Genomic DNA, 72,089 nt, shown 5'->3' on the forward strand with positions numbered 1-72,089 from the left:
TTATCAAAGCATTGCCCTGAACATGTGGCCAAAGGATGTCAAGATAGATATACTTTTGCAGATATAGTTAATGCTTGTGTAAAATAATGAATGATCAAGTCAGAGTGTACTTTATGGATAACAGACAAATTTAATGGGAACTTGAGCAGCACGGGATTGTCTTTGTACCTGTCACTCGAGGCCGCAGTGTGCAGCAACAAACACCTCCCACCCCAGGATGTTTCAGGTCTCGTGATTCCATAGACAGCAGTGGTTCCTGACTCTCTCTTTGTTCTCAGTCACGAGGTCTGCTTCGCCGCACGGACTCAGCGCTGCATGAACTCAGCCTTGCTCTTGAGAGATGCGTCCCTCTTCTCATTCCTACACAGATTCAGTTTTCACTGCCTGCCAGTTCCATGCTGCTGGCACCCAGCTGAAAGGAGTGGTCAAAAGCCATCAATGGCAACTCATTACATGCATGGAAACTCAGCCAGGAGACAGAGGCAAAAGGAACAGAGGGCTCACTCCAGTCTGGGATATCGTCACAAGGCTAGAAACATTTTCCCCTTTCCAAGGACCAGCCCATATGTGAGAAGCTACTAATATGCTGTCCTGAATGCTTTAATATGCTCCTGCATCTCAGAACAGTTAGGAAATTTTGAGATGTTCTGAAGGCTCTGCTCTTTTTTTCTCTGCTCTTGCTGCTTTGTTTTCAACCCTTTTCTGAGGTCACGCTCCTTGGCTTATAACAGTATGATTTTCTCTATAGCAACTAAGCTATTCTGCATAAAAAAAAAATTAGAAATCAAGGTATTAGAAAAGGCAAATGGCCATCTAGACCAGTACTTGGCAACTTGCCTCATAAAATGGTTCTCTCAGTGCAGTGCTCTGTCTCAGAAAACTACTCTGATGCCACACTTCATAATAAGACATAATGGCAAATTTTCCCCATGCCATAGTAACCCCACTTGTGCAATGTTCTCTAATGGACAAAGGGGTAAAAGAAGGAAAAAACGGAAATATTTATGCCTTGTGGCAACAGTCCTGAAGCTTGAGAGCCTATTTCAGAATCCGCAATTTGAAGAGCTCTGCTTGTTTAGGCCAGCCGAGCGAAGGCTGGCACAAAATATGATTATCCCAGGTATATTTATAGAGAAGATACATGGGGGAGGATGAAGAGCTAATGAAGAACAAATGGAAATAAGTGAGCCACAATCAAATTAGGCTGGAAATTAGAAAATGGTTCTACCTGTGCTGTTCTGGAAGAGCCTCCCAGGAGGAGTACAAGGGGCAAAACGCCATGGTTATTTTTAGGAAATAACAAGATCAGTTTAGGAAAGTTCTACCATTGTATGGCTTGATGGCTAAGATAGCAGGGGATCATTTCAGGAATCTTCTAGCCCTATATACTTCTTTTTCTAGAGCATTTACATTCTTCTGAAAACAGGCTCCCACAAGGCTCTTAGAATACCCTGACGGAGGCTTGTCTCTGCAATGTACCAGCCTTTTTGATCAAATTTTAATCCAATCTTGTTTAAGGTGCAAACTCTCCAGACTTGAATGAAAAAAAAACAACAGTGATTTGCTCAACCAAATCAATCTGATGTTTGCCCAAAAGATGCTTTCTGATTCACACGGGAATTAAACCACATGGCTTGCAGTACTCACGAGGCAGTCTAAAGTGATCATTGAATACCCATTTATATTACCTCTGTTAACCTCCCGCTGTAGCACAAAAGGGGGTCAATGCTGGCACATCTTACAATTTGAATTAGAGTTTGCTTTTAGATGTGGTAAGTCCCAGTCTGCGAGCCCTCTACCAGTGCCCACCATGCCCAGGGGCCGTCTCAGAGGGAGTGTGCACTGTTATCAGGGTGCCACCGTGACCACCCCTGCTCATCCATCTGGTCAGGTGCCAGGTGAGTAAAAGCCACAACACATTTCCACCCCCACTGCCATACCTGTGCCCTGCATCACCTGCTCTGATGCAAGACCCAAAGGAGAGTGCCCCCAAATTTCCCATTTTTCTCTCAAACATATCACCTGGTTATAACAAACAGTATTATATTGCCTTACAAATCTTGCCAAGCTGATACTAGGCAAGCTTTGGGTAAATGAGAATCGGGCCCCTTCTGTATATACGAGCACACACATATTTCTGCATATATCACACCCATGCAGACACACAGCTGTAGGGCAGAGGAGTAAAACACAGCCTAAATCACCCCTGCAGTGTGCCGGGCACCTGGGGGTGCTGCATCAGCCTGCCAGAGCCACCACCACTGTGTTCCCACGGGGCTGCCAGGGCTGGGTGAGCTGCTCACAGCCTCCCTCCGTCACAAAGCCAGCAGCTATGCTCTGTGTCCTCCCAGCAGCTCCACAGCTCTGTCTGCTCACGTTCAGGAATCCCATGATAACTGCCATGATTGATAGATATAACAGGCCCCTCCATTGTCATTGCGGCCTGGCCAGAGGGGGAAAACCCAAGGAGGCACTTTGCTGTGCTTCTATTTCTGTCTCCTGGACTGCAGAACACCTCATAGTTTAGCCAGTTCCTTGCTGAAGTGTGACTTTCACAACACTAAATATAGGAAATGTGCACTCTGCAGGGGCTAAATTTAGCTTTGCTGCGTTAGAAGGGGAGGTACCTCGTTACGGGAGGCAGGGAAGCAAAACCACTGCAGGCAGGGAAGCTTGGGTGATGCATGAGCAGCCACTGCTCTATTGTGCCAGCACAGGAAGGAATTGAACTAGAAAGTTCAGTTCTGGGTTTGATTTTCTCTTTTTAAACAAATGTTCAATGCCCTAGTCGAGGTTTTACACTAGTTTACCTCTTCCCTAAGAAATGACATATCTCCACGTTATTCCTGCAAAAATATTTAGGATTATTCCTTACTTAAATCAATCAAGGAAAGACTTAAAAATAATACAAAAAAAAATCAGGGTTGAAGGCATCTGAGCTTGCTACAGGTGGTCACGTAAAGCCTTATGTAAAGACCCTCCCACACAGTAAATCATGACTTCTCGTCATAAGCCTGGGCAGGCTTTTCAGGAATGTTAATCACTGCTAAACAAGGACTGGCCACCTCACAGCTGCAGCCTTTCACCTCCAAGTCACCTACTCCAGCAGACTTGGCAGGGGGGCAGACGACCTGGACTCTGTTCCCAAGCTGTGCTATTCACCGCGGATTAGACAACGTGCCTCGGTTTCCCCACCTAACAGCTGCGGGTAGCAGAATTTCTCCTGTGCTGCAGAGCATTGTCAGAGCCGAGTGAAGAGTTAGAGCCATTCATGTGGGCTGGCTGACTTCTCTTGAGAAACCTCAAAGGGCTGGGAAGATTGGAAAGACAGGATTTTGACCAAATACTATGCAGAAAAATGTCTGACTGCTTGAAAACAGGTTTCCTGGTGGGTATCATCACACATGAATCAGCAAAAGCAGGTGACTGCCCAGAGGCACCAGACACCCAAGGCCTGATGGCCAAGGCTGTGGATGCATCATGGGAGATGTAGTTCAAGGAGGTGGCCCCACGCTGGGCCGCTGACTAGAGGGGTGGAAGCAGCTGATGTGGAACCCTTTTCAGGAATTATGATGGCATTTTAGAAGTGTAAGGGTTAAGTTCTCTTCAAAATTTTACTGAGTCCCATTTCTCCACCACCATTCTCATGTACCTGCAGTGTTCTCCAATACAAAAAAAAGGCAACGAGCCGGATCAGCTTCCAGGTGGAGAACTATTATGTATAAGGAAACCAAATCAAAACACCACTAACATAGTTATTTCGTTTTCATACAGATGATGATGATACACAAACTACATGATGGAGAAGATGACCTGTTCTATAGAGAAAATAACAATAGGATCCACCAAATGTTCCTGTCAGAATCAAATATAATGACCAAAAATACCCTTTTCCAAGTCCAGACTAGACTCAGCCCTGCTTAATTCATGATAAGTGACAGCTGCACAACTGTTTTACCATGGACTGCTGACAAAAGTACGTTACTCACTGGATACCTAACGTCTATACCAGGAAGTTTAACGTGCCCAACACTTGTTCTCTAGTACAGACTGGCCCTTCTTCACCTACTCTTAGAGCCAAATTCCCTTATAACCCAAAACATTTTGGTCCTTGTTAACTTTCAAGCTGTGCATGTGAATTGTCTGGGAGAGTATTATTTGGCAGGGGCCAAAACAGGTCAGTGACAATAGATGAACATTATAAACAAAATCATACTCAGCATCTGGAAACAACCTTTGGGACTGTTTAATTTATTAGCATAGGTATAGTCACTGAGTTTAAACCAAGGACACCAAAACTGTCTGCCTTTCCCTTCAATACATCCAGTAAATAACTTTAAATTAAATACTGTTTGGTCTGACTCACAGGCTACGCACATCTACCAGTTCTCTTGCCAGCAATTAACTCATACCCCATGACTTCAGGTTTTGGTCCTGGGAGTCAACGATGGTGTAACTGACACACTGAGGCGTTGGACTAGATGAGTCCTTTCAGAAAGGCAACAATCAGCAGGATTTTAAAATTCATGATATTTATCCTATCCATTACTTTACACTTTCTTTTGCCTCTTGGTGTGCAAACCATTCTCCCTTGGGACTCATGCACAGGCAGCCTTGGACATTCAGAAGGCCTTACAAAAATGCCTTATGACCGCATGTTCATGAAGTAGCTATTGACAGATAGAAAAGGAGAAACCATTTCCAAATATAAACTCCTTGCAACAAAATTAGAAAGCACGTGGAAAGAAGGGACTCCGTATAAGACCATGTCTAATTTGAATATTTTTGTGTTTTTCATTTCTGTCTCTGAAAGGCTGAAGGTAGGTTAACTCCACTCCTCCTTCAGTTAAGCCTCTCATGACCCTGATACTCTTTCACTATTCTAAATATTTCAGCTGGTCGAACAAAAGATATTACCATTTCCTTCAAAACCTCTGCCCTCTCTGATACCAAGGGCTCATGAGCACAAACCCGATGAGTAAAACATTAGAGGTGGTATCCCACTTGTAGAGCTGCTTCTTCAGATCCTTTTGTCACGCTTCTCACACGGGCCAGTGGAGACTTCAGATACTAATTATTCACAGCTATACAACATGGCCAGTGACAGCACAGCTGGAAATAAGCCTAATGAAACATGCGTTACAGACTCATTATACCACAGACTGACAATGAAACAGAAAAAAAAAAAGCCAATCAAAGCACATGATTATATAGAGAAAGGAAAAAAGAGATAAAATTAAGTAAATGGATCCAGGTCCCCAGGAGTTTCCTTGTTCATAGACTCGTATCAAGAATTTTTTTAGTCTTGTGTAACAATTCCAGCCACTTCCAATGCTACAGGCCATAATTTTCAGTCCTCTGTACTTTCAAAAGGCAAGGGATATGTTATCCTGTACTGGTTTTGGTTGTTGATTTTCTGTGTAATAGCTTGTATGGTGCTATGTTTGGGATTTGTGACCAAACTAGTGTCGATAACACAAGGATGTTTTAGCTGTTGCTGAGCAGTGCTTACACAGCATCAAGGTCTTTTTTGTTTCTCACCCTGCCCTGCCAGCAAGCAGGCTGGAGGTGCACAAGAAGTTGACCCAGATCCCAGCTGATCGAAGGGATATCCCACACTGTATGCCATCATGCTTAGCAATAAAAGCTGGGGGAAGAAGAAGGAAGGGGGAATGTTCAAAGTTATGGCATTTGTCTTCCCAAGGAAACATTACACATGATGAAGCCCTGCGTTCCCAAAGATGGAAAGCTATGGACCCCTGCCTGCCAATGGGAAGCAGTGAATGAACTCCTTATTTTGCTCTGCTTGCACATGGAGCTTTTGTTTTACCTACTACACTGTCTTTATGTCAACCCACAAGTTTACTGTTTTTCCCTTCCAATTCTCTCCCCCATCCCACTGGGAGAGGAGCGAGCAGCTGGATGTGGCTGAGCTGCCTGCTGGGGCTAATCCACAACACATCCCCGGCCCTGCAAGACATTCAGTAGGCAGCCTTTCGGTGGGTTTTATCTGTTGGTATTTCAGCTGTAAAAAAAAAAAAAGATAACATTTCCCTTGCACTCTATACTACTACGCATCTTCAGACATTTGATTATTAATCATACTTTGGTATTTACTCTAAATTTTCATCTTATTGGATTTAGTTCTTAATAATGACACTTCCCCTTTTTAGCTTAACACTTCCCATCCTTATCAACATGAGTATGTACTCTCTTTTAGCTGTCATGTAGATGAACATACTAATTTAATCTTTAAATCAATGTCAGCTAGGAGAGGTTTTGTGAATGTGAGAACCCCCAGTTCTTTTGTTGTGCAAAACAGATTGTTTAGCTGAGCTTTTCCTTCTCCAAGAACGTCTTGGAGTTCTTATCAATTTCAATTCTGTATTACAAGATTCAGAGTTACTTTCCTATTTCCCTATTCCCTTCTCTGTGTGCACGAGCAGTAAAGGGACACAGAAGGAAACACAGAAGTCCAGTGAACTCTTGCTCAGATCAGCATTGACCACAGAAGCTCCTGTAACAGAAATTCACTGAAAACATTTCACCACCTGCCTAGGTACCCGACAGGCAGAGTGAAGAAGAAATGGGCTAGGAGGCCTTCCAGCCTGTAAACAATCTAGTTGGTGCTATTACAACAAGCTATTAATATTGTATTTCTAAACAGACACGCAGAGGACTTATCACCCTTATATGAAACATATATAATGCCTGTAACATATATAAATAGATGTTTATGTGGTTAGGTAGACCTACAGCATATCATGAAATCATTTGGCATAGCGACAACTTCACTGTCATACTGAGGGCCCTTCCTTCAAACATGGTCTTGGGTGCTGTTTGGTATAGACCTTTCAGGTTATTTACTTAGGTTGTAGGCTTGTCCTTCACAGAGTGGTTTTCTCTTACATGTTTGTCTATTATCTGCCACAATGGTTCTTGGTGCAAGACTGGAGTTCCTGGATGTTATTGTGATGACAAAGAAAATTCTTCCTTAGGCCAAAAATATCCTTCCCAAAGCTATCAACTGAAGTGATTGTTGCACTTACATGAGGCCAATATCTCTGAATAATTGATGAAACCACAGACATACATAAGATGTGCAATTCAATTAAAGGATCACCTATGTCGATGTAAGTTGTATATAAGAAAAGATGCAACCCATCTTCAAGCTTACGCAGCCAATGCTGTCTCCTTTGGAATCAGGAGTGATCGGTGGACTCTACCTTGGATAGCAGCCAACAAATCAAATGTTTAGGACTTACAAAAATGCCTTGTAATTCCTTGTCTATGGGGTGATTAATTGCTAGACAAAAAAGTGTAAACAATCTTCAGATAGAAATTCTTCACAACATTAGGAACAACATGGAAAAGAAGGAACCTTATCCATGACCTAGCTTGAATAATTCTGCCAGTATTCAATCTTTTACTTTAGAGGTAATTTACTTAATCTGACAGCATCCTGACCCAATGATCTTGCTGAGCCCAAGATTAAGATAAAATAGTGAATTCATATATCATGTCAGAGTACACTAGGCAATGATAATTCTATTAGAACAGGAGTTCGCGATTAGAATAATAAAGGCAAAATATGTACAACCAAATACTCCGCACATATATCCAAGTTTTCTTTTTATCCTGTAGAAACTTTGTGGGTTTGTCCAGTTTGTCATATCACTCCAACCTTAAGCACCAACAGTAGAAGAAAACAGTAGAGATTGAGGCCAGTTGACCATAATTTGGAGAAGGAAAGAAGAAAGCAAAGAAAAGTACAAATTCTATCACCTTGTAACAAACCATAAGGATGGACAAACACATTTGGATCATAGCACTGTCATAGGTGTCAGATGCACATTATTTTGCTTGCAAGGGATATGATGAAGGCAACTGGTAAAATAGCAGAGCCTGACTCAGGATAGAGCTAAGGCAGTAAAATGGATCCATTAGTGAATCTGTTCGCTTGTTTTCTGCACTTCAGTCAGCCTGAGATGGGCTCAGTGTGGTTATTTCCAGTTTTATCCTTCTGTTTATCTCCCATCTTTTCACAATGTAACTTCACATTTCCACTAAGTCTACACTAAAACAGCGGCAAAGGAAGTCTAGTTTCATTTCTGTTAAACATAGATGAAACAGTTTTTTAAAACCCACCTTTTTATTTACATAATTTTACAAAGTTACTTTGCAGAACTCTTTTGCAAGAACCAAACTTCCTAATTCTCTGGTTTGCATTACTCATTGAATAGGTACACTTTTCCACACTGAGAAGGGCTGACTTTCTTTAAACAGGAGGGAATTGGGCTTTACATGTATGAAGTTAGTTGATCTAAAGTTATAGTTTCTTAAGAGTTGAGGGAAGAAAGGTTTCAAAGCTTTCTTTGATCAAAGCTGCAAAGAGTGACAACACTAGAAACAGCAGGGGAAAAAATAAAATGAAGAAAACAAAGCAACATCCCAAGACTTCTGCCTGCCAATTCAACCTCCCAGTGCCAAAAGTGGAACAGAATACAGACTAACTTATTAAATACATTTTTTTTTTAAATCAGAGTCACAAGTTACGGCTTTCTAGCTTTTAAGATATTTACATAACTAACTGACTCGACATACAGGAAGCATAACTTTGAACTTCACAGGACTGCAGCATGCAAGAAAGTAAGCAGAGGTGGATTTGCCACCAGCAATGCACATCCCATTGGTACTACCCCGTGCCATAAATCATGTGAGGAGGAAGAGAACCTACTGACACATGAAGTCCCCATCCAGAACAGGCATACAGCCAACACCAGCTAAACACCCAGCTCCTGCACAGAGCTGAAATACATTCTGGTAATTTAAAGTACAGGCAGGCAATAAACCAACCTCTTAAATTAGTTTCAACATGAGGGAAAACTAGATTTCTATTGCTATTAGAAACCTGAGCTCTTACTCCAAGCTACCCACAGCAATTTGCTGTAATCACTGCTGACTACTTGTTATTTTCTTTGATTTCAGCAAGCTTTATGTTTAATAAGGCAGCTTTATCTTTTTTGAAACTTCTATTTGTTATAAGGAAATAAGGTGGAGAAAAATCAATTATTAGAATAGAGGTTTTCATTTTAGTCAAATCTTTCTCTGATTGTATTACTATACTTTAAAAAAGGAACCTATTTTATCTCTCAAATGAACTTGAAACAACAAATGTTAATAATTAACTATAATACTATAAATCAAGCAATTGAAAACTGTCATTCTTTGAATCAGTGAGCTTTTGGAAGTAGTTAAACAAGTTTAAATTTTTTATAGAAAGAATGGGGTGAAATACTTTAACTAAATTATCATATCCCACTTTATAAATAAAGTACAACAAATCATTTCCTGAATTAAGAAAGTTTCTATTCATTCAAATGTCATCACCTACAGAGTTTCTATATTGGCATATTCACTGCTGTTATCCAGAATTTTGTAAAATGCAACTTTTACTGAAGACTTCAAAATTTGTTCAGTGTGGAAAACCTATTAAGTCATATTAGAAACTATTCAGAATGCTGGTTTTAATGTATGAATCTGTGTTCCAGTCTCCTTCCAAAATTAACTTGATACAAATGGTAAGTAGAAAGTTAATTATACCATAAATATGAAATGTTTCATTCACCTTCTCCTAAATCTACTACAATGGGAATATTAGAATGCAAAAAAATATTTTTATAGAATTGCTTAAGTGTACACAGCTACAGAATATCCTTATTAGCCAAAAAAGAAAACCATTTTGTGTAAAGATTTTTATTTGATTACAACAATCAAATAAAAATATTTTATTGTTAGTGCCACAAGTCTTGATTTGGGAAAATACAAGTACAAAAAATGTAGTTAAATTCCCTGAATTAAAAGGCAATTTTAACCTTACTGATTTAAAATTGAAGTGACTTAATATCAGTCCCTCATAGATCTTATTAACTGACTGGTAGAAAGTTATTTAATCTGATGAAGTTTCCTTCATCCTAATTTGAGAATAATTTGTGACAAAGCTTCTGAACTAATTTATTGTATTAAGCATAATTATTATCATTAATATTATTTATCAAATAACTGTGGGTCAGCAATGCCTTATCCCTAGATCATTTTCAGTTCTCTCTGAGAACCCAGAATTGAAATTTTGGGTTGAATTTTCTCAGCCTCAACTGTATACATTATGCAAGTCATACTGCAGTCTTCCGTTTCTACCCCAGATAAGCACAATTCTTAGGTTCAGTTTTCCAGCACAAGTGCTTGTGTGTGTGAATTTCTTTCCACTTGTATTCTCTACTTATTAGCCACCTTTCCTTAGATACCTATTACACAGACCTCTGGCAAATAGCCACACAGGAGATCTCTAAGAAGCAAGCAGAAACAGTACTGTAGGAACTTGAGTGAAGGTCCCTTTCTTTCGGAATATATCTGGACTAATGCTTTAATGCTGAATTGAAAAATAAAGTACAAATCACTTCTGACCATTAGTACACACCAAACCCAGAGGCAGCTGCCCTTCCCCAGCAGCAGTGCAATGTTTGTGCACCATTAGTATAGAAACATCAGCAGTTCTTTCAGAGTGAAGAGCAGGATGAAGCAGCATACGGTGTCCTGTCACTACTCACCCCAGAAGGAAGGTCTTCTAAATACATGAATCAATGAAAGAAACTCATTTTTCAACGAAATCCATCCTGCAGAGAATTGAAGTGTATGGGAGAGTAAACATAAATTAGACTACATACTATCCCCATCCACAAACGCTGTTATCTATACTTCTATGCTTTACTGTTACAGCACGGCACCATTCAGTTTCTCCACAGAGACAAAAATGTACCATGAAAGACACAAATTTCCATCACTGTACATGATCAATATAATCAAATTCATGGCACATGAGACAGGCAAGAACTCGTAGAGCACAGGTCCCACTAGTTCATATCAGCATCAAGCTGCTCCTGATTGAAGTGAAAGTAGGCTCAGAAGTCAGCAGTAATGGGTGTCTCTCATGCTCCTCTATCTGCCATAAGGTGCTCCCTGGTGCACCTAAGGCCCTGAGAGCATGCTCCCATGGGGGCCCCCTGCTTCATGGGGTGGAAGCACCACTCCCCCCAAGCTGCCCACTCCTCATGCCACCAAAGCACGCGGCATCCCGTATTGGCGGTGCAGCAGGGCCCCAGACCTCGTTCATTCAATCAAGCCTGCAACAGCTCAGAGTAGAGGCCATGCTGGCACAATACTAGGGTCCATCAATAACTTGCACTGAGACAATTCCCGTTACAAGTATATTTATAGGCAGAGTAGACCTATAAATATCCAATGGCCTATAAATATGGCCAAATGCCATAAAAGAGCCTTTTCCTTCTCTCGTCCCACAAAGCAACAGCTAGCAATCACGGTCAGTAAAAGATATTAATGAGGTGGTGTTTCCTGTTCACAGAGCAGCTGAGTAAGAGGCCAAGGACATTCCCACTTCTGTAATAACAAAGCTATGGCACTGAAGTGCAGGGGCTAGGGGCTGCAATCAAGCATTACTAATGTGCTCAGTAGCTTAGGTATTAAGTTCACTAAAGAATAAAAAAGGCATGGAAAGAACATGTAGGCAAAATGTAATGGATAGCCACAGGTGGGAGGAAAAATCAGCTTTGAATTCTCCCTAGAATAATTTCTTGCTTGCATAAGGCTTTATATAAGCTGACAGCCTTTCACATTCTCAGAATAGGATCCCAAAATTCACTGGCAAGGTCTGCACCCTCTGGTAAAAACGGCCCCAAGACTGCACTCACCAACAACCATGCTGTTTATTATCAGGGAAAACAGAAACAGCCAATTTCAGGTGGGGTCGAAGAACAGTTTGGACAGCATTTGGGACTCTGCTGTCTCCCACTGGGCCAGCTCACAACCTGGCAGGCCTGGAGAGTCACCTCGCTCCCTGCCTGCGAACTGTGTGGAAAACAGCGATGCAGGCAGGGGCAGGAAAGAAAGCACACCTTGACCAAAGCCTCGCTAGAGTACAGGCTTTTAAAGAAAGCAGAAAAACCACCGCAAGGTCTCTGTGCCTCCTGGAATTGCTACTCTGCAACATTACAAGTGCAGGCAAAACCAGCCACCACCAAGGTACCCTGCTAAGCTGGCGGTGGGTACGAGCACGCACTTACTTGCCAAGGGCCTCAGAGAGGCCTGAGCTCAAACAGAATATCTAAGATGAAAGGAAAAGCCGTGAAGCCTGTCCAGCTTTTGCCACAGGAGCACGTTCTTGCTCCGAGGTGCCTTCATATATTTCAAGCTACCCAGCTGTTTTTATGGATGAGACCTATGCTCAGCACGTCATTTCAAAGTGAGTCAGAGGCACAAGCAGCAAGAGAAGGTATAGGTTTGGTTTCACATGCCAGCCTAACACTCATCCCATTTTTTTTCATTATTTGGAACCATATGCCCAACTGAAGAAACTGTGAAACCATAAAACCAGCATTATTTTAGAGCAGTGCCCAAGTGACGTGTCACCTGACATTCAACATTGTCAGAATTCCCAGTACAATGAGGACAGTTACATTTCCTAACTTTTCTTCCCTACTCACTCACGAGGTGAGCACACACTTCTTCATGGACGGCAAGAGGGGGTTTTGGTTTGTATTTTACCTTCCGGGGAAATAAATCTTCCCCTCAAGATCTTGAAGAATCTTGACAATATTACATGACCATGTCCCTAAATACTCCAAATTCTCAGCACAGAAAAGCAAATCCCTCACTTGATTAAAAAAGTACCATGATTTTTTAATCTAACCTCATGTTTTGGGGACCTTCAGCTTCTAGGACTTCAGGATTGAAAAAGCTGTTTATCATATACACGAATCTCCTGAGAGCATACATTTTAAAGGAGAGGAAGAAAGTAACGATATTCTCACAGGGCAGGCATAGCCAATATAAGCAGCATACAAAAGGTTACAAGAGGAAATCAGTAGTGCACAACACAAACCCAGATTTTCAGAATACTTTTGTAGTGCCTTCTGAAAAAATGAGCCTTTCTCTTTGCATAAAGAACAACTGCAATGACTTGGCCTGAAATCTCTTAATTGAAGCCACTGCCAGACTGGAAGGAAAAACAAAACCTGCCCTGGAAAGAACCTGCTATGCAACCCCATTTGGAAGGGCAGAGAGGTGTCATCTCTGCACACAAGCTGAAGCCCCGGGTATGAAATAGAGGGGACAAAGACAGGCGGCCTTTAGAAATGTCCCAAGTGACCCTCACAAAGTCAGGAGGTTCATTTACCTCGCCATTTCATACTTCTGGCAGGGAATATTACTTACTCTTTCGTAACAGACTATAACAGACTTCTGGAAAGCCCCCTCAGCTTAACCCAAATCAGGTCCTAGATGTGCTTAAACACTTTCACAAGCCAATAGTTCTTGCTTCTGAACCTGCAAAATTACCAGCTGAGAAGTCCTGTTGATCCCAGTCAGGATGTTGAGGTGCCAAGATGTATAAGAATAGATAACTTTGGATAGACCGCTTGTTGTTAGTTTGAACCCAATAATTTAACTCAGATGGTCTGGGAAAGGGTCACTGTTTAACAATTACAGCAAATAAGGTGGAAGATACGGAGAATTACATTTTTCTGGTCTGCTTCAGCTGAGTGTCTTTTTTTCTTTCTAATTCCTTTAGAGGTCAGATAAAATAGGGACAATACTATACACCACATAGAAGATGTGACAAAACACATGCAACCCTTTGTGCACTTTGTGTAAGTACTGTTCATGTGTTCACTTATTCACACTGTACCAGGCAGGCCTGATCTCATACTGTCGTATTGAGGGGGATGAGAAAAAATTCCTCTGGATTAAGTCAAGTCTATGGTTAAAGGGGCTTTAGAAGTATCTAGAAAGACAGTATAGGTCATCCAGTTCATTCAGAAATAAGATGATGATATAGCTGATGAAAGAAAATACTGTATTATTTTTATTATTCTGCCCAAATCAAATTAGTTGCCCACGCTCTTGCCTAGAAATTAGAATCATTCAAGTGCAAGGATTTGTAACCCTTTCAACATGTTGACCCCTAAAAAACTTGCTCTTGGGAAACAGACTCCACACGATGAAACCAAATCCACTGTCAGGTTTTCCTTAGTCCCATTTTGCACAACCCTTAGAAGCAGCCCAGAGAACCCCCTTCTGCCGCCCAGAGTTCCCAGCACGGCAGGGTCTGATGTGCAGACAGATCCTGCTGCTCTGCAGGGTGTTACTTAGACTTTGTCTGCAACTGGGGAGTTCAGCTGCTCGTGGCGGGCAGCAAGTATGGCTGCACAACGGCAGCGTAGGCAGGCAAAGCTGGTGTACAGTTGTTGGTGCTGGTGTACAGCCCAGCCCAATGTCAAGCAGGAATGAACTACACTTCAGTAGGTACTGGCAGATTATCAAGCCCAAGCTTGCAGAAAGTCTTGCAATTCTGCCCTGCTGTTGTAAGAAGCAAAGGAGAATAGGTCTCTCTGTATTGCACAACTGTGCCTGTAAACAGACTTAACACACAGCCTAGAAAATAAAACTCAAATGTAGATGCTCCTCAACAGTCAGTTGGTAAAAAGATGCTCCTCAACAGTCAGCTGCTAAAAAGAGGGAGTTTCATATCCAGGCATTGTTACACGAAATTAAGGTCTTGAAAAAACAGCCCTGACAGCCATTTCTCTCCCTTTCTGAGAGCATGGCAGATTCTCTCTGGTTGGTACACCCTGTTGATTTTTAACCACCTCTGGTGTTCTGCCTCACCAGTTTCCTGCCTTGCTGGGCTCCAGCTAGAGCTACCCACACAGAGCAACCAGAGCACAGGGAGCCTCCAAGGCACAACGGCCGTCAGGATCACGAAGGCACAAAACGTGATTCTCACCTGTTTGAACTCAATCCTCCTCCCCCCTACTATGAAGATGCCTAAGCCACATCATGCCCAAAGTCAGCTGAAACTAAATTGCTGCAAGGCAAGCTCTGCTGAGGGGAAATGGTTTTCAGCAGTTTTTTGGGCCAGAAAGGACCAGCAGACCACCTACCCTGACCTCCTGCATGACAAAGGCTGCTGCAGAGAATAGCTGCTAGGAAAAGGCACCTCCTTCTCACCTGGCAGCAAGGTACTGGCAGGCCAGGGCAGGTCCAAGATCAGCCTCTCCAGTCCCTGACTGGAAAGAATGAGAGATGTTCACAACATGGCCAACAACATTCAGTTTCTTTCCTTACAACAAAATAAGCCAGCCCAGGTTGCCCTTGAAATCCGTGTTATTAGGCTGCATTTCTCCAAGGCAACCAAGCCTCTAAATCCTTGAAAACTCCCTCCTCTTCTCTCCTCCCTCCAACACTTTTGCCCAGGTAGAGGAGACTTAACACTTGCCTGACAGTTTCTTCTCTGCAATCACTCTTTTTTTCCTGGTTCCTCAGGCTAGCTAATTCTCCCAGGTTTAAGGCCCTGGGCTCATGGCACACCTTTCAATCTTTTCTTCCCCTAATGTAAAGCTTAAATCACCAGAGAACAGGTAATAAGTGAGTAGATAAGCCAGTAAAGGCTATGAGTGACTTGGACTAGATTTCAGCTACCTCCAGCCACTTCCCCTTTACAGTGTCCCCTGAAAGCTCTATGTTCCCTCCCTTTTCTTTGTACTTCCCTCCCATACACTGAGGTGGTGAGACCTTGTAGCAGAACGGCACAATGGCACTGTAACACAGCCCATACTCCCTGCCCAAGCTACCTACATTACAAGCCAAGGTCTGAAGGAAGGAGGAGCAGCCTCCATGACCCACCTGTCTCACCCCACTCAGAGGAGAAGCAAATGGGCACACAAGAGCCTAGAGAAATTAGGCAGAGCTTTGGACTCTGATCCAGCTGATGAGCTGTCAAGTTGATTTGCAATGAAAGCTGTGCTCCCTCACAAAGAAAAAACACAGGAACGAGATCTATTTAGTCATAGGGCATAGAAGAAAGCATAGATCAGGTGGGAGCATGAGTGTGCTTCAAGGCTGAAGAACAAATCACGATTGTGAGGCACAGCTGAATCTCTGATGGAAGGATCCAGGCACAGATTTGGAGAGAGAGACAAAGGCTTTGCAAACTTCCCAGCTCCAGTTCCCTGTGAGGGAACTCCTGCCGTTCTGCAAGGAGCGCCAGATCTGCACACCTCCAGTGGGCTTCACTGCCAAACAATAAAACATACACACAAATCTTACCTAACCATTAGTAACCATAGCAAATTGCAACTGAAAAAATGTTACTGCTAACTCAAGGCGAGAGTTCAGCTCCTGCTTATTTCACAGTAGCTATTTTCTAATGCCTTTGAGACCTAGGCCATGCAGTTTACTTTACATCTAATGGAACAACAGAGCTCTATGTCCTGACAGCACAGGAATCCAGCAAAGACAAGTGGTGCCCTAGAGCTACAACGCCCTCTCCGCAGCAAGTTTGAGGAACAGTGCACTGCTACAGCACTACTTTTCTATTTTGCCAGACTTGTTCTCTGTTTTGTGGTAGGAAAGCTAATTATACTTCCTAATACTCACAACCTTTTGAGAACCTCAGGAGAGAAGTGCTGTGCAAGAGCAGTGTCATTACTTAACAATGAATCTGCTGGTTGCATATGGTGAGAGGAGGCAAAACAGCTCACAGGTGGACCAACAGAGAGAAGAACTGGAGCAAGGTAAGGACTGGTATAAATAGGCAGGGCAGTCCCCAAATTTTTTAACTGGCAACAATCCGCTGACTCTGGTCACATTTAATTTGGGGCTGTGTCAATATCTGCTTTGCTCTGAAGTACAAACTGCCCCATAAAGCAGAGATTAAGTCACCTATTCCCATGCATGCCCTTGATACTACAATACTAGTAGCCTCCTTTTCATTCTGTGTAGAAAATGCAGAAAATATTTGTTTATCCCAGAGAAGGTAGAATAGAAGATGGAAGAAACCAGTGTCCTGTGTCAGTAAATAAGCCAGTGCACAGAGAACAAACTGATAATGTGAAAATAGACCTGGCACAACCAGGAAGTTTTACTGGCCACTGTGACATGTGGCTAGACTGGGTGGAGTGCTGCACATGAGGCCATGCTGAACCATGGGGGAGGGATATAGTGGCCCATGACCACGCTGAAATCAGATGAATTAAGTGCAAGAAATACGATAACCATGGGAGGGAGCTCTTAATTTATTGCTATCTTAGACACGGTGGGGGTTTCCACAGCCCTTAGTAAGAGATAAAAGTAGTTTGCAAAGGAAAAGTGAAACAGCATTTAACAGTCACAGGCTGATCTCTGAAATTGCAAAGAATAAAATGAATGCTAACTTGAGGGGGGAAGGAGGGAGGGAATTTTCCCATCCCCTCTTGCCTCCCACATTGCATCACTCACTGCAGTGAGCTCAGGTGAATAATATAGACAGATGCATTTATCTAACACATGCTTTCATACTCACAGTCATTATGAGGGGGAAAAACCCAGAGAACGAATAAACTCCAAGGACTCTCTTTTAGAAAGTTCAGAGTGGAACATTTTCAAGAGTGGGTGTTTGCTGCAGGCCCCTGTGAGCTGAGCTCTTTTTTCCTTGCCCCTCATTTAAGCCTTCATTTGCACGGTGACTCTCTTGCTGTTGTGGGCTCACCGAGCAAATGGCTAAGGAAATATAAAAGCCACCTGACAGGAAAACACTTCTTCTCAGTCTGTATCCGTTAAACTTGCTGCATGAGCACCAAGTTTCATTTCATAGGGCAGATGAGGATCAAGTGCTGTGATCAGTCTTAAGAAATTCTATAACGCTTTGTGGAACAGGATGTGGCCCAAAATTGTCAGATTATAGTAACCAGTGTGAAGCAAGGCAATGTACCTCACCAGTGGCGTGGTTAGAAAGTGTGACAGTTCTTCATCCGAGAGATGAAGTAGAAAAGTACCTATTCCAGAGGCTATTATAACTCACTTTGAAGGAAGAAAAAAATATCCTCATTAAAAAAAAAATCCATGCATTTCTCTTGCAAAGATTCTGGAATGATCTCTTCCTACCTTCTGTATTATTTTTTTTCCTGGAAGCCATAGGAGTTAACGCCATAACTCCAAATTAAACTTTGTCAAATTTGTTAAACTCTGTTATAGGACCTATAGAATCATAGAATAGAATCATAGAATGGTTTGGACTGGAAGGGACCTTAAAGATCATCTAGTTCCAACCCCCCTGCTATGAACAGGGACACTTTTCCACTAGACCAGGTTGCTCAAAGCCCCATCCAACCTGGCCTTGAACTCTTCCAAGGAGGGGGTATCCACAAGTTCTTATAGCCCTTATCGCTACAGCTTATGAAGGTTTGGTTATTAAAAATGCTTACAAGTATAACTATTGTTTTAAACAAATGCATTTACTAGAAATCAGCTATGTGGGGAAAAAACAGAAGAAATAAATCCCAAGGATTCCCTTTTCAGAAGTTCAGAGAAGGTGATGTTTTCAAAAAAAGGAATTTTGCATTATTCATCTGTCTTCCCTTAATATATGTATATTTGTTTTAATCCACTGGCCAGTTTCAACCAATGCTAAACAAAAGGCAGAAATCCCTATGAATTTTCCAAAACCTCGTGTCTGAACAGTGCCTCTGCTGTGGGGAGAAGCACAGGGGTATTTGATGCTTGTCACGAGCCAGCAGGTCTGTCAGCACATGTGAATTAGACAGCATGTAGAGAGCGTGCACAGTTTTCTCTGGCAGGTGAAAACACATGCTGAGGAGTTAGAATAATTCTTGGGTGGAGGCAAGAGAAGTTAGCAGATAAAGGACTGAAAGTTGAATCCAGGCTTACTGGTTGTGCTTATTGCTCTGCTGCCTGGAACCTGCTGCTGGTTTATTTGCGATTCTCTTTTACATAGCCCCGCTCCAAATGTTCATTAAAATAGATATGACTGCAAAAGTATTTAATGGCAGTGATAAGAAAAAGTCTGTAAATAATAGCACACGCACAACAGATGAGAGGGAGGCATACAAATATCACTGATGTGTGTTCTTATACCTATAACTCCCCTCTTCCCCTAACAATCTTAGCTCTTCAGCATATTTCCTGTGATGACCATCATGGAGCAAAGGAATCCAAACAGATACGGATTGGCCAAGGGGCTCTTCAACTGAAATACAGTTGAAGAAGCTATCCCCAATGAGAAAACGTAAGCATCTGAGCTTCTTCGTTTTTTTGAGAAAAGCTCAGGTTCACCCAGAAGCAACGTACTGGTTCAGATCCAGCTCCAGTGTCTACAGACACTGACTATCCATGGTTAACCAAGTAGTATGTTTATTTTTCACACAATGGTCTTGATTCTTCTCCTGAAGACTAACAGAATAAGACTTGGTTCCCACTTCCTCGATCCTACAGATATGGCACGCACAGAAAGAAGCGCTAAACAAAATCTGCATTCTCTGTCTCATGTGAGAGCTGAGGAAGAGAAAGCAGAAAGAGAAATAACAAAAAACAAGGAAGATAAAAACAATAGGATGGACTGAGAATATTCCACAAATTCCCAAAGGTATTTGGCTCCTGTTTCAGCACGTACAATATTTAGATACCTTCACAGAATTGGGCTATAGTCACCTCTGTGATTCTCTGCAGCAACAGCATTGCACAGTGTTTAGTTAGTTCCTGTATTTCACAAAGAACCAAAACAGACAAGATAGACTCTGATCCTTGTCTTATAATCCTAGGCATTCTCTTGTAAACTCTTGGGTGACTGTATAACTGCTCATTGAAAAACAAAACAACACTGAATGAAAGAAAGACCAAAGACCTCTGCTATATGGAGAATGCCACATTCATGTAGAGTCAGCTTAAAACATCAGCAAAACAAGTGCATGGGTGCATGCCTGCACACAGCTGACGACTGTAGAGTTGACTGTAGAGTGTAGAGTAGCCTTTGTATGTTCGGTTCAAGGTCCCTTTCAAACCAAATCATTCTCAGTCTAATTTTATGTATCTGAATGCTTCAAGTCGGATGACTGAAGGCAGGATTTTGAGTCAACTAATTTATTTAAGAGCACAGGATACATCAAGGGAGGAGCATGTTAGCAGGACCAGGGAAAAGCTGGCAGTATGGTAGTGGAAACAGATGGTCTACAAGCAAGAGAAAGTATTGTTAATAGGGTTACATTTCTAAAGGAGGAGTTCTGCCAAAACCAGCACAAAACAGAGTAGTTATTAAAAATGTGATTTAAGTGATCAAATTAGATTAAGTGTCATTGTTTCTCAGCTGAGACGTGAGCACCAAGCATGTGTGTGTTTCTACTCCATTACAATATGAATGAAAAATACTGAACATAAACTGCTATTCCCAGGTGAGGGGAAGAAACTTCCTAAATCACGCTAATTCTGTCATCAGCTGTTATCTGACCATACTTCAATGCACAGATTTAACTAAAAAACTAAGCAGGTACTAAAAGTGGGATACTGACGTGGGTCTTTATACCTAATTTGTGCAGCTTAGCAGGCATACATTCAGAAGTGAGCTTAAAAGTAGTTTAAACTATGCTGGACTATGGAGCATAACCAAGCCTGGTAGGAAGGCACAAATAGAAAGGCAACGGCAATTTCAATAAGAAAGTGAAATTAAATGCCAGAAGTACCTATAAAAACAGCATGAAATATACAGAGCAAAAGTGATGAAAAACAAAGGAAGAAGGGTGGGAAGGCAAGTCATGTAAATATCACAGCTGGATGTCACTTGCTGGTAGTTCTTAAACCAGCAGTCCAACGGTTAAGGAACAATGCAAAATGAAAATACATTAGGGTCAGATTTATCCCACCTAACTTCACTAACTTACTGCGTCCAGCATGAGATACATGCGTATATTGCTTCTGTAGATAATAGAGACAGGCATGTATCTCCTGAGGGTGACATCTCCCACTCTAAAAAGTTGTCTGATACATAGATGTGTCTAAGATGAATTTCTTAGGTCCCCTCTTAAAGTCACTGAACACCCCGATTTAGTCTTCAAAAGTGATAGTGACCTGCTGGCACATCTTCAAGTTCAAGGGGCTCATTTCTTGGAGTGCATAAGAATCTACTTATCTGTGAAGATCTTGCCCTCTCTTTCCTAAAGCTAACTAGAGTATGAGAAGATGCAATACTTCAGACTCTTTACCTTGGTAAGTAAACTCTGATATTAGGCCCAACGCTCTGCTCACTACATATTTCTTTTCCTTCAGCAGGCTTGCTGACATGAAACAGGATATATACAACAATTATTTCAGTAAAAATTTCTTGACTTTGTTAAAAATTAAGAAAGCTATTGCATTGAGCAGTTGGTTAGGAGCTGTGCTAGAGCAGGCCCTGACTTTGTCTCCTGCTGCGTGTGAGCAGTCTCACGCGTCCCTTCACCTCCCTGGGCCCCAGCTGCTGTATGGGTAAAATGGAAGCAGGCTGCTCCTCGTGAGCAGGGGCTGAAGGGCTTATGAGAGCCCTTGAACTCCTCAAACAGGAACTTGCTGTTGCTGTCCTCTCCCAGGGATGAGTATCCCAACCTCTCCCCACGTTGTATAGGAAGCCTAGGAGACTAACTCAAAGCCTGTGGTTTTCTGCACATGAGCAGGCTCCAAAGGTTAAATACTGACACGTCTACACATCCATACCTGCAACATCCACTGTCTGCACCTGCTTTCTTTCAGCAAAGAGTGCAGGTGTTAAACATGAGATGGGGAGGGGAGGAGAAAGGGCAGCTCTCACAGCGCACACAGCATCATACCTGTAGCCAAGGCTTTGGGAAGCATCACGGTAAAGTTAGTCATCTTTATCCACAATTCAGACTTTACAAACTATTAGAGAACTCCATAATCATACCGTCCGTTTCATCGGTGGCTGTATCACAAGCTGCAAATGATCATTTTACTCCAGACTGCTTTAAAAGCAGCCTGTGATGAGTGAGCCGTACAAGAGGCAGTCAAGCCCCAGGACAAGTATCATTAGCATTCAGCTTATCCAGAGCTGAGAAGCACTAATAGGAAGGTACTTTGGGCACTTATTAGCTGTCTTTTTAATATGACTTACCAGCAAGAAAACAGAAAGATCATACATATGATCATCTTGCACTAAGCTTTTGCCACAGCACAGAGGCAGTGCACACTGCTGTTAAAAGTATGTGCAAGATGAGCCTTATACAACATTAGAACACCAGAGATCACCAGATATCCACAGACAGGGCTGTGGGACTCCAGCCCACAAAACACTTCTCCAAAACACAGACTTCACTGGACATAAGCCAGCTACACGGAATGACAGCCCAGGAGGCCACAGCAAATGAGAACTACAAAGAGCAGAAAAACTTGCCACAGGGCAATTTTCCCATCCCACCTTAAGAATGGTGGAAAACTGAAGCAGCAACAGGCTTTCTAACACCTTGGGAATTAATCTACAACCTGCAGAAGCTTCTGTGGGAAGGACTGATTTTTTCTGAGCTGGCTCATGCTCAATACAGCTGGTGACCCTTCCTCTCAAAGGAGTAGAGAGTGAGTATATACATACATGTACATACCGTATCAGTGAGCAGAAGTGGAGGAGCATCTCCTATCTTAATGGGAAAAAAACTTCTCTCTACTGTCAATGACAAAGTTGTTATCTTGCATGTCAAAGCTGCCAAGTATCAAAAAGTTAGACTATCTCATCCAAGAAGTGATTTCAGGCAGTGTTCAGCAAAACACCAGGCTGCTGCACTGCTTGGACACAAACTTAACATTAGATTTCCCAGTAGTGCTGCTGAGGTCAGTATGGTTACTCTTCTGTGTGGCATCAGGCATGTCCTTTAAGGCCTTTGGTTGAAGCTTTGGCTTCTATTTCATTGCAGCCTACATTAGTGTTGCAAGTGGGTTTAGCAGGCATTGAAGTAAAGCAACAAGTACCTTACACCTGCTTACTGTCTACTTTTGCCATTGCTTTTCCCTGGGTTGCACGGTGAATGTAAGATGAAAGGATCAAACCAAAAGGAACATAGAATGTATGTGTATATACAAGTAAACCAAGCAGCGTGTTCTCTACCTGCAAGACCTATCGACTGTTCCTGAGGTTACAGACCAGCCGTTACAGCCTAGGAGTCAAGTATTTGAGCTCAGTTCTTAGCTCGATATTAATTTGCCTGAGGAATCTTAGGGAATTGACTTCCACATGCTGCGTTTCCTCATGCAAAGCAATTTACATTGATGTTATCAAGAATTTGGAAAACTGGAAGTAACCAACTGAGGCAAGGCCTGGCGGTAAGAGCAGGGGAAACTTCAGACTCGCATGAATGGACGCTTGCTCCAGGCTTTGCTACTGACAGCTATTCTACACCACTGCCTTGCAATCTCAGGCATCAGGCAGCCTAGTGCTTACCTATTCACACCAGGCCTGGCTTGGTCTCCATGGGCCTAGCAAAGCATGGCTTTTTCTACCAGGCACAGAAGTGCTCCAGAGTGTAAAGTGTGAGAGATTTCTGCTCAGAGGCTCTGGACGATGATGCCAGCTCAGGTGGTGCTTCGTGTGTGGCCTGGACGTCCGCAGCTTGCTTCAAAAATATTTGCAGGTGCAAAACTGCTGGCGTGTAGTAATGCTGTCCGGTAGCTCAGACCACCTTACTGCAACATAGAAACGACACCTAAAACTGGGCAATAGGACTAGCACAGATCGCAAAAAAGGATGCTTTTGATAGAGGTACAGTTGGAACAAGCTGACAGACGTGTTATCAACATGTTTACATGGAAGTACAATGAACTTTTTTCTTCTTTCCTATAAATTGTGCCTCTCTGATTGCCTGGTTACTTTCTTGGGCTCCATTCTTTATACTAGAAAGACCACACCACACACACACAAAAAAAAAAACAAACCCCACACACCCAAAAAAACAACTTTATAAACTCGTATTCCTCTTTGAAACCACTGTATTTTAGTTATGCCTGACTGGCAGAAGGGCTAGTGGATCTGGCTCTGCATGTAAAAGTGTGTTCACTCTTCCTTCTCTCAGCACATAGTGATATCAGCTTTGGCCATAGCAAATGATGGAGAAAACAGAAGAGTTTTGACAAGCTCCACCACACAGAGGAAATAGGAGTGATACCCCTCCAAAGCTACACACTGAAGTGACCAGCTATCTACAGTCACTATGGAAAAAGCCAAGGCGTTCCTGTTTCCATCATCCTTTAGCTCACAGTTCCCTTTTTTAGTGGTCCATTGGTCAAAGAGGTAACTCTGAATGTCGACTCCGTGCCTCTGTGGTGCGGCTTAGCTACTGCTCTCCGAATCGACGTGTGAAAGGACAGGAACATTTATTAAAGGTTTCCACTACAGAACAAGAGCTCTCACTTTTTGCAGCTTGAAATGAACTCTACTTGCAACACAGAAGCAAGCGCAACCACAGCAGGGTTTGAGCAGGAAAAGCCTTCACAGGGGGGCTAGTGAAGGACGGGTGGGGGAAAGGAGGTGGTTCTCTGTCACCAGAAAAAGTACTGCCACTCAATTTTTTCCACTTATAGTCAGCCCCCCCATGACGCCCCAAAAGTGAACACAAGAACTGACCACTGAATGACAATATATAAGCTCTGTGAAAGAGGGCTGACAATAGCCGCTTTCTTCTCTGCCTCGACAAAGAAGCCACCAGCAATGAAACTCCACGCTGCAGCTGTTCTCGTCATCTTCTGCCTTGGCATCTTCACTGTGCACACGGTAAAAGGTAAGTTTACAACCCAAGAGTAAGAGAGGAATTGCTCCACATTGGATCCTGCTCATCAGACTGCAGGTGCATTCTCAGCCAGAGCTGATTCATAAGTTAAAAAACTCGCAAGAAATCCAGATCAGAACTGCAAGAAAGGCAGCTTTTATGGTATGCTGATATGCTGACAATTAGTGGTTGGCTTCTACCTTAATGCAAGGAGAGTTTCTGTGCCTTAGAATACTTAAAGGGTTTCTGTGCATTATTCTCTCTCTTAAAATAATGAAATCCTGAAGACACAATGTCTTTTAACCTCCCTGATGCCATGTAGCAATGAGTTCTAGATGTTAATAACATTTAACGAAAAATATTTCTTGAATAAGATGTACTTTTTTCTTTTTCCAGATATACTACTTTTATATGTATTTTTATTATATTATTTTCTATTTGTCTTTCTCTAACTATATAGTCTTAATTCCTCTAATGTCCCTGTTTTAAAAAGTTCTTCCAGTTCTGTGTCACATATTGCCTATTCGGTTGTTTCTAGCCAAATATTTTGGTACAGACAGGCAAACTATGAACAAAAACTGCAAAGGAGAGCAATGGATTTATACAATGTCTTCTCTCTCTTCCTGACTTCATACAATTTAACATCTTGTTTGAGACCATTTATGAGCACTGAGATGAGCCATGTTTATTAGCCAGGCTTTAAATAAGTTTGTCTACAGTGATGTTTAGGTCTGTGACTTTTGGATTTAGGCTACATGTATCATGTGAAAACCCTGAGCATACACACATAAGTCCATGTCATCTTATACACAGATTCACACAAACAAGCACATAAAAATCACAGAACACACTCATATGCAAACCATATGCAAACCCACAAAACTATGCAAAGAGGAAGACACAGAAAAGGCATCTTCACAAACCACACCAAAACCAAACTGAGACCTGCTAAGCATTCACAAGATTATGTAGCTACACACTGAGTATGTTGACCTAGTGTCCCTAGAGCTCGATCATACTACATTCCCATATGTTGATTAACACTAATGTTCATCTCTGCAACACGTGGCTTTGTATCACAGACTGACAGTTTGTAATGTCATTCTCCAGGTTGTTTAGCCTGGAGAAGAGGAGGCTCAGAGGTGACCTTAGTGCAGTCTCCAACTACCCGAAGGGAGGTTGGAGTGAAGTGGGAGTCGGCCTCTTCTCCCAGGCAACTAGCGATAGGACAAGAGGACACAGCCTCAAGCTTCCCCAGGGGAGGTTCAGGTTGGACATTAGGAAGCACTTCTTCTCAGAAAGGGTCATTAACCATTGGAAAGGGCTGCCCAGGGAGGTGGTGGAGTCACCATCTCTGGATGTGTTTAAGAAAAGACTGGACATGGCACTTAGTGCCCTGGTCTAGTTGCCATGGTGGTGTCAGGGCAATGGTTGGACTCGATGATCCCAGAGGGCTCTTCCAACCTGGTTGATTCTGTATAATTTGCCATAAATATCACCAAGTCTGAAAAAGCACACTGAGGTGTTGTGCAAGGGGTAGAAAAAGGATAGAAAAAGAAGAACGATAAAGAAAAAAGAAACCACACACCAGAAAAAAGGGTAGCTATAGGTGCAGAGCAGTTTGGTTTTGTTCCCAGGCTTAGAGAAGCTCTGCTGGTATTCCCTGCATGCATTCCCTGGAGATAGTTTAGTAGCAGAGAGAATATTTCCAGGACTAGTAAGGATTGCTTGACTATCTCTGAGTTCAATGCCACATTTTGGAAACCAGTCTGAGTGAGGCAGTAGAATACATATTTGTAATGAATCATCAAAAAATATATCATGTTACTCATGACTAAAGCAAGATCACAAGAGATATTCCTTCAAGCAAAAACTCAAAAATTAGTAACTCTACCAACACCCGTGCACTGGCTATGCTACAGCTTCTCCAAAGGCTGATGTGTGTTTGCCTCAGCTATTCCAATTATTTCAAACAAAGAAAAGCTCACAGATAATGAGATTATGTGAAGCAGGTTTTATATTTAGCAAGTTGTACCTGAATAGTTCTTGGACTTTTCTCAAGCCAGTTTCTCTATAAATTCTTCAAGAAGAAATGTCAGAATACAGCAGTGCTCTGTTTGTCCCCTCATGCTTTCCCAAACCTGGCTTTGATGGGTGGGAGAAAACCAGAAACTAGGAAGCAGAGGCTTCCATTAATGTATACGTGTACTCCATCTTACTTAAATGAGCTCCCATTTTTAGTTATCATCATGTAAGGTAACAACTGCCCAGAGAATTTTACACTGATGTCGCAATCCTCTTTATTAATCACCCTGAAATATATGAAAATGTTGGAGGAAAGAGAGGATTTAAGTAGCACTCCATTGCCAATGAAACCAGACTTATAGCACGAATATGCAAGTACTTAGTCTTCTGGCAGATATATCTCCCTTTCTTTCAACATTATTTTTAATGCTAGTTTGGGAGCATTAAAAATGCTCCAGTGTGAAACAAGTAGCCTTGCTTTTCTTTCCTTCCCTTGGAAAGTAGGGGAAATTACTGATCCACATTCAGATGGCATTTGGAAATCCACCCAGTACAGGTGCCAGTTCTAAGCACTACTCCATATGGACACTTATTTGCAGATGATACAGACCTAATTATGAATTATGCCAAATACCTTTTCTCCTCTGGAAGCAGTGACTCTCTCGGGGCAGAATTGTTCAACAATTGTTCAGGAGAATGAGTGAAGATTAGTATCTTAACTGAAATAGCAATAACACTTTAGAGATGGTACGATGTATCAGAAAAATACCTTAAGCTCTCTTGTATAACTGGTATCGTGTCTGTACATCATGAGACACTCATGTTCTAACCACAGCTGGAAATCTGCTGGAATTTATTAAGTAATTATGGCTAAATATGAATATAGTATTGACTGCCTCTGACATGTATATATTTTTCCCCTTCTAGGGAGCATTGGAAGTCAGTCCATGCGCAGATTAAGTTGTGTAAGTCTGTCTACAAAGCAACTGAACATCCGAAACCTTGTCAGTTATGAAAGGCAACAAATTCCAGTAAATGCTATCATGTAAGTACCCAGTGCACAGTTCATCTTCAGACTTGTCTATGCAAACACACTACCACTGAAAAGGGAAAGGGCATCAGAAGACAATTCATGGCCCAAGTCACTAAATCTGGCTAGTTGAGGTCATTCTTCCAGTTCCCCTATGAAGCAGTCACCTGGCAGCTGAAGGAGTGAGGGGAGAGGGGGAGGAGGGTGCTCAGAGAGCTGGGAGATGTATGCTGCGCACAAACACTGGCAGAAATCTCACTGAACAGCCAAATCTTTTGTGTCCAGAAAGTAGGGAAAAATCTCAGTGAGGGGTCAGGGCGGATCAGTCAAAAGTCCAGTGAATTGAATCAAGCCAAAGGGAAAGATCATGTGGAAGAGTTTGGGGTAACTGACTCCTGCTAGAAGCTTTGTTTGGTCTTTTGATCTCACGAGCATGCGTTTTTATAAAATCTGGGGCCTGCTCCTGCGAGGTAAACGTACATCATGATTTCATATAAAATCTCAGAATACTAGGTATGCTCTTTTTTTAAATATCAGTATATATGCAAATGATCATGTACGTTACACACATGCTTACACCATAAATAGGGAACTAATGTTGCTAACTGGTGTTATTCCAACTAACAACTACAAACTCCGGCACATGATATGGTTTTACCACATTGTTCCTCATGTTCTGCATAGAAACCAAGAACAGTGAACCTGGGTTTGAAGGCTGGAATTTAATGGCTGTCTGGTTTGCTTTCTTTCTTTCTTCCTATAGGTTTATCACCACAAAAGGTATCAAGATCTGTGTAAGCCCTGATCAGAAATGGGTGCAGACTGCTATAAAGAAAATAGACCAAAAAAATACCACCAAAGGCAGATAATCCTGTCCTAGGCAAGCATCTAAGGCCAACTAAATGGAATCGTCATCAGTGCTGCATGTAACAGGGAAGAAAGCCTTAGTATCTGCTTTTAATTCCTCTTTATTAATTGACAATAAAATGTCTGAACAAACATGAACTCACCAGAATCTGTTCATCACTGGTTGAATGTCTACTGACTTCTTCATTTCACAGCTGGACTCTTACACTGTTTATTTTCTGAAATGCTTGCTAATATTTATTTACAACTGAATGTAGATATCTTCTCATCCTTGCTGTCCTGACCACTATAGCATTTAAGGGTGAATGGCAGAGAGTGTCACATACTGTAGGGAAGAAGATGACCTCCCACTGAGCTGGATGAGTGTAGACCTCTATCGTAATGGAGGTCAGAATGTTCTGCATTGAGTGCTGGGTTTGAGAAGGTGCTATATAATTTAATGGTTACTCATACCTATATAATCTATAAGTAAACTAACCTCATGCTTCAGGCTATCACATGATCAGTGCAATATTCAGAAGATGATCCTTGGGCCTTCTATTTTTACACACAGTATTGCACTATTAGCTCAGTCCATGATGATGCATGGATACTCTCACCAAGGCATGACCTGGAGCAATTCAGTGTAACTCCATGAACGTAACCCTATTCAGCCTTGTACTGGGGAAGGCTTATCCTACCCACTGACCTCTGTGAATTTACTTCAGTTCCATTGTCATGTGAGACAAACCTGAGACAACTGTTTTACTTTTTCCTTTGCTTTTCTCTGAATAAGCAAGAACAAACTATGTCTGGAATCTGTATTTCACAAACTCATAAGAACTCCCTGCCCTAGAGAACTATGTATACATAAATGTCTTATATTTTAAAAATTCATAAATTCTACTAACAGAAGGTTTTCAATTTCAATAAAGTTACTATGTACCTGGAATCAAATGGCACATTTGTCTGTTTGTATGTAATGCAGATGGAGACTGTTGAAACGAGTACCAAGATGACAGCGCAAATCTGAGAACTTTTGGGCAAGCCAGGTAGAACCGACACTACTGCCAACTCATGACTCAGATTGTTCAAAAGCAACCTGATTCTGAACTTTCTACACCATATTTCAGCTGTAAAGCCCACATTTCAGACAACACCTCTTTAAAAGTTTAGGTACTTAAAAGTCAGACCTCATACAACACCAGGATGATCCCCACATTCTCAGAAGCAGACATGGAAGAGCTCTGGACAGAGAGAGAAAAAACAGGTGCTTGAGGAGCTTGAGGGGTGGAGGAGAGGTATAGGCAGAGGGGCTTCAGGAATAAACTTCGTCTCGTACTACCACATATATGTAGCCTGCACCACTGCTAAACTATGGGCTTTTCATCACAAATAACTTCTTAGTGATACACATGAAACTACAGCACTTCCAAACAAATAAGATCACGTTACTCTAAAAGCCAGTCTTTACTATTCCCTGCTCTGGTCAAGTCTGCAGACAGAATTTGTCTCCTGTGGCTCATGTTTTGTCATAGCTCAGCCCTGCAAAGGGAAATGCATTTAGTTTTTACTATACAGGACAGGTTTTAAAGCAATGCTACTGCTCAGGCAGGGAAGAGAAGGATGACTGTGTCACACCACAGAACAGAGCCAAGGCAGGCTACTGAGCCTCCATTATTCGGAGTGATGCTTCCTTACTGAAGTTCTTGATATTAACTACACTAGAAAAAAATAGTTGTTGCTACAAACTTTGTAAGAAGAGCTTTACAGGTAGAAAGAAATGTTACGATAAGATGTTTCTGGAGTATGGCAATAGATAAACTAGCATTCATTCATTTTGAATCACTGATCTCATGGCTCCAGTCCCTCATATTATAGACAACAGAAACACTTCTGTTCCCTTCAGCATCATCAGACTATCAGCAGGCTACAAAACCAGGTCACCTATAAAAGCATGTTTATGGCAAGCTCTCTCAGATGAATACCATCAGCTTCTACTGATCAAATTCATCCAGGACCAGAACTAACTAACATGCTTTTGGCAGGCAGAATTTTAATGCCTTTGCTCATACTCAGTACTATCTTATCCTGGAATTAATCTTGCTGAAGTGAATATAATTTTTTTTTTTTAATTAGGACTATCACAACCTGAGGATATATTAATTAACCATCACATAGCAGTTAATACTTTCTACCTGCTCATCCTCATCACAGTTCATAGCAAGATTAGTAATAATTTTTAAGAGTAATTCATCCTGCTTAATAATTACATCTTGTTTGTTATACCTTGCAAGATCTGTAATGATCCTTGTGCACTTCTTGGGAGTTAATTACTATGGGTCATCAGTGGTCTCAACATCTCTTCGTACTCAGCCATTAAACCCCAGGGTCTTCCCTGTCTTTCCCTGACTGTTCCTTACCCCAGTCCTTGCTGTGGTCCCAGTTGTGTGCTATTTTTGTCATCTCTCACTGTGTGTATTCTGGAAGCTTATCTGTAACGGCGCTGCTCCTGCCTAGCACTTTTCCCTGAGGCTCTCAAAATGCTTTAGAAAGAATTGAAAATATGATTAAACCTCCTTTTCACCCACACGCACAAAAGGAAAGTGCAAAATTAAGAACTAGAGTGCTGCTGATGTGTTGGAGGCAAGTAAGAACCATAGTCCCGGACTCTCCAACATCCTTAGGAAACATCTCGCTTAGAAAAACAGAAAGTTAGGCTCCAAGGTACATCTGAAAATCTGGGGCTGTGGTTGCACTGATGTCCTCCCTGCACCTGGCTGCCCACCATTTCTTCTCCAAGTGAGGTAGGGAGCAGGGGGCTCACAGCTTCCCTACCTGCTCATCCTCTGCTAGATTGCAGCCTGTTACGTGAACATTAATTTCCTTTGACTCCTTTTATGAGATCCGGGCACCACTTCGCCAGAAAGGACCCTACACATGGCAGACCAGGGAGCAGCAATACTGGAAACAAGCCAGCCATTTCCCTTCTGTCGCACACCACTCACACAGTTCCCAAAGGGGCTGAAGAGATGCGCTGTGTTCAGATCTTTAGCACAGGGGAAAGACAGCAGAGAGCACAGTGGACAAACCCTCAACCTGTGTAAGGATTCAGAGCTTCACTAACTCTGAGGCAGACAGGACAACTACCCACCCCTTTGGGCACGCTGGCTATTTGAATTTAAAAAAGTATACTTCCTGGGCAATGACTTCACATAGCTGCAGCTGTATCCTTTTCACTGCTTATTTATAATTAAGAAACTAGAAAGTTAAGGGTTTACGATGACAATCAGCTTTCCCGGAAACTGTTACTATAACATTCAATCCCTAAACCCCAGTGATGAGCTGGGATATTCCTTAATTGGTTTTTTTACATGCCTTCTGACTATCATTTCTGCTTTGCTTTACACTGGAGGTTTTAATCAGCTGATCACCTATTTTAACAGATTGCTCAAGACCCTACATGGGAAGAAGAAAAGGGAGGAGGACTGGGTACCTGTGTACAAATATTATGGCATTGGTGATGGTATTTTGCCAAATATTGGTACAAGACATGACAAGTAAGGCATGTTAATGCAGCAAATACAAATATTTTTTTCTCTCATCCCTGTGGAACAATGCACCACGTGGATTTTGGAAAGTTAACCTTATGTTTTAAATAGAAAATTAATCGATTACTCAACCCAAATTATTGGGGTTGAATTGAATTAGCATCTATAGAAGATGCTAATTCCAATTTTATGGCAAGCCAGTACAGGAGAAGGTGAGGGGAAAGGTAGGGGAGTAACAAATAGGAAAAGAGTGACAGGGAGTTGTTTCAGGAGAAAGTGGTATGAAGGAGCTGCCATTAAGTCCTTAATAAGTCACAGTCTTTTAGCAGTTCACTGGCTCCCTTGAGTTATCTCCTCCTCTGGAGGTGTTTAAGAAAAGCCTGGACATGGCACTTAGTGCCATGGTCTAGTTGACACGGTGGTGTCAGGGCAACAGTTGGACTCGATGATCCCAGAGGTCTCTTCCAACCTGGTTGATTCTGTGATTCTGTGAGAGGAGGGGGTGGCTGCTATTTTTGGATACCTACCTTAAGACAAATTAACGTTCATTTTTGGAGCTGCTGTGCATACAGAATTTACAGGTGCTGTACAGCACTGGAGCTTGGCACCCAAAATAAAACCACTGCAGTTTATCCACTTGGAGAAAAAGGGAGCACGGTTTTCATCCTATCCTATTGATCTATCCTCGGAGTACATTTTGAGATGTTCCCACTAGTGGTACTTAGTGCTGCTCCACAAACATACCTATCTTCTAAGCATAGATGAAGCTTTTTGCCAGGTACTTTTATCCTTTAGCTTAGTAACTCTTTCACCAGCTGTTCACCAGCTATTTGCTTATATGAGACTCCCCAGAGTGGTTCACAGTTGCAGGCAGCAACACCAGCTGTTCACACACTGCACATGAGCATAATTATATATATTCATATATACTCATACTATATATAATTATACTCATGCGCAATGTACGAACAGTTAGTATTGCTGTCTGGTTTTGTATGCAATATGTGATGACAAATTAATTTAAAAGGTCTCATTGTAACATTTACAGTGAATCTTGTGTTAGAAACCAGAAGTGTAATGGCTGCCTGGCTTTGCTTCTCTACTGCACGTTCCTTACTACAGCACACCACAAGATCTATGTGAGGACTGACCTCCAGTGGGTGCAAGATGCCATGGAAATATCAGATAACAGGTCAAAGAAAGCCCTTCCAGCAAAGCCATAAGTGCCAATCCTAACATACACAAAAGGCGAGACAAGTTCCCAAACCCTCGGGCATAGTCAGTCCAAAGACTACCTCCAAGAGCACACCAAGGACTGCATTTTTTCCAAAGACCATGCCCACTCTTGGTACTCCTCCCAAGACCATGTCATCTTCCAAATGCATTCATAAAGCTCCATTCACTCCCAAGCCCACTCTCTCTCCCAGCCCCAGATGCTTCCCCAGATGTGTCCTCCTCAGCACCATAATCTCTCCCAAACCAATTCCCAAGGCCATGTCCATTCCTAAGACTATTCCTAAAGTTATATCCACTCCTAACCATGTAGTCTCTCCCAAAGGCACTCTCAGAGCCACAGACACTCTTAAACCCACTCATAAATGATAGTGCAAACCCACAGCAGCTGACTAAACATGGCACCAAGTATAGCAAGAAACAGCAAACCTTGAACCTCGCCACCTGCACCTTGAACTACCTGAAACTGCTGCTCACTAGGCAACAAGAAAGTCTCTGAACAAATTCAGGCTCCATTCAACCCTACATCTCTGCTTGTGTTTTCTGGGAATTAACTACTACATGAGGTTAATAGCCATCCAGCTGTAATTACATCATGTGACAGAGGAATGTATATATCGTGCTGGCCATTGCTAGTTAGATGGAAAGATGGGGTTTGAGTTCTCTGACCCTCCAGAGCCCTTTGAGTAAATCCGTGCTCACTGAATGAACCAAAACAGCTCCTTGAAGCCACAGCATTATATTATTTCACTCCAGTAAAGAATACTGGTCATGCAGCTGAAGATGACACTTGGTGGTTAAGACTTTGCTGCAATTAAAAAAGAAGTCTCAGGTAGACCACAATGTTTTGCAAATTCATGTTCACCTTGGCAAACTATTAGGTTGAGAATACAAATAGTAAATCCCACACATCCTGAAAGGTTTAACTGTTCCAACTGTGTATATTTGTATATCCTATTTAAATTTTTAAAATATATTTACTTTTAGATTTTTAAATTATATTTTTATAATTTAATATATTTTATATAATATAGTGTTTAATTAAAAATATCTTTAAGAGCTTGAAAATTAATTAAATCACAAAGATTAATTTCCTGGAAAATGAGTTTAGTTTGTTTCTATGAAGTTAGCATTTTGGCCTAATTTGAGAGCAAATGAGGAATGAGTACTCTTGCGAACCCTCCCAAATCCTGGCATTGATGCTAATATGGTGTGGGATGAGGTACTAAACATATTAGTTGTTACAACTAAGGGAAGAGATGTGAGAAGTCTGAAATCTGGCTGAGGAACAGAATAAGTTCCAGTAATTCACTTTACGCTTATCTGTTACTAAATTAGTCCAACTTAGCGCATACCGAGTAATTACAGAGAGCATTTTAGAGGGCGAGTACAGAGACAGAGGTGATCGGATATCTGAGGGTGAGAGAAATAATGTTCTGATTCATTTTTAAAGCCACTTGACATTTGCACGTATGACAAAGTGGTGGGCTGGCGAAAGGGGCTAATGGAGGGGAAAATACATCAAATAGGGAAGCCACAATGAACGAAGCAATTGTTGCATGAGGGTGGTCGGGGGAAGATCCAACAAAACCTCATTGTCACTCAGATAACAACTGTGGAAATTATCTTGCTTGCTTTGGTGTTCAGTGCAGTGTCCTGATCCCTGCCAGGCACTGCCCGCAGTAAAAAACACAGACACCATCTTCACACAAGAGCGGGGAGAGGAGACAGAGGACACAACTTAGCTGCATGTTTGAATCCTTACTTAATACAGTAAATTTATGACCACCTACCAACTAGCCACCAATTATACCTTTCAGCAAACGTTTAAGACCTGCCCAGGGCGTACATATGGCTGCATTGAACTTGCTGTAATATAATTAGCTCATCCCTTAGAGAACTCAGTAAACAAAGAAGAAAGGATACCCTTAAACCTAGGAAGCTTGCAATTCTAGGAGTCAATTAAAAGAATATATTTAACAAATCAACTAACCTACCATTTTTTTCTTACAACTTTGAAGAAGCTGCTGAATGAAATAAGATCCTCCAGGGAATACAAACTCCCTTCATATACAGAACAGCATCAAAGGAGGGAGGGGAAGTATGTTCTACTGTAGTCTAAGCCCACCACCAGATAAAGATGCTTGGAGCAGAGCATTGCCACAGTTTGTGCTGCCTCTACACTGTAGTGAGTTTTTCCCCTCTCCCTTCTATTATTTCAGATTAAATTTCCCATGGACATAGTCCCTATCTACCCTCACACTTTCACGATAAGTGAAAAAAGCTCTATCCTGTACTTCACCTGGAGCAGGCAAGGCTAGTTCTAAGGGCTTCACGAAGCCTCCCTTTCTGTCTGGCTATACCCACCAACCTGCTATCATCTGGGGCACAAAAGTATCATCACAGTTCAGCTGTGATTCTGGGGCACAAAAAGACCTTCTGCCTATTCACTTGGTGTGATTTTTCTCTTGGCAAACACCAGTCATGGCTTCTTGCTCATTCCTGCGGCAGACAAGTGTTGCTGGTGCTCTTGCAGGCAAGTGGCAAACAGATCCAGGTATACTCACTCAGTCCAGCAGCACCATACAATCACAACCCTTCTACTCAAGCAAAATTATTCCCTTTGATGCCAGCAGGAATTTAGAAGAATACAGATGAAGGACTTGCAGAATTTGGCCCACTAGTTTTAACTGGCCAAAATCATGGTAGCTTTAGCTGATTATTCCCATGGGAATTCTTTTTGCTGTTGCTCAAGGGGGTTACTGGAAAGCACTTCCAGACTTCAGAAGAGCTGATTCAGATCTGATGGCAGGGACGGTGGGAAGGTGGTGTGTGTTAGTTTGCCATTGTTCAGATTAATTAACCTTTAACTCCTTTTCTCTGCCAAGCTCCTTCATGGATTTATTCAGCACTGTATGAAGGACTGCCTTTCTGCTTCTGCTCCTGGGTGGTACGGGCAGCCACAACTGCTCAAGATTCATATGTCCTTCAGCCAGAGCCATCCTTCCAAGCCTCCAAATGCAAACTGGTACAGTCAGAGAGGAGTCAGTGATCTTCTGCATACAGCTAAGTAAGACAAGAAGGCAAAAGAACTGCCAAGAATGAAATAATACTGCATGAGACTGCATTTTTATGTGAGCTGCTCCATCCCGCTTTCCTGGCCTCAGACCAAACCAGCTAGAATCACAGAGCTAACTGTAACCCAGTTATAAACCCATCCCAGACATGCAAAGGAATGTCTCTCCTTACTGTAGGCTGGATTATTTGGTGCAAAATGGATGCCCTGGTAACTTTCAGTTTAGCTGACAGACATATTCCTGCAGTTTAAACTCACAGATTACAACCTTAGCTGCTTAATCACTTTCTGTTCTTAATTCTGAAAATACTTGAACAGATTTTAAGTTAACAGTTTTCAAGAAAAAAGTCCAAGCACCCAACTAGATGCCTGCAGACATACTCCATCACTTGAAACAGCTAGTGAAGCTCAGTCTTGCTAGGGGAAGAAGGGCTATGCATTTGGGAGGCACAGTGACGATCTGGGTCTCCTGTGCTTCCTCCGGGACGCAGGGTCGCACAGTCCTTTCATCAGGGTCTCTACAAAGCCATTATAATGCCAGAGACAATTCTCTGCTAACTTTACTTGCTTAGCTGAGCATAAGAAAAATTCTGCTTACTTACACAACCACAAATGGTCCTTGTGTCATCAAAAGCAGGTTTTTGCTTTTAGGGAGGTTGTAGTGAAGTGGGAGTCGGCCTCCTCTCCTGGGCAACTAGTGATAGGACAAGAGGACACAGCCTCAAGCTTCGCCAGGGGAGGTTCACGTTGGACATTAGGAAGAATTTCTTCTCAGAAAGGGTTATTAGACATTGGAAGGGGCTGCCCAGGGAGGTGGTGGAGTCACCATCTCTGGAGGGGTTCAAGAAAAGACTGGACATGGCACTTAGTGCCATGGTCTAGTTGACAGGGTGGTGTCAGGGCAATGGTTGGACTCGATGATCCCAGAGGGCTCTTCCAACCTGGTTGATTCTGTTGATTCTGCTGCTTTTTGTTAACTATTCAGCAGGGGAGTTTTCCACTGAAACAACAGTAGATCCCATATGCGACGTGATGAGAAAAAGACAGAATATATCTGAGTGCGTTGCATGCTGATAATGAATGATTTGGACTTTAAGACATCTTGGACTGCTGCTAGCGATGAGAAACAATCCTCCATAAAAACTGATACTATACAATCTACATTTGAAATCACACAGAATTCTGTTTAGCAACCCATGATACATAGGATTTGATGCCCAAGGGATTGATAATAGGCTAAAAGGACTGTACTACTCCCATATCAGTGGTATGACCATACCTTTTGTAGATGAGTAGCAACAGGGAGCTGCAAAAACACGTGGCAAGCTGTTCACCATGAAGTAAGTGCTTTCGGCCAGCTGATGGACAGCTATCATGCCAATAATTTTGGACCTCACAAGAAGGTCTAGACCTAACTCAAAGCCCAGAACTGACATCCCTATACAGTCACTCTCTGGACAAAATAAGATGCTGATCGCTCAGCTTTTTGTATGCTTCATAAACCCCCTCTGGGCACTTTCATAGCCCACAGTTCAGGTAGCACAGATCTAGATTGTACAGATTAATCTCCCTTCTTGCTTCCTCTGCTGGTACCTGTTAAACACTGCTGTAAATCCTGAGAAGCAAGGCTAGTTTTGAAGGTGTTCAGGCTGGAATCACTCTGTGGAGAGAGAACATCAGGTTCTAGGCCTCTCAGTCTAGATCACCTCAATACCACCATGATCAATTATAAAACCAAGTTACTTTTCACATGGGGGATAGTCTCAGTGGTCACCAGCGTCTGACTAACAGGAAAAGCAGCCAAGGGCTGTAACAGTAAAGATGCCAATAGTGTTTCTATAGCAATCTTCACAATCCTTATCCCTTTTTACAGCTGAGAAGGTGGGATGGTATATGCAAGGCTGGAAATTCAATCTGGGCTTGCTTTGTGAGTGTCATGCACTTTCCCAGCTAAGCTCAGGTGACTGGAAACATAATGCTCTCTCCCTTCTGAACCAGACAATGAGCATCAGGGAGAGGCCAAGCTAACCATGTAAATAGGATGCTTTCTGCTGAGCAGAGTGAGAGGTCTTATTTTGAAACATTCATTTCAGCTATTTGCCAGAGGCAGATAAGCCTCTTCTCCATGTTTATTTATGTAACCAATGCTAAGATGAGCTTGTTGTTCTCTCGTTTCCAATTCAAGTCAGTGAGTGTTTTTCTTCATATCCTTATGTTACCCATTGTTTAGCAGAGTACAATAAATCGAAGAATTTTGTTATAACAGTATTCCTTTGCTATGAGTTCTGGTACAATAGACCTCTATTACTCTTATTTTGCACCTGCAGTATCTTTCACCCAAAGCATCTCCAAGCAAATGAAGCCTTACAAACGCTTATGAAGTACATGCATCGCTTACTTCTTCCACACAAATGCACAAAGAATTAACGAGCACTGAAATTCAGTAGCTGTGTGAAACGGTTCTCTAGCAACACTCATCAACAATTCAGGATGGAGACAGAAATGCTAAGGGCCTGCTGCTGAGTTGGGGAACGCTGGCAGAGCTGCCTTGAAGTCAGTCTAACACAGATCAGCACACTGACTTGAAGCTGCACTATTCCAAAACTGTAATTACAGCTTGACACATCTTTCCTAACAAAGAAAACTGTGATGCCCTAAGATAAAAATTCAGTACAGAAATGTCACAGTTCCAAAGAGCTTTTCTTGACTCGTTGCCTGGTTCCTTCCTACTGGTCAAACAGCCTCTCGAAAGACTCTACAAGGACTCTAACAGGCTTCCACAAGACTCCCTCAAGCTCAGACTGCCCCAAGATTTTAACAGGAGACCACACAGCACTAGGAGCTCGGTGGGACATGCTGCAGCAAGGAGATGGGAAGTGCTGACAACTGTGGCTTAAATCTGGTTTCTCAGAGCTTCCATTGCCCTGCCATGGGGCCGGCAGGGAAGACAGTGACTCTTCAAAGCATCTGTGTTTCTGGCTCATGTGTGAGTTGCATGTGGCCTGGCCCCAGGACAGCCCATGTGTTCTGTCATTCTCTTGGAGCAGTGCACTTTGAAAACCCACAGTTTCAGATGATGAAAACTTTGGGGTCTCTGATATCAGAGAAGCAGATATCATAGCACTGCTCCAAAGCAAACGCATGCTCCATACACAGACTTTGTTAGGAGCCCAAAAAGCCCAAAGAACCTTTGCTCAAGGTGGCATGTCATGGTTTACCAAATCCACTCACTATACCAAGGGATAACAGCTACCCTTAAATTCTTGGCAGCAGCATGGAGAATCCCTAAAACTGCAGTTCCAGAAAAGCTGGGATATGTTTCAAATGAACAAATAAAATATCTCAACTTTTTTTTTTCCCTCAGAATGGAAAAAACATTTTCAGTTGTACAGAAAGTTCTAGGGGTTTTTTTGCTGTTTCCAGGTAGAAACAAAAGCTCTTTTTTCCTGAATTTCATAATTTCCCCAAGAGTCAATAATCTTGAGTTTTCACTACCTCTAGCTGCAAAAACATTTTGATAGCCTTTCCTACCTGAGAGAGTCTTGTTGCATAATGAACATCTATTAAGACTTCATGACAACTCCAGCAATTAGGTATTGATAAATCTTACCTATCGTCATGTAATGAGCAAAGTAACACACAAGTTGAGTGGCACGTCTGTTGTTAAACTGCTAGTAAGTGTCGGACCTAATAACAGAGCAAAAGTCTTTGTTCCACATCATTCCTTAGTCTTAGAAAATGCTCCAATCTGCCAGGCTCTTACCTTTATTATTGTTTTATATAGCAACCCATCTAATTAAAAATATCCTAAGTACTACACAAGAATTTCAAGTAGTATAAACCATCAGTTGCTTACCTACTATTTAGTGGATTCTCTAAACATACGTCAAGGTCCAGTCATCTCCAGAAAAGATCTGCTGAGAAGAGGCCTCTTAGTCTGTCTGTAATGCAAGAAATTTCTTATTGCAGTCCACCCATACATCAGTTTTATGTATTTTTTCATACAATTTTTTATGTAAATCCACATTTGAGGACAGAAATATTTTCTAAATTGAAAAAAAAACAGAGTATGAACATTAAATATATGTGTGACAGTAGGAAGAAAGCAGAAAGTTAGTTTGACTATACCAGACTGACAATGGATTCTCCATTGTTCTGTGCTTTGGTTCATTACACTCCTGAAAAGAGAGGGAATGCTGTATGTAGAATTGGGGTTCCATGTAAATCGGTCATAAAACTGTCCTGATTCACAGAATCAACCAGGTTGGAAGAGCCCTCTGGGATCATCAAGTCCAACCATTGCCCTGACACAACCATGTCAACTAGACCAGGGCACTAAGTGCCATGTCCAGTCTTTTCTTGAACACATCCAGAGATGGTGACTCCACCACCTCCCTGGGCAGCCCCTTCCAATGTCTAATGACCCTTTCTGAAAATAAATTCTTCCTAATGTCCAACCTGAACCTCCCCTGGCAAAGCTTATTCAATGGTGTCTAACACTTAATTTGAACTAGAACTGACTTGGTGGGGACACCACGACTTTAAGCAAGGAAAGTTTTTTCAAAGCTGTTCACTAATGGTTTTTAACCCTGTATGACAATGATTTTTTTTTTTTCCCAGCTTCAAAATTCAGAAGGAAAAAAGTCACAAAAATGTGATAAATTGTCTTTTTTCATTAGTTCAATGTTGCACTAACTAAACCTGCAGATCACCTCCAGATAGGGTGGCTGAACACTTTCTTTTATGTGTGTTTCTGAGGTGGCAAGCCTAACGGAAATCCATGACTTAAAGGAAGCTTTCAGAAGCAGTAAAGTGTTACAGCAAGTCCTACTACATTGTTTATGTAGAAAACTCAAACAAATATTGCCAAGTATATAATAAAATTCCTTACACCATTAAAGTACCTCTCTTTCTCTGCCCTTATATATGTACTTTCAGAAACTGAACATTCTGTCTCAGATGACATAACCAAATTGCAACTAAAAACACTGATAAATGGTGGCTCCAAAAAAAAAAAAGACATCAGCTCTGTCCTCAGTGAGGGCAGAGTTTTTAGGATGACAGCTATTTCTGAAAAAAAAATTTGAAATACATTGTGTATTAGACAGACCAATACACATTATGTAGACAGAAGGATGGGTGATTTGTTTCAAAAGAGTTTTCAGAAATAACCAGCACTGTTTCAACCTCCTCCTCATTTTATATAAATAGCTACAGATACATTTTACACACATTCATATACACAGGAGAAGATTCTCACCACTGTGCACTGCCAGAAAGGGGAACAGCAGCCTCCTGGTAACTGTAAACCAGCCCACAGTGTGTACCTATACAATAGGTCTATCATTAAATACAGATTTAGCTAGCCAAGACCCCCACGTTTCTGACATTCCAGCTTAACTTCCCACAAAGGAGCTGAAATTATCAGGCTTTTTATGCTGAGCTTTTCCAATGAGTAGGCAAGGGTGTTTTCCCTTGACAGTCTATTTCAGGTTCACAAGACAGTCTGTTCTTCTGTGACTTATTTTAAAGCCCTGTCAGCAGATTCCTCATCCCAGGCTCTGAAAGCTGAAGGTTAGTCCCTCCAGCCTTCCCAGATGCAGCGGATGTTCATTGAAAGCTTTTATAATCTTATGATGATAAAAGCCTATTAAAAAATGAGAACATTTTTCCACTAATAAAAGGGGTTTAGAGCTTTTAATGGGATAAAAAAAATAGCACCAGGTCACAGTGCTGACTTGGTACTTTCCCTTTGCCAAACTTCTGGCTTATACTAGATACCAGCATATCTCTTCAGTCTCCTGAGAGGCGATCTCATTTTCTCTTATAGGAGCTGAGCTTGTCCTCTGCTGGTGCTGAGAGGCTGCACGTATGGCTACATCCCAGTATTAGGCTTTTTTATCTGTCCCTAGTTCTCTCCTGGCAACTCTCTCTTTCCTCAAGCAGAGCTAGCTAAGTGGCAAGCAGCTCTGAGGATGGATCTCCACACCTACACAAAACCCCAGAGGAGACAGGCTGTGTTTTGTGTGAACACAAGGTGAGCCTTGTGTAGACCTACATGTAAGATGATGTAGGAAGAGGGGACTTCAGGGATTGCTTTCACCTTACTTTTCCTGCCACACCTTCTGTTTCAAGCTGGTGCTGCTGTGCCATTTATTTCTCCTGCTTTCCCTGTCACCCTCTTTTTAGTTATTCTTATTTCATATAAGCTCCCATCTTATTTTTAGATCCACCTCTTCCCACACTGTGCTTTGCCCAAGGCAAGAGCAAACGTAAACAAATCCCACAGCCAAACCCTGAGCTCCTTTCTCAGTCTTCACTGCTCAGCCCTTCACCAGAGTCCCTGTGCTTCACAGGTCAGTCTGGCTTTCCTGTGCAAGGCAGTGCAGTGTCAGAGACCAGAAAAACCAGGAGGGAGGAGGAAGCAGTACAGTGGGAGCTTGAGCCTTCTCACCAGCACTGCCCAAAGCACAGGGCAGGAAGGGGCACTTAGCTCCCCTCGTGCTCTCCAAACCACCCGGTAGCTGGATTCAGCCCCCATGTCCTGTTTGTCTCCAGCAGCCAATGTGCCCCTGTACAATGTGCCTTCCCCCTTGCCTCTACGAGATGAGGACAGGCCTGTTGCACCTCTCGTCTAAGCAACAGGCAGAGATCCTGCTGTGCTTCAGGAACACTTGTCCTAAAAGGCAAGGTTACTTTAGGTGACATAACTCCCTGCAAGGTAGAATGGCCCCCACCAAGCTGGCAAGGGCACGGACACCCACATTGCCAGGAGCAGCGTGTGTGAGCCAAAGGCAAACCCAGCCCTCTACGAGTATGGCTAAGAGTCGGGCACCTGTAATGCTGGGCACCCCTGACCTCAGACTTCAGCCATGTGTAAATTGGTTTGTTTGTATTAAAGCAGTGAACCCTGCAGCAGCCCATGTCCTGTGCCAGTGTTATTTATTAATGAAACTACATACCCATACACAACACCCAGAGGAAAGGATGGTTGGGCAGGGTTATTGGGAGGGCAGTCATGGTGTCTGTCAGCTACAGGAAATGTGAACCCATCTACCTCAGTAGAGCCAGAAGCACGACTGAGCAGTTGAGCACATCCCTGAAGCAGACACTGGATTCAGTTTCACCTAATAAGCACTACACTTGCTACTTTCTTTGAGAAATCCTACAGATGGAAGAAAGAACAGATAAAATCTGTGAAATATTTAAAATATTAAAATCAATATTAAATATTAAACCCAGTAAAACATTCTCCAGATGCAAACAGCAGTCGTTTCATTAATGAAACTTCTCTAAGGAAACCATCCTGAATTGGCCAGAGAAGCCGGAAGGATCCCTTCTACAATTGTTAATGTGGAGAAAAAAAAAAAAAAAAGAAGAAAAAAAAAAAAGCAGCAGCACGAGAAACCAGCAGAGCATGGGCTACCAATAGCCCGTTGCTCTTCTTCACCATTGACTTGGTGAAAAACAAGCCTAGGGCTGAGGATACAACTAGCCAATTGTAAATTTAAATATGTTCACTCCCCTTCACGCTTACCAAAACTATGCAGTGATTCATGGTGGCTTTAGGTTTATGTGAGCTGAGACTGCAAAAAGCAGTGCTACCTCAGGACTCCCAGAACAAATCCACCTCAGCACACTGTTCTCCAGCTCCCTATCTTTTTTGAGGCTGTGCAAAATTCAGGCATATACTTAAGGCTATCTGTGCACGTATGAACTTCCAGAGATGTGGTTATAGAACAGAGATCCCAGAAACAACTTTGAAGGCTCAGGGCCTCAATCACCAGAGATGCTCCTCTGATTTGAAGAGGGGTATGAACATGACTGGAGACTGGGAAATTACAATCTCCACCGAAAAAAAAAACAACTTGTCTTTTTTGGTGGGGAAGCACTGGGTACTTTAATACTGCTGTATAAGTAACAAATCAAAGCTTGGTTCCCCAAAGTCAGAAAGAATTTGGGCCCAGGAAGCAGTACAGGGGGAACTAAGTTTCATCTTAAGCAATACTAGTTTACATGGACAATGATACAAGTTAGAGAGACCATTTTCCAAACTGTCTTCTGCTTTATAACAGCCCCAGCAAAATCTATGAGTGACGCTGACCACAGCATGAAAGCTTAATAAATAGCAAGTATAGTCCACAGGACTTTTTGGGTTTTTAAAAGTGATTTTTTTTTCTTCATTTTCTTATGAGTATTTTCCAAGATTCTTTTTTAAATCTCTACCCTGTACTCAGATTAAAATTGAAGGTTTTGGAATACACTCACTTGAGCAGAAATTTTTCCCCTTTGACACGAAACTGCACAGATAAAGACTCAAGCCAGCTCTGCCTGGCACCTGACAGTGTTTCCACCTTCAGCCTGCTCAAGTCACCAAGCCCAGGTCAAGAGCAACAGAGCTGGCCTGTTCTGGTTTTGCTGTAATTCCACCACTGTTATACCAGCTTAGACTGGTGCATCTGTCTGGTTGGCACTCCAGTTCCCAGCCCAGCAAAGCACTGCAGGCCCATTTTCATTAGAAATGTAAATTAATAGGCCAGATTCATTTACTAAGACAGAGTAGCCAAGACAGAGACACATATACCTATCTGCCAGTGCTGTTACATGACGATGAAATTTGGCGAGCTGACAGCACGAAGAACAGCAAGGGTAAGGTGACATCTCAAATTGCTGCAGTATGATTTACCAGAGCTCATCTGCTAGAGCCCTGAGACAGAAATTTAAAAAAAAAAAAAAAAAATCTGTTAATTGTATTCCTGGGCATGCTTCTAGACCTGACTTTTGCCTCAAAACTCACTGGGTTTTTAAAGGTTATTTTTCTCAAATGCAACCAGAGATAGAAGCAGCACCACATATGTAATTTGTGTGAAAAGCAAACATTTACAAGGGAAGTAGCCATTCCAGGTGAACTGTCACAAACACCATTTTTTCACTGACAAAAATATCCTGAGTTAGAAATTTTCCTGTTGGACTTTTTCAGTGGAACATCATCAAAACTCAATCCTTTCCTAGTGCTTTTGGCCAGATAGTATGATATATCACAAAAAAAATACTGCCTCGAGACAGACTTTAAATTCACATTAGCAAGATCAGATGGAGGAGATTACTGTTTGCAAGTGTCAGGGAGCAAGGACTGTCTCCCAGCCACTCCTGAATATTGAGTCTCTCCACAGGAGATGCACCTTCTAGGTGCAATAAGGCTCAGATCTCCATGTGGCAACTGTTATTACACAACTATGAACAATAACAGAAATGGACTGAATTCACTAGGACTCCATTCCAGCTTAAGCAATCTTCTGGCAAGCACTGTCAAACACAGAAAGTGACTGTGACATTCAAAGCGCTTGTTACATTCAATTCCAAAAGGGGGTTCACTAAGTGGATGGGCTTCAACTTAATACAGAGATCACAGAATCAGCCAGGTTGGAAGAGACCTCTGGGATCATCGAGTCCAACCATTGCCCTGACACCACCCTGTCAACTAGACCATGGCACTAAGTGCCATGTCCAGTCTCTTCTTAAACACCTCCAGAGATGGTGACTCCACCACCTCCCTGGGCAGCCCCTTCCAATGTCTAATAACCCTTTCTGAAAAGAAATTCTTCCTAATGTCCAACCTGAACCTCCCCTGGCGAAGCTGGAGGCTGTGTCCTCTTGTCCTATCACTAGCTGCCCGGGAGAAGAGGCCGACTCCCACTTCACTAAGCATCAGGGATAAGAGTATCAGGGAGAGAAGCTTAAAGTAAAAAGGATTCAAGCTTAACTCACGTCCAAAACAGAGTGTGAAAAGAGGAAACAAGAAATAACAGACAAATCAGACCTTATCACAGCAAGAAACAAGAAACAAAACTACAGCAAACAAAGTTTTGAAGGAATGAGTGGAATGATATGATAAAAAGGCTAACTCTTCAATTTTAGATCTCACTTCAAGGATGGTATTTCCTGCACCATTAAGTCTAAAAACCCCTTTTGCATCAATCTCGGGTTGGCTGAGAGAGAAAATAAATTATCACCACCATTGCCAGGGAAGTACAGATGCGAGTGGAAAGACTCCTATCCAAGTACACACCAGAGAGTTTTTCAGATTAAGAGACATGGCCTTTGATCCTGACAGCCAGAAGACCAAGATAATATACATATTTCTCTGAGTTCCAAATGCTACTCTACTTTTTCAATTCTAATTCCTTTTCCCTGATACTTGGTTTACAGCTTTGTGTATGTATATAATGCTAACACAATAACTCGTTTTGCTTTGGATTATTATTTCCATACAGTCCACAGCAAGAGAACATACAACTCTCATTTCAACAGTCATTTGGCAAGAGAAGAGATTTATTTGATGATAGATGAGGGTTTTTTTCCAATAAGATTAGAGAGTGCACGGGTTATTCTGCTGCTTCCAATTACCCACGCCATTTGTCAAGACAGGGTAGCAGTTCAAAACTCATGACCATAATTAGTTTCTTTTCTGACATCTCAAAGACTTCCATCCTGATGTTAGAGCTGCACCAAAAATGGAACCATTTATATATTGCTTCAACCCAGAGACAACGAGGCTAACACTCTCTTCCAGAGTGTCTGGTACGTCAGAGCCCAAAAAAACAAAGCGTAAATGAAAAAAATAGTTCTGTTCTCCAGCTGACAGAGCAAACATTGCTGGAATATATTTTATGCAAACTGTATATACATATAAGGAATTATTTTTACTGCCAGATTGACTTTCTTCTAGTTTTTTATCTTAAAAGGAAAGCTGGAGATACTGTTCTAAAAAGAGAAAGACACACATAGATTTATGGCAGCCTGCTAAAAATCAGATTGACTCAAGCAATGTGCAGAGTTTAATCTGCAGGGAGTTATTTTCAAGGCAAGTCTCCCTCCTCTCTGAGCAGCAGCTGCAGGTGATGAATGCCTCAGCACTGCCTAAAGCAGCGAGAAGCAGACTCCCAGAGTCTGCCTGTTGTGCAGCCAAGCAGAGCCAGCCCAAGGCTGGTCATCCATATACACTGAGTCAGTTTGGATGCCCAAGGATGAGAGACCAGGGACAAGCTGCTCCTGCCACAGGAAAAGATTAGAAGAACCTGGGATGAAGAGCTGTGGGACATGAAGCCCCAGCAGCTGCATGGCCAATGGCAGGGTGGGTGGAGGCTGTGGTCCCAGGAAGGGCCAGCCACAGCCTCCCAGGGCTCACACCTCTCCAGCAGCAGGCTGGCCTTGCAGGGCTTCGGCACAGGACAGGCAGGCAGCCACCTCACTGCCCACAGTAGCCTACTTACCTTGGGCAGCTGCCTGCTTCTCTTACACATATAACTGGCCCTGCAGATAAGGACAGATGACAACAGAGCAGAAGGATTTCAGTAATGCTTGGAGACCACCCATTTCCCAGTGTCCTATTGGTGACGTTCGTAAGGTGGTCCTTCTGCACTCATTTATACCTTCGAATTCAGCAGAAGAGAGACCACGCAAGCCATGGTTACCCAAGACGTGAATCATAAGTGCGTAGCACTGCAGCCATTCATTCCCAACAAAACATTTTATCTTAACTGTCAATAAATATTATATGTGCCTAAACAGTACTGTGTAACTTCACAATAGTTAAAAATGAGCTGGAAAACCAGATGGTTTTTCCACTGATTAAATTCAAGAGGAAAAAAAAACTTTTATTCACAACTATTAAGCCAAGAAATTGTGAACAGAAAAATCCCATTTCACGCTTATGCTTGTGGTTTGATATAAAACAATGGCTTTTGTTCCATTTCAATTTAAAACTGAATTGTGTTTTATACTTTTTATTCAAAAAACAAGGAAAAGAGAAAAGCATTTTAAGACAAAGCAAAATGAAAATCATCACTTCTCTTCAAAATACTTATTTAACATGAAATTTTTCAGGTAGCTTTTCCTCAAAGGAAACCCCAGTTTCTTATTCAAAGATAGCATTCCCTGTGGAAATTTTCAGTAAAATCACTACGTTGCCAGCAGCAGAACAAACTACAGGACTCTGCAGCTCTTAATTCATCTTGTACATCCTATCATACCACACACACATGTTTCCTCCAAATCCTCCTCTCCTCCATAAGACTCCCTGTCTGCCCTATTTGTGTTCCTATGTTGCTCAACACCCTCCCCAGCACTAATGCTTCTGCTGCTTTATACATCCCATTTCTTTACTCTCACCACACCCCCTCACTGGCTCCTCTCTTCTCCATAAAACACCTCCCTCCTTGCTGGTTCACGAGTCAAAGGTCAGTCTCGGCAAGAAAAACAAGCAGTCCCTTGGTTGGAAGGGCAGGGTTAGGTGAGGAGGAGCTTCCACTAGCAAGGAGACTTTGAGGATACCACTTCCATCTTCACAGTGGCTGGCCCCCATTTGGGAATTAGCTGCGTATCTTTATGGATTAAGTGGAAGAACACAAAAAAAAAAATCTTAACAAGGTCCCTCCAAACCAGAGGCAAGACAAAAATCTCATTTCCTGTTATTGTTTACAGCTTGTATCAGAAGCCACAACCACGGTCTGGGGCCCCAGTGTCCTTGGCACGGAGGAAACGGCAATTCATGCACCATATGCTCCACAACCTACAGAGGCGAGACGAACAGCAAGTGAATGCGTCTCTCATCCCATTTTATAGATGGCAGAAAGCCAAGGAGTGACTTGCTGAAGTTAACAGTCCAAGGGACTGAATGCAGCTCTCCTGGCTCTCAGCTTAGCTCCTAAATCACACTTTCTCTCCTCATGCAGAGCCTTCCTGGCAGAACAAAGGAATTTATGCCTCAAAGAGCAAGCCCACCCTGGCTGGGAGATGGATAATAGAAAGCTTAAAAGTATTATTATATCATAGCTCAGGTAGAAAAATAACCTTTCCACCATGAAACTGCAGCATATTTCTTTCAGCGATCCTGTTGAACTCGTATTTTCCAGTGAAAGGGGTTTTTTTTCCAGCTCTAGTAGAATTGAAAAGTGATGGAAACCTAACAGCTGAGGAAAACTACTCCTGCACAGTATCCAGCAAGAGTTCCTGTCTCAAGAGGATGGGAAGGACCCTACAAGCTTCTCAGTTGGATCTCTGATCACAGAAAAAAAAAATGTCGAGCTTCCCAACTGGACTTTATAGAAAAATCAGTTATAATGGCAATAAAAAGTCAAGGTTATCAGCCCTGGCAATTGAAATATTCCCTTTGTCAGCAAGCTTTAGCTGTGTCTAAAGCAACTACTCTGCCTTTTGCAATGACACCTGTCCTTGGCTTGCCTAATGAGAACATTCATTGCATTGTAGGAGCTGCTGGTTTCCTCTTTCTTCAGTCCTTATTTTCCCCAGAATTGCAGTCTTCAAGACAAGCAATAATATTTGTGAAATCACACAACGCATGTAGATGAAAATATATGATTTTTTTTTTAGTTCTCAGAAAACAGAACTATTTTGTTTTGAGATTTGCAAAATTAAAGATTTCAGGTTTTTATTTTAAAATGATAATTTGAGTGAAATATCTTTTAAACAAAAGCAGTTTATTCCTTTAATTAAAAAAAAAAAAAATATGTATTCTTCCAAATCAGCTATACTTTGAAGTTCCATTCATCGCAAACTTTGGTCAGAGCAACCCAAAATTTTGTATGTATTTTATGTGTGTGTATATACGTACATAGATATGAAATCAACCTTCACCAAAGCCTGCAGGACCATTAGAAGCACCTCCTGTGAATCACTGCTGAAGACAAAAAAAAAGTACTGAATACAAACCAGCAACATCTAAATACCAAGGTGTATCTCTGACAATGTTCTCACCATGACCTGCTTGCAAGTAAAACCACATTTTTGCGTGTTAGAAAGGAAGCAGGCAGCCTCTGCAAAATCTAGAAGTTGTTGGCATGTATATTGTGTCCATTCTCATGTAAGACTCTGTCTGAAGGAAGGAAGAGCGATAAACAATCACTAGCCCATGTCGCAACAACTTGTGCCCTTTTAACTTAGCAGGAACAAAGAGACCAGGGAAGGAGATAAATTGGACAGCCTTGCAAGATGCAGATTGGGAGCGGTTTTATGCTTTTTACAATGTGACAGCTGCCAAATAAACTGTAATTGCAAACGCTTCTGCTGGAAAAATTGAGTATGGGAGCCCATCTGGATTTGTTGATTGAATCCTGCGCCTCACCCATCACCAACAAAACTCAGAAGAACTTTGCTATTAGTTTTCTCTGTGGGCTGAATCAAGACCTAAGTCTCTCAGAAATATCTGTTTAAAGGTGAGGAACTACCTGAGGGGACATCATCAGCTTGGTTTAGGTATCATAAGAGACATAAGTCTTACAAAACTGAACACAGCCTCCAGAAGCCCAGCTTTAAGCTCCCCCAAACATTTGTACATTTTCATGAGCTAAAGCAAAAGCACTTTGGAGAAAGGAGTAGGTGTGGAAATTACTCTAAGTCTCCCCCAGCTATAACCACAGAGCTGGAGCATATGTGACGCTGGTGAGACAGTCTAAGCAACCTGCAGCGTGCAGGAGCCCTGGCCACAGTGGGAGTCCCATGCTATAGGCAAAGCAACTGTATTCCCTTGAGAATCCCCTGCTTAAGAGGAGATAGACAGTGAAAGAGAAACACATACCCTTCTCCCAAGTCTTTCATATTTCCAAGGCAGATGAGGGGCCTCCCTGATCTTTCAGTTTGGTAGCCAGCAGTGCTCCCCCAAAAAGGAAGACTGTGAAAAGCGGCACCTGCAAGTAGTGAAGAAAAGGAATGGGACTTGCTTCATCCGCTTTCTGACATCTAGAGCGAAGAAGATGGAGACAGAGCGAAGAAGATGGAGACAGAGCGAAGAAGATGGAGACAGAGCGAAGAAGATGGAGACAGAGCGAAGAAGATGGAGACAGAGATACCTTAGGATGCCCTTTATAGTCTTGGACAGGGGAAACAAGCACTTCTACAATGTCATTCAGCTGCCTATATATTTAGAGATCTACTCTAGGAAAAACGAAAATGAACTGCTGATGTGGCTATTGTTCTCCTGATATAGAATCATAGAACAGTTTGGGATGGAAGGGACCTTTAAAGGTCATCTAGTCCAAGCCCCCTGCAATAAGCAGGGACATCTTCAACCAGACCAGGTTGCTCAGAGCCCCCTTCAACCTGACCTTGAATGTTTCCAGGGATGGGGCATCTACCACCTCTCTGGGCAGCCTGTTCCAACGTTTCACCACCCTCATCGTAAAATACTTCTTCCTTATATTTAGTCTAAATCTACTCTCTTTTACTTTAAAACCATTACCCCTTGTCCTATCACAACAGGCCCTGCTAGAAAGTTTGTCCCCATCTTTCTTAGAGGCCCCCTTCAGGCACTGAAAGGCTGCAATAAGGTCTCCCTGGAGCCTCCTCTCCTCCAGGCTGAACAACCCCAACTCTCTCAGCCTGTCTTCATAGGAGAGGTGCTCCAGCCCTCTAATCATTTTCAGGGCCCTCCTCTAGACCCGCTCCAACAGGTCCATATCTTTCCTGTGCTGAGGGCTCCAAAGCTGGATGCAGTACTCCAGGTGGGGTCTCAGCAGAGTGGAGTAGAGGGGCAGAATCACCTCCCTCAACCTGCAGTCCAAGCAGCCTGCTCAAACTGCAGGCATCCACACTGGGTCAGATGAACTGTGCTTAAAAACAGCATATATGGTAAAGAAGTACATGTACAGTAAAGCTTTTTTGGTTTTCCTTTTAGTAAGGGGGACTGTAAAGTACTGTCAAGATAACTATTTCCCCCCATCTAGTGGTGGGATTGCATTTTAAAATGTCCCTCCCATCTTAGCTGACCACATTTTGAAACCAGTGACGGCTGAAAATAGCACCACTGCTCTGCAAGGTCCCAAAAAACACGTGGCTGTGGATTACTGTGAGTCCCACAAACCAGGTCGTAGAGACTGGAAACAGTCCTCCATTCCCAGTTCTTTGCTCTAACCTCCAGATCATGCTACCTCTGCTTTCAGAAGTGCTTAAAATAAATGAGATAAACCTTACTAGACATATGCTTATTTATAGATTGGCTACTAGGGATTGCCTCTTCACAACTATAGCTTATGACTATTTTTAGCACTCCTAAAGAGCTTTATTATTCATCTGCAGAAACTGTCATTGATATGTCACATCTGCTTCATGGTCAACTCGTCTTTTAACTGTTCCACCAAATGCAAATGAGTTTTATTTCTGGACTTGGAACAGCTTTTGAGGTGATAACCAGCTCTGGGTCAGATTCTCAGCAATGTTCAGCTGAGCATCATGGTTAGATGTTTCTAAGCTAGTCCTTGTCCTGACTATACATGTTAAAGTTATACCATGTTCCTAAAGGACATGGTATAACTTGTTCCTAAGAGGAAGCTCAGAGGTGACCTTATTGCAGTCTACAACTACCTGAAGGGAGGTTGTAGTGGAGTGGGAGTCGGCCTCTTCTCCCGGGCAACTAGCGATAGGACAAGAGGACACAGCCTCAAGCTTCGCCAGGGGAGGTTCAGATTGAACATTAGGAAGCATTTCTTTTCAGAAAGGGTCATTAGACATTGGAAGGGGCTGCCCAGGGAGGTGGTGGAGTCCCCATCTCTGGATGTATTTAAGAAAAGACTGGACATGGCACTTAGTGCCATGGTCTAGTTGACAGGGTGGTGTCAGGGCAACGGTTGGACTCAATGATCCCAGAGGGCTCTTCCAACCTGGTTGATTCTGTGATTCTGTGACAAGTCTAAATTGTGTTTTATTACAGACTACAGACTGTCAAGCTGTTCAATATAAGAGGATATATCCTGTTAAACCTTGGAGATGTTCTTAGGGATTTTTCAAACTGGGGCTTTCAAAAGAATAGCTTAGTTACCACAGGTAGAACAAGTTCCCAGTGTGCATTTCCAAAAAGAATGTCCCTACCTTGTATAGCTATTTTTGTACTGGATCTATGCTTCATACTTATTTTCCTTCTGGTTATTAAAGTCAATTGATTCAAATATAGTAAACCTTCTGCAGGCCTAGGTAATGTTCTCTGAAGTCATCAGCTTCAACTGAAATAGGCTTGAAAGACCAAGCACACACAGCTGAGAGCTCACAGAGCACAAACAGGTACACAAAATATACGGCATGCAGACCATAAGCAACACGTCAAAAAGCCTATGACAAGGCTGAATGTGGAAAAGTCTGTTACAAAGCTGGCTGTCTTAAGATAGCACAGAGTTCAGACAATTCATTGTCGCTTGAAATGGAGCTTAATGAGCCAAAAAGATATTTTTAATTACCTGTCTTTACCTCCCCACAGTGCACAGTATATTACTGTAAACAGAAACGCTCATAGATAACCACTTACCCTCCCAGCGGGTATGCACCAACAGTAAAGTCCCAGTACACCATAGAGTTAAGTATTTTCAAGATGCAGTCAGATGAATAGAAAACTAGCTTAATAATATTTTAGCTGGTCAAAATTCAACTACAGCCTTCTCTAGCACAGCTGTAAAATGCTTGCTGCTAGTCTAACAAGCATTGCATATTCACTCCACTCACTCTTTTCCCTATTCCTGTTCCTCACCTGAAAAAGATCTTTGCAAACAAGTAACAGCACAATTGGTCCTAAATTTATCCTCTTTCACTGACTTCACATCCAACCTGGACATGGGTTTTCTAGCTCACCTCTTCATATACTCTTTTGCTGCTCTCCTGCTTCCTGACCAGGACCTGGGTACTAAGAGGAGAAAGTGTTTTCTCATAAGAATTAAATCACATTTTTCTATCTATTAGTCCTAAGTGAGAGAAGATTATAATGCTTTACACAACAGAGAAATGCAATCCATTTCTATGGCAGAGCAGGAAATATACTGTCACATCATAATTGATGGGGGGGGTTATTAAATCTGGTATCTAATTAATGTCATCCTCTTTGGCTTTTCATCCAATGGTACAACTCCATTCCTTCAACTTCTGTGCTGACAGACTTTTATTTATCTGGTTTTATAACAAATACATGGAAAAGAAATGACTGGCCCTGGATACAAAGTTGCCTTTGCCAGAAATTAAATTCAAAATCAGAGCAAACAAAGCCTGCAGCTGCTCCCTTGCCTCCCATGCCAACAATAATAACCAGTTACAATAAAACTGAGCCTACCTGAAACAGAAGCAGAAGGTACCAGATCCTCAGCATAAATAAATTAGTGGAACTGAAAGCACTATATTAGCTGGTAGTTTTGTTTTACCTTCACCTTGAATGACTGTCCTTTATTCCCCAAACCTGGGAATGTGCTCTAGAATAAAGACTTACAAATGCCTGTACCAATATCCCTCTGAAGTCTTGCTTTCACACAACTTACCGTTAGCAACCGAGTCATCACACATTCCCTCTGTATCATTTAAGCCAGTAGGAAGCACTAAAGACAAAACTCTCACATGTTCCTCCATGTATTCATCCTTTGGAAAGTTTATTGCTGTTTTGTTCTTTAACCAAAGAAAAGGTCTGCATGCAGCAACAGGTAAAAGCCTTGGGGCTTGTCACAGATGTACTTGGAGTCAGAGGTTGAAAGTTAGTGAAAAAGGCAGCCACGGGTACAGCGAGGGGTCACCATGGCAGTCACCACGCTGAAGCTGACAGGATCATATAAACGTGTCCTTAAACAGTACACTGAATTTGCCTCCCCACCGTTGATTTTCAATGCCCCTTTCAGTGCAAACTCATTTCTTTAAGACGAGCTATCAGCTTGAAATTAGAAGAATTTCAGTTTACAAGCTGTCTTTCACAGGATGCATTTTGGGGACCAGTAAAGTATCTGCAACGTGGTAAACATCACAGAGCACCAGGCACCACAGATCTGCCACAGATGCCTGTGAATACATTGCCAGGTAAGCATGTATGCCTACAGCCTTGAAAGAACAAGGCATTCCTTGGCAAGTAACTGGATTTACCCTGAACAGGCAAGGATTATTTGCTTATTTTTCAATTAAAAATAAAATCTCACAGGCATCCTCATTCATGCTTGGACCTTCCTTCATAAAGAAATGGAAGGAAACATTAGCTTTTGCAGTTACCAGCAACTAAATTTGCTATTTGCTTTTTAGCCTGCATTTTCAGGGGTAGGGTGACCTCAGGTAGCACTTCAGGACTGTTGGTGCCAGACTTGGCTTTTGAACTGTGCTCCGGATACCACACAATGAACTGCAAAACAGATGTGTCTAAACCAGGCAAACTGCATTGACAGACCACTCTCCAAACCCAGTGAGGTGTAGCTGTCCTAGGGGAAGACACAGTTGTACCAACCACAGTGCAGAGAAAGAACCTCCGCAAGATGGAAGAATCTGAAGTTTGTTAGCCAAAATACTACAATACTACCAAGAATTGTCACAGGATCCAGAAACTGGGATTAGTTAAGCATTCATATGCTATTAAAACTCACTGCCTGAATTACTTGCTCTCTAATGCTCAAAGCCACCAGACAAGAGATTACCAGCCTCTCAGAAGTTGAATCGTAACCTCTGGAAAGCCCCATGCTTCAGAGAGCATCCTCTACAGCCCAAATGCTAAGGAAGGAGTATGTATGGTTTGGAGTCAATGTTTCTGATCTCTCTATGATCCTTCACCAGAAAGGCCTTACTCCAAGCCACTGCTTAAAAACTACAGACACTAGTGAAAGGGAAACAAACTGAACCAGTGTGCATATTCTCCACTACAACCATTCAGATGGCCACCCATGGCTATGGATAAGTCTTCTCAAACCAGAAGTTACTTATCACCTCAGAAGAGCCCTACCACACCACTCATCTCCACATTTCTCCTCCTCTGCAAGCCAAAGCATTACTAAGCACACAAAGCCCACTCAAAAAGACTCAAAGTCAGCAAAGCCCACTCTTTCCTTCACTCATTCACAGCACTCTCACGAACCTCCTTGCACACAAACCCTTTCCTACCCATGCACTTCATGCAGACTCTTCCCCACACACTCCATCCCTCCACTCAGCTGACATTTCCCCTCCAAGTATGCGGCATCACATACGTATTTTTCCCCACCTTACCACATACTTCACACCATGAAGAAACACTGTTTCCTGGCCACAAGACCGCTGTGCTCTTTAGCGAGCCATGCTTTCACTTGTGAGACCCAGACCCTCCTTGTACAGCCATTTCTGTTACAGGAACAAACTCCTGTGAGCATTAATGGCCAGTCCACATGAAGCACCTGCCTTTGGGTCCCAGCTCTACAATTTCAGAGAGCTGGTCATACTGTGAGTGAACTGTAGTGACAATGACAAATTTCAGAAACAAAAATCCTCTGCTTGCCTTGTTTGCCACTTCTAAGCCAAGCAGTCTCCTCTAACACACTCTCTTGGGTCTAGGTATCCAAACAACTCCAGAAAATAACATAAAATATGTTATTGCCAACACCACCATTGTGTGGGTGCATAAATCACTAAGGTATTGGATGTAAATCGTATTCCATGGCAGATAAAATCTCAATAGAAATTAATAAATAAAACATTGGAACCTCAAAAAATCTGAAATGTCACTAACTTTTTTCCTGAATGGCTATTTTATCCTTGACTGGTTGACTTTAAAAAAAAAAAAAAAAAAAAGTTGAGCTTTGTCCCTCAGAATTTTCCCAGTAAGACCAGAGATAAAGTCTCTTCTCTTCAAGATGCTTTTCAGCTAAAAAGATGATGGAAACACCACACAGGTCTGTAAATTATATGGATATTGGCTGAGAAATCAATGTTGACCTTTCACGTCCTTTGTAAAGAGAAAGTCCAAATAGCCCTTACAATCAAATTTCAGACACAAAGAGGATGTGGACAGTGGCAAATTTCCACTTAACCACCTCAGAATAAACAACTCTGAACAATCAGGCTTCTCACCAGACTTTGTGGCAGCCAGCCCCAGCTAGGATGATTGCAGTGCACACTAGCCAGCCCGGCTACGTTCAAAACCCCAAGACAGGCGGCAGAGGGGTCATGATGGCAACTCCTTCCATCAGCCTTCTTGCATGAGATCTTGCAAGTTTCATATCACTCTAATTTCCCATTTAAACATAAAACTTTTTGAAAATACAAGGGGGCACTAGAGGCTTTAAGGTAAATTATATGCTCCCTGGACTTACTATGTCTTCCCCAGCAGATGTAGCCAAAGCCATTTCTACATGTCCTAGTAGATACTGGCTCCTGACTAATGAAACAAGCATTTGCATGCTAAAAGATATCAAGCGTTATCTGGTACAGTTAAAAGAGAGTCCATGACTCCAGAATTTATTTCTGTGCATAGCTCAGCAGAACTTCAGCAGGTTGATCTCTGTACACAGCGTAACGCCTTCCTCTCATTTGTGATACTCACCTGAAAAAAAAGTTTAGGCTTAATATTTGCTTTTGCTTTCTGTCAGGGGATGAATATCACTCAACAGCACCTGAACATCTTCTTCAGTAGACACCGTATATGTACACAGTAAGACTTGAGTTCCTGTGCAAAACTGCCATCCTCTTCTGCAGGCACACTTAGGCAGTGCCTAAAAATATATGGCAAAAATTCCTGGGTTTGCCTCTGTATCTCTAGAGTAATAGTACCAGTCAAAAACACTTTGAATTCTTCCTGTTGTAGGATCAGAGAGTTCCTTTTCTGTTTGTATACGGTTAGCAGGACTTTCATCTGAGCCTGCCAATAGGACAGTAATTACACAGCGCAAGTTGCAGGAGTTCTGGTGAAAGCGCATGAAGTTTTCAGCAAAACAGGAATTAGACTAGCTGTTTTAAGAACCTGCCTTTCTTTCCCCAAAACACATACTTAACACAAAAAATACAATTCTAGCTAAAGAGAAATGAGGGGGTTTGGTTTTTATTTAAAGAAAGAAAAAAAGAAAAAAAAAAGTCATTCATTTGGTCACAGGACACTAGGAGAGCTTGTGAGGTACCAGGCCTGGATGACATAAGTTGCACAATGAAGAAGAGAAAATGAAATCTAGATCATTACATTAGTATCTTGAAAATTGCTAGATAAGCCAGTGACCCATGGTAGTGCTAGGAAGGTACATAACACTTCACCGACCAGCCAAGTTACTACAGCATCTCATCATTCTAGTGCTGAAGTGCAGCATAGGGCCGGGCTGTATCAACATGCATGAACGAGCAAATGGGGTGCCATGGGTAGTCTTACTGACTCAGGGGCAATGATGTGTGATTGCAAGATACAGAATCACAGAATCAACGAGGTTGGAAGAGCCCTCTGGGATCATCGAGTCCAACCGTTGCCCTGACACCACCCTGTCAACTAGACCAGGGCACTAAGTGCCGTGTCCAGTCTTTTCTTAAACACCTCCAGAGATGGTGACTCCACCACCTCCCTGGGCAGCCCATTCCAATACCACCTGACTGGAGCTCATTAATCTTTACCGTAACTTCCAAGATGCTCAGCAGAAAATGTATGGTTAACTCCTTTCTATGCTCAGAGGCACGGTTGTGGCTTTTTACCTCCGCTCTCATGGGTTAACTACACAGGTGGCTGTAAACATCAGTATGCTGCAAGTGCAGAGCAGACTGCAAATCAATAACTGTTGATGCTATTATATTTTTAAACAATTAAATGTTCTTTTCAAGAAGAACAGCAGCCACTCAGTGACTCTCAATGCAATTGAATTCTAAGGACTAGACACTGCTTGTAGGCACAGCTTTGAATGCAGTGAGGAGTATCCTGTACTCAGTGGCAGTCCTATGAACGCTTGACAACATACCCAGAGCCTCAATCTACAGTGACAAGACTATAGCTGTTCCTGGCTAGAGGAGCAAAACTCCTTTATGGCTGCAGCAGATTTCAAAGTCCTTGCTCTATTATAGGACAATAGCAAATGACCAGGTGACAAAGCTTTATTGCTTCCCCATCTAAACACTATTTATGCCTCCTTCTTCTCACCCTTCAATTGTATTTTGGAAGAGTTATACATGACAATAGTTGGATGTCTTTTCTCTTTTTACTTCATAATTGTCTCCCATCACAAGAAATACTAAAAAGGAAAAAAGAAAGCAGCAGGCTTTTAAAGAGGAGGAGTCAAGTCCTTAGCTAGCAAAAACAGACTGGCTTTAAATCCCTTTTTTCTTCTGCTGAGGATCTAGGCACAGTCTTTATTTCCTCAAAAAATGATGACCTAGACTCAAGGAAAATACCATGCAGCTGCTTTACAGAAGGCATGCAATTTGCAAACTAAAGTGATAAATGCATATAACAAGACTTTGGGAAAACGTGTTCCTTCATATTTTCCCTCCTCAGAGAAAACCACTAAATACATCTGGCTAGTGTCTCAGGAATTGGATGGATACAAGGTCAGTACTGTGAAGCGCAGTCATTAGTGGTGCCCTTCACTGAAGTTCTCACTAGCCAACAATTTCCACTGTCCCCTTTGGGAACAGCCAAGCGTGAGACTCTTGCAAAATCTGGCCCTAGAGTGTTTTGCACAAGCTTTGAGGTAAAGCCATCTGAGCACCCAGCCAGACCACTGAATGAAAGTAAAACTTTGAAGAAATGACACCAGGCATTTCAAATTCCCAACCGGCACCGACTTGCACAACACTGGTAGCTCCAGGCTGAAAGCAAACACACCTGACGTGTTCATCTTGGTACTCTGAAGAAACAGACCTCAGATCTGCAATGGGAAACCCTTGAGCCTCAAAGGGCCCTTGTGAAATGATTTGCTTCAGTTTTACGCCTGTGAGTCCATACCGCAAAATGGTCACGTCAGCAGGCCCCATCATGCACTTACCAGCACAAGGACTGACCATGCCCTGGTGACTGAACTCTTCTCCCATGCCCAGGTCTTACAGGTGAGGCACCAGGTGTGCTGACTGGGAATTTACCCGCTGTAGCCTGCAAAAGGAGAATCTCACCTTTAGACTGACAGAATAATACTTCTTCCCAGCACAATAATGCTTCCAAAACAAAAACAAATCCAGACTGGCAAATTGAGGAAAAAATAGAAACCAAAGTTGTGCTGTCTGATGCGATAATGGCTCCCAAATGACTAAGGCTCCAGTAAAAAGCATTTGGGTTGTAACCTGGCACTGAAAAGGCAAATCAAGAAGTAAGGTACTTAAAACCCCCAGTGTCATTTGACCACCTTATGAAAAGGCAGTATTGTCTACCCTGTACATTGGTAAGTTGAGAACTGTTTTGAAAATGTTTGTCTTTCCTACTTTCATGGGTTTGAAACACTCACAATAAACATTAAGCGCATTATGCAACCTGTAAACGTAGCGTTTGCCCTTGGTTCTCCTTGTATTTTCTGGTACATCCTTATGCTCCTCACCCTTAAGAGGTCAATATGTTTTTCATGTACTCTGCTGTGCCTTGCTCCTGGGGAGGCCAATCTGGTAGCCAAACACTTGCCCTTGTCAGGAGCAGAGTTTTCCAGAGCCTTTTAAAACATCACCTCTTGCACTTGAGTTTTAGACTTTCTGAAACTATCTCCTGTTGAATGAAGTATTGTGCAACTCAGCACAAAATTTCACAGATCGACCATTTAACAAGATGTCAGTGCATTTCTTTAAAGGAGAGACCAAAACTAAGTACTATCTGAAAACTTACTGATATGACAGAGCACTGTACTATGTATCACTGTAATTTTGCTATGGAAATTTATTTCCTGGTTGGATCAGACCTGAAGTCCTTTCTGATGTTCTGTCCCACTGGCAGCAGCCAGTACTAATGCTTCAAAGAAAATATGTATAAAAATCTGCTAAGAAACAATAACCATGTCCATAACACTTTCTTTCATGCCTCAAAGATGAGTTAGCTTATGCCCCTGAAGAATACAGATGGAATAGCCTTCTAAGTATTTCTCTCGTATCATTTAACCTGAGGCATTTCTAATACTCATGCAAGTAGGCAACCACAGTGTTAATTTTGTGGTGTGCGCTCTTCACTAACTTTCTACCAGAATATCCATAACTAAGAGTTCGATCTGTGTTACTATATTACTTTTTTCAAATATGCAAGCAGCTCCATCCCCTTTTTAAAATTGCAGCTATACACTTCATTAAGCTTTCGGTGATAACATCCATCCTAATGTTCTGCCCTCAGAGCAGATTGCAAATTCAGAGCCCAGGCAAGTGAAGAGAAACTTGGATTACTTTTGCCGATGGGCATTATTGTAGCCTTATGCATGTCAAATTTCATCTCTCACTCCACTGCCAAGATGTTTAATTCCCCCTGGAGTGTCTAGCAAACCTCAACAGCTTTCACCAACTGAAACAAATTACCATGATCAGCTAAACTCCCGAGCTCACTCTATCTTTCCTCCACACTGCTAATGAGGATATAGAGTACCACTGACCAGACCCACATCAGTCTGCAGACAATTAACCAGCCAGATCCTCCAGAGCCAGTACACAACGAACTCTGCTTCATGTCGAGGACTATTCGAGCAGCTAGCTGCAAGCTGCAAGCATGTAGTATGATGTAGAAGGATGCAAAACTGAAAAAAGAAAGATTAGAAGCATCTCCCCCTGTTTTGTATCCTGCTGGCTTTGCTGTGTAGAGTTGCAAGACCAATGGATGACTAGTCAGAGTAACTGGATGGAAAGAAGTTAAGAGGAATTTATATCCACAAAGACATTAGTGCATTTGGGGTTGCAGGTATCCAAATGATCTGGCTCTGTATCAGGTGGTCATTTCTCTGCAATTCCTAGGACCACATTCTTCATCCATTTTCAAAGAGATACAGACATTATGTTACTAAAAAGCTGTCATAACGTGATTCTGGATGAGGCTTTTCTTGCCAGCTATCACGTGTCTGAACAGAGGCATCTCAAGAGACAAACATGTATGGAACGTGTCACAGGAAGCCAGGATTTTCCCAGACATACAACTAAAGTGAGGAACCCCAGTTGTTTTCTGTGCATCATTCTACTTTTTTGCAATGGTGGAGTCAGGCTCAACAACACAGTGGTCTTTAGCTAGCAATGCTCATATTTAGACACAGAAAAGAAAGACAATCTGTGGGAGACATGTTGGACTAAATGAGCCATCCATCAGAAGTGACAGAAGTGGCTTGGAGTCAACTCTTTTTCCCCTCTTCTCCCAAGCCCTTCATTCTCCTCTTCTCCTCTCTCAATTCAGTGTTTCAGAGCAGTGGTCCAATGAGTACTCTGCTGTGTCTCTGGCACAGCTGTGATTTTACAATCCACTGCATACCCTACTGCTCTCAGTGCCCTGCAAAGTTAGGGCTGAGACCTCAGTACTGAGGCAAAGCACACTGCAGTGAAAGAGAGAAAACAGCCACTTCCCTGAAATAGCGAAAGCCTTGCTCTTGACAGAGGAGACAAGGTGAGCACACTCTTTTCAGTTTCCACAAGCCATTTCCATTAAGTATTACTTTTGTCTCCCATAGGTGACCGCATATCCTTGTATAAAGATGATCCACTCTACATGGATCCCATACACATACCCACAAACAGGAGTCAACTTTCTGTTGCTCAGCATGCCTCAGCTTTCCAGTTTGTGTCTCCCAGGTGAACGGTGCCTGGGTGCACAGCCTGGACTGTGGGTCACATGTTTGAACAGGACTTCCTCAGAGAGGCTGTGAAAACAAGTATACTGCCGCTCTTCTCATGTGAAACTTGTCTCTTACCAAGTCCCCAAGCTCAGGAAGCCCTAACCACTCAGTATTTGTCACCAGGAAGCATAGCCTTCAAATCAGCCCTTTGCTAGATCTGAGTAGCAAGTTATATTTGTCACAGCCCCATCAACCTGTAGGATACAGCAGCTAGTGTTATTTTAGCACTGCCCCTTATCTAATCCAAGATGTCTCTTGTTTTACTACATTGAAGGATGCCTTGTTGTTTCTTCAGCTCATCCATTTATCATGAGCAACTTAAGCAAGAAAAAGCTCCAGAGTCCCATAGAGTGCTTTTCCTGAACAAATAGAGTCAAGCCAGAGTGACTTGTTCCTGTGGCTCTTGTGGCTACCCCACCCTACATCACCCCATGACACTTCACACGTATTTCAGAAGCCTGTCCACATAGAAAAACTGTCTAGCACTGTGGTCCTATCACATTACGCTTGCCAGAGATGTCATTGCTCTCAGCATCAGGACATCAGCTGGTACCCTTCTTTTCAGTAAGTGTCATCTCACTCGACGCCCAAAGCCACAGAGAAGCCCTTCAAAATCTGTACAGAGCCTTCAGTTACCCTGTCAAACAGGATAAGGCCCAGCACAAACAGCTGAGGCCAGACTTACTTCAACCACCACCCTAAGTGGGCAACAACATGATCATTCCCTGCCCCTGGCTGCTACAAGGTACATAACAGGTCTGCAGAGCAAGTGGGAAGATGCAGGTCATGCTCAGGCATGCTGTCCTTGTGATGGACGCCCTCCTCCCTGCTGTGCAACAGGCCACTCGCCCAGGGCTACAGGACAGTTAAACAAGAACAAGAAGTAGGATATTTCCTACAATTAAAGGGCAGTTCAATGAAGTTAATAAACCTCAACAACCTGATGTGGTGTGATCGCCCTAGGATTTCCCTACTTTGTTGTTTTTCAAATTGTTTTCAATCTTTGACGTATACTTCCCTTCAAAGCAGTCATCTCCTGTCCTTAGTCATATGACATTCCCATTACTATGGCATTCCCCCAAGATCATCACCCTCCTACTGTTTTTTCTGTCATGATCACAGACACATTTCTTCTTCCTAAAACCAATCAACTTCCATACACACAAGGCCACCCTCCTCACTATTCCCTTCCACCCTTCAGTGACAAATCTCCAAATTACCCATCTTTTCCCTCACACGCCCCTTATTTCCCACGCCTGAGGAGCAGATCCACTCTGTTATTCTGCCAGAAATGATCATCCCTACCCTCACGTCAACAACTTTTTCTCCATCCCATCTTAAAATGGGGATAATCAGTAGTGAAATGCCGCTTTGGCGGCATTGAAAATCAGTGCATTGCCAGCTCTTTTAAGCCTTTTGCTCTCCCAAATCATTGAAAATAACGTGGAGATTGCAGCCATACACAGCAAGAAGCAAAAGCATGAAAAATCACCTGAAGGTACCTGTTAAACAGCACAGGTGCAGTAACTTGGTCTGCTCTCAGACATCCTTACAGACACTGAGTCTCTGCCAGCGTGACAGGTGCAAAGCAGAGAATGAACCCAGAAAGGCAAGACTGAACATCTGGTGTGGGAGAAGGGAGATGGTGGAGATGTTTTCTTCTGTCCTAGCTTAAGTATAAAGGGTTATGAGACAGAAATAGTGACGCTTCTCATCACAAAGCAACCAGGCAAGGCACTGCCAGCTGAAGGCAGGGGAAGAGGCAGCTCTTTGCTGAACCTGTCTGTAACTCTGGTGGGGGCCCACCAGCCCGTAACGTGCTTTGGCTGTCCTGCACCATGCTCCTGCATATCAGCTGTGCCTTACTGGCTTGCTGTTTGCCTGTGTCTCCTCAAGTCACTCGAAAAAAGCCACCACAAAATTACTTCTCCCATGCTACGCACCATCCTCACTTATGTTAGATAAGGTTGTCTCCTGAGTTTTCATGCTCTTCACTCTCACTCCTCCCTTTTTCACTTGCTGGGACAAACTGCTGCTGCACATCTGAGGACTGTCTCGTTTTTATTTGCTTGTGGAAAAAGAGGCTGATGGAGGGAGAGCGTAGTGGAAGAAGCGACTTTTGCACTGATGCCTGAAAACAGGCCTGTGTTCAGAGAGGAAAGTGAAGAACCCATCTCCTGACCTCCAAACACCGCGACCCTCTGCCATCACTGCTGTAGTACCCTGACCCTTGGCCATCACCATTGTCATGGAAAGAAGCCATGAGGAAAGGCCACGAACAAGGATGGGTGCTGCCTTGATGTGAACAGAGGGCAAAGTCCTTCATGACTGTGTACGGTCCCACAGCCTCGCAACAGCAGCAGCCCTGCTACGGGGGATGAGTAGCAATACCAGCACGTAGCTAACAAACATGGCTATTTAAGGTCCATATTTTTTAATGTGGCAAAGGCTGGAAAAGTGAGCACAAGGAGGAAAAAAAAAAATATCACTCTGCAATCACACGGAAGTTAATATGAGACCAAAGATCTGATGTGATATCCTCTAATTAACCCAAAGGAGACAGAACAGCAAAGAGAAAGAAGACACTTCCATTCTGGTTTGTTCATCGTTAGTTGAACCAGAAATCAATCAAGTTCCAGCAGCCAAATCTTTATTATATGCTGTGACATAAGAGATAAAAAAAAAGCCCAGAACAAATTAAGTGTAGTGCAACAATTCAGAAAAAGCATCAGCTATTCTTGACTCATGAGCCTTTGATCTGACTTCACATTTGGTCCAACTTTGAGTTCTTACTAGTTACTAATGATGCTATAAATGAGTACTGAGACACTTAAAGGTAGAAGCTATGAGGTCAGCTTTAAGGGTCTCAAAAAGCAACCAAACTTGAACACTTGAATAAACTTCCTTGATTTTGACATCTCATGAAAAGTAGCTGTCTTCCTGGACTGCCAGAAATTTCTTCTATCAGCAGTGCTCAAAATACTCCAGTAGATTTTTATCTGGTATTTTGCTTTGGCTGGGGAGTGATAGGGAACGGAGTTTCTTAAAAATCTTCAGTAGCCCCAGAACTGCATACAGGACTCCAGGCATCAGACATGTGCTCTGGCAACAGCACAAGACAAAGATTATTCACAACTTAATTTCTGGACAACCCACAGGTATTACTGCAAGAATCAACTATAATGAGCTGGTAACAAACAGCAATCATACTCCAAACAAGTGTAATCACCTCATAACCCATGTCTGAAGGCATGCAGCACGCACAGAGTACAGTCCTATATCTCAGCTAGAGAATAATGTTTTAATGCTCCTACTTGATGATTTGGTACAAACTTATCTTCAAGTTCATAAAGACTCAACAACGTGCAAATTTTCAAGCAAATGTATATTCAAAAGTAGGAAGCAAGATGTGATTTACATCTGAAATAAGATCCCTAAAAGTTATTCTTTCAGGCAATTCATATGTCCAAGTTTCATACTTTCAGCATGGAAGACTCCGTCTGTCCTTGTTACTTTTTAATTTCTGATTGTAACTACTATCAAAGGCTATATCATGTAGCTTTGGGATTAAAATAAGCAATTACTCTCCAAATGAGTGACAATCCTCCAAATGAGTGACACTTTAAACAAATATCTGAAATAAGAAGGTATACAGAAACCATTTCTTCTCTGCCTTGATGCAAGCTCAAAAGAACACTCAGAAGAGAAGACAGCAAAGCAGTAACATAAACTGAAATATTTAGAGCTTCTGTGTCATTAATTTGTAACATTGAGAGGAAATTCCATTATTAAACACAAAAATAGGGAAGTGGCTGGAGAGAAAACCATTACTGGAGAGATGCTCCAGGCAAGTGACAGAAAAATCCTCCAGAGTCTCCATGCACTTTGAAAGAAGATATAAACCAACAAAGAGAACCCACTGTGGAAGAAGCCTCACAGTGAAGCTGCCCAAGACAGATGACCTGCCCAAGTGTAGTATTTAGGGAAGGCACATGTTACCCCATTATAAAGAAAGGGATCACCAGGTCTGAAAGAAAGAGGCAAATTTCAGAACAGGGAGTTCACGTGCCAACTACACCATTGCCTTCTACCATACTAACAAAGTGTAAAGCAGCAGGCACCTCTTGCAAGAAATGCGAAGAAGTTCCTGCAAGATCTTTAAAAGCATGCAACTAGAGACAAATCTCTAGGAGATTACAGTATATTGGGTTAGTAGCAAAAATAATCAAGGCTCAAAGAACTGTATGCCACTGAACGTGTAGTTGAAGATGGGGACAGCATCAGCCAGTGGTCTTCGATGACAGCTGGAGTTTAGCAAGAGCACATAACAACTGTACTGTCCTCTGTATGGACTGGGTCACAGGCCACAGAGGATGAGATTATCACAGGCATGTAAGAAATATAATGGAGTATTATAAAACCTGTTAAGATTATACTGGGTTGTCTCAATGACATTGCCAAGATCTGCTCAACATTGTTGAATGGAAGGAGCGACTCCTGCTAGCACATGAAATCAAATAAATGAACTCATTTATCAATAACAGAAAGACAAAATACATGGCTAGCATTGTCCTAAAGACACCCCTCAAATGTAGATAAAGATGCAAATAATTTTAAAACATGTAAATAATTTTATCTGCCATGTAATAAGAGGGAAGACCGTATTAGGTGCTGCGTAGCAAGACAATTATAAAAAGCACAACAAACAAGCAGCACAGTCAGCGCTGGTAGAAAAACATGAACTTTCAACACCGTCTTCATGAACTGAAGTCACAAAAATCTGCCACATTGATTGATAGGAAAATTAAATCATCCTCAGAGTCCATCGGAGAAGTTTCTCCAAAAAATTCTAAACTATTTTTCTGAGAATTCCCTTCCCTAACTATAATATCAATCAGTCTTTATATAGTATGAAAATGTATTAACTGTGTTAAAATATGTTAGTTCCCGTTATACACTACAATGTAATGAGGTAGCAGAATTTTACTGGAGGCTTTGGCATTGTTCATACTTACATAAAACAAACTAAAGTACAGCCTGGCCCTGGAAATAAGGGTTTTGTTTCTTGGAAGCTTTGAGCTGCCCATTAAGGATAAAAGATACCCCTGGACAACCAAGATAACACCAGCATCCTAGCCCCTCTAACACATCTTTGAAACCCTCCCAGTGTCGTCTGCCATCATAGATAAGGAACTACAGCAAAACTGACTCCAGGGACATCTGGATCAATAGACAAGCAGCAAGAATGCTGTAGAAATACAGTTGCTTTGCAAAGTTTTACGATTATTAGTAATCAGTAGTGTGGGCATTAGTGATTAGTCAAATCGTGTTGTACCTGAACACTTGAAGGGTATGTGAACCCTGTGTAAAACCACATTTTGGGTACCCCAGTTCGACTGGGAAACCTCATGCACATGAATAAATATTTACCTTTGTAATACTATACTTTGCTTCCTAGCCTCTCTCCTCAGTTGGCAAAGGCCAGTTGCGAGTTTTTGTAACAAGAGTAAGAGGGTAGAAGGTAAGAGGGTAGACAGTCCCAGGACTTATTACCTGTACGATCCCCTTATCAAGTGCTATCATCCTTTGGGAAAGAGAGTAAGCGACCTAGAGAAAAATTTTACAGAACAGTAGAAGAAAAAAAGACCAATTCACCAATATGACACTCAAAGTCCTCCACAGGCTAAAATTGTGGCATTTTGTCTGGCTCCAAGTCCAGATTAAATGGCAGAAACTGGATGAAACCTCATGCATTAGAGATTCTGGGAAGATGAAAAGAGAAAAATAGAAAACCGATTGGTATGAGATGTGACTGTGGTACAGTAACTTTGTAAAAGCCAACAAAAGGTCTGAGATCACTGAGTGGTGAAGCACAGTGTGTGTTGTTACACTAGTAACGATAAAATCCTGGTTTGTTCTCAGTTCTCTTACTTCATACAAGAAAGCTGCTCTCCACACAGGGTGTGAAAGAAGTGTTATTCACTGATCCAACCCGAGTCATTAAATTGAGAAGTGATTTTTATACCTACTTATAAAGAACATGCATTAGCCCCTGTAGGAGACAGCTGTTCTGCTCTTCACAATGGATCGGTGCAGCAGCTCCTGTGTTTGCACACAAGATACACACAGAACGTATGGTCTGCTTCTCTACCTGCACAATCACAACTCAGTAATACTTATTGGCTTTGCTGTTCCCCAAGAAAACACGTTCTAAAATGGTAAGAGAGCACTGTAGTACCTAACTGCAGAGCTCTGCGTGGATGCTGAATGGGAATGGTGTACTTTCTACGGAGGAATCAATAAGGAACAAAAAGGATATCTGGAAGTGTGTCTGGGTTGTTTGTCTAGTGTACTGATTTGTTTACTCTAAAGTAAGAAGCTGAACTATCAAGAAGGCAACGTTATGTGAACTAGGATACGGGTTACAGTAGGGGAAGGGAAAAAAACCAAACTTCAAAGTAGTGTTTGAATGAGACTGATTGCCCTGTGTTGAGGGGAATCGCACATCACTCTCCAAAATTTTCTCTTTTTATCTTCTGGCATTTTGTTATTTTTTGATCTATCATGTACTGCTCTAGGATGCTTCCCATGAAGGAAAAAATACTTCAAAAATCATAAATGCTTCATTATTAAATGGTAGGGTCTCATTCTACTTTCCTACAGCTTTCAAATTCGATAACGTTTTGACTTAATTGGTATTGCTACTGATTTCCACCTGGGTGGTAAATTATCTGATATTCAAAGCCTGTGTCACTCAGTGAATCGATATGACTGCACAGATTACCTTGTGGGAAGGAACAGAGCTGAAGCTCTTCTTAGGAAACTGGGGACTGAGAGATTTCCTAGCAGTGGATGAGCTAAAGGAGTATGATCTTTGCTATCTGAGACACAGCCATATGTGCACAGGGTAACCTAACTGTTACCTAAATGATACATGCTCTTAATTTCCAGTTAAATACAGAGCATGAATATTTCTGTCCTCACCAGCATCACTTACAGCTGGGAATAATCAAATGCTCCACACACTGGTATTGCCACGGTAGGAATAATTTATTTGGACATTAAAAAACCTTCATAGTTCCTTCAGCCTCTTTCATTTCAGATGTATAGCTGGAGATATTGATTCATTTGTTCCCAAAGTGTGTGTCATATGCCTTCCCTTCCAAATCTCCAAGCTAATCTGTCACATGAAGAAAGCCTGAGCACCTGGCTCCAGTTTAACATTAATCCCCTCAGAAGTCTCCAGGAACGAGGAAGAACCTGCAGCGTACACAAGCCAGAACCAGCTCAGGCTATAAGGAAAGAAAAAAAAAGATTCACAAAAGAGCCAGAGGAGTTACTGTAATTCCCTGATTTCATCAAAAGAAGCAGAAAGAGAGGGAGATGGTTTAGGACAAAGAATTGCTGCATCTACCTGCTGCTCTTCACACACCTGCTCCAAGGCAGAGAAGCAAGAATTTGCCTTTGCACAGCCAGATCGGAGGTCTGAACAGTCCATATTTCCTCCCTCGCTAGCCATCAAGTTCTAAGACACAACGTAGGCCTGTTTTATTCACTACAAACCCATTTATCTAGAGTGCTGGGGCTCTCTCCCACCCTCCTTAGGAAGTAGAAGAAAAGTCTCACTGCCCAGAACATTTCTCCAGTGTTCAGCCAGCATTTTGTACACTCGTTTTTGTTCCATTGTATTTGGCTGGGCCGTTGTGCCCCACTTTAAACAGCGGCCTGCCTTCCTCATGGCCTAGCAGTTGTCGTCATTTAACTGTGCTCTGCAGAACGCCTCCTTTTCTCGTTCTTCATAAATCAGTTTCCAGTTTTGTTGTTTATAGTTCCACACTGGGAACTACAGTTACTTCTGCAGCATAGCAATTTTTTCTACACTTCACTTTTCGTCTCCACATTAATCTTTTCAACAGGAAGAACACCATAAATATTTGAGTGACTCAGTATGCTGCTTCCACCAAGCATACGTATGTCCTCTGCAGCTCCTAACACTAGAGCACCAAGCCCACTCCATCTGTTGAGATCAGAGCAGGCTGCTGGGAGGGCTGGAACACCAGAGACACAGCCATCTGTGCTCATCAGAGCTGCTTACAAGGTTACTCCCACCGGGGAAGGAAAGAAATAGCAGGCAGGCATAGTAGGATAACACACTTCAAGACATTCATTGGAAAAGTGCGTTACCTTTGCCACTCTGGACAGGGACAAAGTTGGATAATAATGTTCTGCCAGCATAAAGTCAGCCTGAAGTTTAATTTAGCTAATGATCTAGGCACAAACTACACTGAAGGAAAAGATCCAGCTGTGTGTCAATTCTGGTTCTAATTCTTTCACTGACCACTGGACAACTTTAAGTAACTTGAAAAACCCAAATCAAAAAGAAAACTCCACACTAGCAGGACAGCAGTAAAGAATCATTAGCACTAGTGACAAGCTTGGCACCAGCAGAGCTTTGAACTGGTGCCAAAGATGAACTTATTTGTCACTTAACACAGAAAAGTTTGCTGTGCTCACTTGTCTCCAACAACCAACGCAACAGCACATTAGTCCTTGATGGCAGTTTTTAGATACTACTGGATCTCCAATAATTAACTAGACGGTAAGCATCCCTCCTTCAGGTTAAAACAGGTAAGTCATACCTGCTTCTAGAAGCGACGGCACACAAGGGAGCATGTAGCTGCCATGATATCCAGTCAGCTTTGACTTTTCTATCCAGAAATGAGGACAAGTGGCTGTGATACAAGCCCAGCCTGATACTGCAACTCATGCTCTGGGTCTGCAGCAAGAGATTAAGTTCTCCGTGACTGTATGCCTTTCTTACACATAGAGGAGAGTATGTTGGATGGGACTGCTGACCTGCCAGGTGTAAGAGGCAGCTCAGATGGGTTTCCAAGTATTACTGTAAAACAAACAGTAATAAGATCATGCAATGCCAGTTGACATTATCACAGAGAAGCAGAATTTGGAAACAGAAGATGACAATGTGTGGCACAGGCCTGACCAGGACTCAGCTTGTCTTGTTGTGGCATAGTTACATGATCCTCCAGGATGCCCCATGGCCACTGTCAGGAAGACATGGCCTAGCCTCCTGAGAAAGCTGAGGCTCCAACGCATCCAGTCTTCACCATCAGCTCATAAAGACAGCAGGCAGATCCAGCAGTAGTGGCAGAGAAGCCCAAG

The 72,089-nt window shown here is 42.3% G+C and overlaps 1 protein-coding gene across 2 annotated transcripts; it reads left to right on the forward strand.

Annotated features, from left to right (window-relative positions):
* The first annotated feature begins 22,235 nt into the window (after positions 1 to 22,235).
* On the forward strand, positions 22,236 to 29,248 carry LOC137673019 (cytokine SCM-1 beta-like). Of its 2 annotated transcripts, none has more exons than XM_068417493.1 (4): positions 22,236 to 22,461; positions 24,457 to 24,653; positions 27,594 to 27,711; positions 28,460 to 29,248. In XM_068417493.1, exons 2-4 carry the CDS (start codon positions 24,506 to 24,508, stop codon positions 28,563 to 28,565), a joined length of 372 nt encoding a protein of 123 aa, XP_068273594.1. In that variant the 5' UTR covers positions 22,236 to 22,461; positions 24,457 to 24,505; the 3' UTR covers positions 28,566 to 29,248. The 2 variants fall into 2 exon arrangements, with proteins under 2 accessions (XP_068273594.1, XP_068273595.1); XM_068417494.1 differs by lacking the exon at positions 22,236 to 22,461 and adding an exon at positions 23,126 to 23,202.
* Positions 29,249 to 72,089: the final 42,841 nt, after the last annotated feature.

The sequence above is a fragment of the Nyctibius grandis genome, chromosome 23 (genome assembly GCF_013368605.1).
Source record: "Nyctibius grandis isolate bNycGra1 chromosome 23, bNycGra1.pri, whole genome shotgun sequence".
In the NCBI taxonomy this organism is placed as follows: Eukaryota; Metazoa; Chordata; class Aves; order Nyctibiiformes; family Nyctibiidae; genus Nyctibius; species Nyctibius grandis.

Bases quoted from the DNA above. Each gene is read 5' to 3' on its own strand.
- LOC137673019 (XM_068417493.1), top strand. From the start codon at position 24,506: ATGACAATATATAAGCTCTGTGAAAGAGGGCTGACAATAGCCGCTTTC. The intron at 24,654-27,593 runs GTAAGTTTACAA...TTCCCCTTCTAG, and splicing joins CACTGTGCACACGGTAAAAG to GGAGCATTGGAAGTCAGTCC. The intron at 27,712-28,459 runs GTAAGTACCCAG...TTCTTCCTATAG, and splicing joins ATTCCAGTAAATGCTATCAT to GTTTATCACCACAAAAGGTA.